At 33.1% G+C, this 72,089-nt stretch overlaps 6 protein-coding genes and 1 pseudogene across 11 annotated transcripts; 2 read left to right on the forward strand and 5 right to left on the reverse strand.

Moving 5' to 3' along the window:
* Positions 1-16,276: 16,276 nt before the first annotated feature.
* On the forward strand, positions 16,277-25,079 carry LOC108471513 (uncharacterized). The gene is made up of 8 exons (XM_017773123.2): positions 16,277-16,694; positions 17,265-17,561; positions 17,661-17,863; positions 17,953-18,406; positions 18,490-18,849; positions 18,927-19,105; positions 19,198-22,170; positions 22,268-25,079. Exons 2-8 carry the CDS (start codon positions 17,360-17,362, stop codon positions 24,842-24,844), a joined length of 6,948 nt encoding a protein of 2,315 aa, XP_017628612.1. The 5' UTR covers positions 16,277-16,694; positions 17,265-17,359; the 3' UTR covers positions 24,845-25,079.
* Positions 25,080-25,968: 889 nt separating this feature from the next.
* LOC108473847 (ETHYLENE INSENSITIVE 3-like 3 protein) lies at positions 25,969-32,065 on the forward strand. 4 transcript variants are annotated; one of them, XM_053028576.1, is made up of 3 exons: positions 25,969-26,341; positions 26,963-28,755; positions 30,519-32,065. In XM_053028576.1, exons 1-2 carry the CDS (start codon positions 26,307-26,309, stop codon positions 28,731-28,733), a joined length of 1,806 nt encoding a protein of 601 aa, XP_052884536.1. In that variant the 5' UTR covers positions 25,969-26,306; the 3' UTR covers positions 28,734-28,755; positions 30,519-32,065. The 4 variants fall into 4 exon arrangements, with proteins under 4 accessions (XP_052884536.1, XP_052884537.1, XP_052884538.1 ...); XM_053028577.1 differs by lacking the exon at positions 30,519-32,065 and adding an exon at positions 30,255-30,371; XM_053028578.1 differs by lacking the exon at positions 30,519-32,065 and adding an exon at positions 28,829-29,331.
* On the reverse strand, positions 30,575-32,201 carry LOC108471514 (UDP-glycosyltransferase 71K1-like; annotated as a pseudogene).
* Positions 32,202-34,883: 2,682 nt separating this feature from the next.
* On the reverse strand, positions 34,884-36,799 carry LOC108471184 (UDP-glycosyltransferase 71K1-like). Its single transcript, XM_017772793.2, has one exon. The coding sequence runs from the start codon at positions 36,557-36,559 to the stop codon at positions 35,102-35,104; it is 1,458 nt and encodes a 485-aa protein (XP_017628282.1). The 5' UTR covers positions 36,560-36,799; the 3' UTR covers positions 34,884-35,101.
* Positions 36,800-42,686: 5,887 nt separating this feature from the next.
* On the reverse strand, positions 42,687-44,965 carry LOC108473975 (probable (S)-N-methylcoclaurine 3'-hydroxylase isozyme 2). The gene is made up of 3 exons (XM_017775814.2): positions 44,136-44,965; positions 43,590-44,054; positions 42,687-43,517 (listed from the first exon to the last, which is right to left on the reverse strand). Exons 1-3 carry the CDS (start codon positions 44,631-44,633, stop codon positions 42,897-42,899), a joined length of 1,584 nt encoding a protein of 527 aa, XP_017631303.1. The 5' UTR covers positions 44,634-44,965; the 3' UTR covers positions 42,687-42,896.
* A 4,505-nt stretch (positions 44,966-49,470) lies between these two features.
* LOC108470617 (IRK-interacting protein-like) lies at positions 49,471-51,896 on the reverse strand. Its single transcript, XM_017771978.2, has 2 exons — positions 51,374-51,896; positions 49,471-50,958 (listed from the first exon to the last, which is right to left on the reverse strand). Exons 1-2 carry the CDS (start codon positions 51,626-51,628, stop codon positions 49,486-49,488), a joined length of 1,728 nt encoding a protein of 575 aa, XP_017627467.1. The 5' UTR covers positions 51,629-51,896; the 3' UTR covers positions 49,471-49,485.
* An 11,010-nt stretch (positions 51,897-62,906) lies between these two features.
* LOC108470847 (transcription factor bHLH122) lies at positions 62,907-66,563 on the reverse strand. Of its 3 annotated transcripts, none has more exons than XM_017772341.2 (7): positions 66,277-66,561; positions 65,125-66,104; positions 64,282-64,604; positions 64,021-64,194; positions 63,667-63,732; positions 63,513-63,581; positions 62,907-63,392 (listed from the first exon to the last, which is right to left on the reverse strand). In XM_017772341.2, the coding sequence occupies exons 2-7, from the start codon at positions 65,705-65,707 to the stop codon at positions 63,333-63,335; spliced, it is 1,275 nt and encodes a 424-aa protein (XP_017627830.1). In that variant the 5' UTR covers positions 65,708-66,104; positions 66,277-66,561; the 3' UTR covers positions 62,907-63,332. The 3 variants fall into 3 exon arrangements, with proteins under 3 accessions (XP_017627830.1, XP_052884921.1, XP_017627831.1); XM_053028961.1 differs by having other exon boundaries at positions 65,125-66,161; XM_017772342.2 differs by having other exon boundaries at positions 64,282-64,598; positions 65,125-66,563.
* Between the last annotated feature and the right edge of the window lie 5,526 nt (positions 66,564-72,089).

Consider the following 72,089-nt stretch of genomic DNA (forward strand, 5'->3'; position numbering starts at 1 on the left):
AAAAGTCTATAAGTTCATGGCGTATACCAATAAATTTAACAAAAAATATTAACATTGTTCATAATTAATCTTCAATTTTGAAATGTGAAAAGAAAAGAGGTTGAATTCTTAAAATGAAAGTATAGAAACTAAAATCTAATTTTAAAAGTCTATAAGCTCATGGCGTATTTTAACTTATTTATTACAATTATTTCCATGTAAGAATGTTGATTTTTTTTTAATAGAAAATTATTTCATACATTGTTAATGAAGTTTTTCAGAGTTCACAAGCGATTTAAGAGTTTGACAAGTGTATTTTAAGATGCATTAACAAATAAATAAATTTAATGAAATAAAAACAGTATTATTTGAATTGAATTAGATGGTCTAATCGAATTAGTTGGACTTGGAATTAATCCGGAGATCGACTTGGAAAGTGGCTTTGAATTGGCTAGATCAGAAATCAGTACAAACCAATTGAATTGGCTAAAAACGATTGAATCTACAGTCTAATTGGCAAAAAAATCGATTGATTCGGGATTTTTGAATTTTTTAAATATTTATTAATTTTTTAATCGAACTGATTAAATTAATAAATTAACTAGCCAATTTTAAAAACATTACTAAAAATATATATCAAATAATTACCTTTTTTCTGATTTTATTGTTAGTGAGACAATTGATGAATGAACAGCTTAATAATTTTCCCTTATTTACGAATCGCGACACGTGAAAATTGTTTATCTTTGACGAAACAAGTGATGAATGAACAGAGTACGCGTGGCGACACGTGAAAAATGAACTAAAAATGAGGTGAGGGGTCCTTCTCATTGAAGTCGTCATAATATAGATGCAGTGTGAAATACAAAAAGAAAAAAAATGTTAAAAATGTTTTGATTTTCAATAATTTAGGAACTAGGCATGGTTCAACATTCAATCAAACTGAAGCTAGCTTGATTGAGATTTTAAACATTGAATAGGGTATTGAGATTCATCCCAATAAAATAAAAACATAACTAGTGCTGAATTTGACATTAAAAATCATTTTAAATTTGTAGTTCATAGTATTTTATATATTTGTTTGGTTTTTAAGTTATTAATTATATAAATATATTTATTATAATAAAGCATAAATATTTTTTAATAGTATAAAGATGGAAAAATTAACAAATAAACAATTTAAATATTTATATATTACACTAACAATTATAATTACAAATAACTAAGAAAAGTCATATTTAATAATAAATTTTAAAATATTTTTTTAATTTACTAAATTTATATTTTTATACCTTTCAAATGTATATTAAATTGAATAATAATAATACGTTGAGCAATATTTTCTTGTATCATATTAAGAGAAACACAAGGGGTATTTATACATATTTTTACTGTTACTATTATAGCTCATAATAGGGACCATTGTTTTGTCTTGGCCTTTGGGCCGATGGTACTGACATTACTTGTCACTAGTGCTAACATTATCTAGGCGTCCCTTAGTTTATTAGATGCTTACCTGCGGAGCAGGCGGTCCTTTTTGATCTTGAGATTGACTCTTCCAGCGAACCTCGCACTTGTCAATCACAAGCGGGGATCCCTTGCAGGGCTTATGATCCCCTCCACGGACATATTTGGCGACCTTGTCCCAACGGGGCTTGTACGAGCTCTCCCCTCGCAACCTCATTCCTGCAAGGCTTATGTAAGCTCCCCTTGTGGACTTTTCACGTGAGATATATTTGCGAACATCTAACATCCCGCAAGGTCCTCAACTGACTACGCCTATAGGCGAACATTCTTCTTTCAGATTGAAAATCGAGATCCTATCGATCATTTGGGCTGATAGTTCCCAAACCCTAACATAATTAAAATATGTATTTTAATTTTTATTACTTACATAATAATAAAATCAAAATCTAAAATTTTAAATTTTAATTTAATGTTCTAAAGGAGTACAGGAATATATTTTAAAATTTTTGTTTCTTACTTTCAACCTAACGCGGAACCCCAAGAAGTACCTATGAGTAACAAATTGTGTTTGGAAACGTGGCGCTCACTTACTGTGCATCCCTACAAGTGGCATGCTTATGATTTAACGTGTCTAAAGAACAGGTCAACTATTTAATAAAGAGCTTGTGGTTTCTCTCTCTCCATTGAACCTGGATGAGCTTCTATAATAAAATAAATGTCCAGACAATCTTTTTTTTTCTTTTTCTTTAAATGAAGTCTAGACAACTAATTTCAGTTCATAATAATTACAGTTTAGATATTTTCGATATACATAGAAAATATCTATTTGTTTTGTTGTAAATAATACATATAAAGTATTTTCAAGTAAATATAGTATATTTATTTACCACAATTTTCATAATATATAATTATGTGTGTATGAACGTCATCCTTATATGAAAGATAGATTGAAGGTTATAATAATAGATTCTAGCTTTATAATCTAAAGGAATCTTTTTCCTCTCAACCTTCCTTAGCCTTTTTCTTTCATAGACTTTTACGTTCTTTTCCTCTTCTCTATTTTAGAAATTATTCAAATAATTTTGAATACTAGGATTTTTGTCTGGTTAGGATAAAAAATATAAAATAATAGATCACCTCATTTTATTTTATTTTATTTTTATTTTATAATTGTTTTGATGAAAATTTTTCATCTATAAAATAAAATAATTTTAATTTACAGTCCTAAAACATTAAATTGAATTCTTAACGTTTAGGGGCGTTTAGTTCGTTGAATGGAACACTACGGTTCATAATGTTACATTTGGAATGAGATTATAATTTTAGATTTTAATATTCCAATCATCTCGTGTCTAAAGTGTAATATCATTATGGCTCATTCGTAAGTAATTAATTTAGACTATTTTTTAAGACTAATTAAAATTATAATTTTTCTTAACAATGAGCGGTAGATGTCATACGTTACAATCATAATCATAATCATTATATTTTATGTAATAAGCTATTTATTAATAAATTAATTATGATTATAACTATAGTTATGGTTGGTGTTGCGTAGCTTTTCATGAATTATAATAATTATGAATTATAAAATTATTTCAACATAATATATGTACTTATTAATACATAGATTATAATAAAAAGTAAGAATTGTAATAATTCATCATAATTTTATAGAAATTGAGATTAAAAATATTAAAGAAACTAAACTTGTTTAGAAAAAACTTTCTCGAGAGACTGAGGAAGCTATGGGTTGTAGAGGTTTTCTTAGAGACGATGAAGGAAATGTAAGAGCTTTATTCTCGGGATCATGTGATACCATTGATACAGATTCAGCTGAATTAGGAGTAATAATTACTGCGTTTGATGTAATAATTGAGATAGGGTGAAGGGGAACTAGTTTGATTATTGTTGAAATTGGGTCACTGGTGGTGTATAATTGGTTATTGAACAAAAACAGGAGACTTTGGTCGCAACAAACTACATTCGCAGATATGGAAAGGAGATTAGCCTGTGTGGGTGAGGTAGCATTTTCAAAAGCAGAGCAGCATGGCAATGAAATGGAAGAAATATTACCGTCAGTAGGTATTAATCGTAGGATTATGTTCAAGGCGTGGTGGTAAATGTTAGATTGGTGATTAGAATGGCTGGTTTTCATGTAATATTAGCTTTTATGACAATTGTATTGTTTAATTAAAACTATTGTTCTGTTGCTTTTAAACAGAATAGCAATAGAACAGTTTGACTGAAGCAAAAAAAAAAAATCTAGAACAAAGACAAATATTGGATAAAATGTACTTCTAAGTAATCTTACATTCCGTCAACTAAATACATACAATATTGCATTTCACTTGTAGTCTTACATTCATGTTATCCCCTTAAAACTAAAAATTCTTTATACATCAAGCCATCTGTACAATCTCAAAGGACTACAATGTTTGAATAAAAATATGAGATTTAAAAAATAGGATTAGACAAATTTTAAAGTTCATTTGTTATTTGGACATGGGGTTGAGTAAAACTTTTTATTTGAACTCAGATATAAATTATATTTTAAATATATTAAATAGGAGGAAAATCCACTTGTAGGACCTACCTAACATATTTTTGAATGTGGAAATCAACACTTAAAAAAGGTAGAAATGTGTTAATTTCTGAATGATGCAAGCACATTATTAGAAAGGTTGACGACCGATTGAGACTGTTTCATGCCCTTGAAAAGAATTGTTTCGAGTTAACACGACCATCATGGAAGAAAGTTTTATTCGATGGGGCATTCATATGATTATGAGTTTCATAATTTATTAAAGTAATCAAAGGAAAAAGAAAGGATGCATGGATTGAAAACCTAAAAGTGCAGCTTAGGCTTTAGACTATAACAGAAAGCTAACATTAATTATATATGGCCTACCTCAAGTACAATCTTTGGATCAAATTAGACCCAAATTGAAACATGGGTTTTTAGGTACAGTTTGGCCAACCCATTTTTCTTTTTATAAACCTTTTCTTAAAATTTTCATTCCATTCCCATGATAGAATTTTTTTTTACAATATTTAGCTTTACTAGAAATGCATGAAATCTTAGATATTTACTTTATAATATTCAATAAATTTATGCATATTTTAATTATTTTAACTATATTATATGTTTTAGACAAGTGTAAAATTTTTAGATATGCAATCACAAACATAATTTATAATATTTGAAAAGTAAAAGATTAATATATTTTTAAACTATTATGTAATTTAAATATTGTATAATTTTTAAATGTAATTTTTTTCATAATAAAATTGAACATAAATCTAACAACAACATATTTAGATAGTAAAAATTTCTCTTACTTAACCAATCTAGTCCTTATGATATTTAAAGATGTTTTAAATTAAAATTAAAATTAAATGATAAATTAAAGTTGATCCATATTTTAGAAAAACCTATTTAGACAAAACTATCAAACTAAACAAATAATCTAACCTAATAACTTGTTTCTTATTCAAATATTTGAAATATTTCGATTTTACAATATTATGAACTTCATTGTTAGTGTAGACACTAAATTTCATCTAGAAAAATAATTATGTAATAGATTTCGGGATTTCAAAAGCTATTTAATTTATATTAATAACCCCCAAAAATTAAGTGATAGTAAAATAATTTTCATTGGATCCTAATCCAAATTAAAATAACAATTTAGCTCTAAAATATTGATTAAACTAATTCATTAACCAAAATATATTAGTCATATCCAATTCAATTTAACCTAAATCAATTATATAAGTTGTCTAAATTATACTTTTGTATTCTAAATAAGAGATTATCAATAAGTTATTGTTGATACAAAAAATTGGAACATAATAAATGGTGATAGAAGTTGAATTTAGATTCACTTTTTTTAAGATGGTGAATCGTTTGTTATGGAGTGAATATGAAGGAATAGGAGTACGGAGAGGAGAGAGAAATGGTTATGTCTACTCCTTTTCAAGTTAAAGTGAGATTTATATACAGGTGGTGACCAATATCAAAGTCACATTTTAGGTTGTTAGGTCAATTGACCCTCGAAAAAAAAATTGAAGGAAAAGAATATTTTATAAAAAAAATAATAGTAAATTGAGTTGTTAACCCCACAAAAATATTTGAAAAATGTACACTAAAATTAAAAGATCTTTAATTTTTTTTTTAATTTTCTTTCAACATTCATCATTTTCTTTGAAGAATTTCTTTTCTCTCACACTCTCTCCATAATTTTTACAAAATAGATTATCAACCTTTCAATACTTTTAAGTAGTTTTCCTTAATTTGGTAACAATTCTTTTATTTTTAAGCTTTATTGATTAACCTCTAAAATTAAAATTTTGGCTTTACTTGTGATAAATTAGGATTTTTATGTAACATTAAGTTTTTATTGATGGAATGATTTTGGGATATTAATTTTATGAGATTATTGATATCTTGATTGATTTATATTTTTTAGAGAATGTTAATACAAATCCTTGAAGAAATTAAGATTGATTGTTTGTATAATATTGTATTCCTTGAATACTGATTAAAAATTAATAGTTTTATTTAAATGTCGTGTAATTTTGTGCATCTTGTAATTTATATATTACATTCTCATGATACAAAAGAGCACTTAAGTAGTTTTATTGTTGCGAAGGAAATTATATTTTGTCCCTATAACTACTAGGGTAATTGTGAAAAGAGATTTTTTTAAATTCAAGTGATAAAATGGCATGCATCAAATAATAATAATTTTATTTTTTAGCTTGTAAAGATTGCTATTAATTAGTCTAATACTAATAATATAATTTTTTTATAAAAATTTTCATATTTAGGATTTACTTTTATTTAGTTATTATTTAAAAAGTTTTGTAAAGCTTTTGTATTTAATCATGTTATGCATTGATTTATATAAATTTTTAGACGTTTTAATTTTGAAAAAATTGACCTAGCAATCAAAACATTCTAACTTCACCCTTGGTTGGTGGTGATTATTGATTAGCCGTCTGTTTCTCTCAAAAGTCTCATTTAATATGCAATAGACCAAGTTAATTTAACTCATACTTTTCAAATTTTAAAATTTTGGTCTGCATTAAAATGATATTTGTTAAATTCATGAAATTAAGTTATGTTATTATTAAAATTATGTGTGTAAATATATTATTACATGTATCGGTTTAGTATTTTCAGATATTATTCACACAAAAAGCCACTTAATGTGTTTAACCGCTTTTGTTTGCATCAATATTAAAATTTTGAAATTTAAAAGTCTAAGAACTATGAATTATCAAATTAGATACCATGAACTAAATTTACAAATTTATATTTAGTATAAGATTAATAATAAAATTTAACTAAAAATTTAATTGTTATCATTTGGATGATGATTAAAATTTTCAATTTTAAAAATATAAAGACTAAATTTGATAAATTTCAAAAAGTAATAAGATTAATAGTGAAATTTGATTAAGTTATTATCATATTTCTACAATTTAATTACGTCCTGGAATTCTCATAAAATATTATTCTATTGCTATTTCAACTTTAATTGAATTGTCAATGACATTAATGTTTTAAAATAATTATGTCGTGAATTACCAAAGCATATTTCTGAAAAGTCAAAAAACATCTTGATATTAAAAAAAATTGACATAATTATGGTTGATTTTCATTTTGTCATCAAACTACAATTTTTAAATTAGTCATCTAATTATGAATTTAATTTATTTTAGATAATTAATTACAATTTCTTTAAATTAATCACTCAACTGATTAAAATTATTATTATTTAATTTCTGTTAATTTCACTAACAGGAAAGTAATGTGATATTTAAAATTCAATATAATAATAATTTTACTCTTTAACTTTTATATATTATATAAATTATATAATTTAGTCATATTTTTACAAAATTAATTCTCAAAATTTATTAATAATATCAATTTGATTTTAATATAAAATTTAAAGAAATATGTAAAAATACATAAAAATTTTAAAATTTTAATAATAAATTTTAAACTTTATATTTATATAAATATTAATATTAAATAAAAACCCTCCTCTCCTCTCTCCCACCGTCCCCCTCCTCCCCACTCCGTCCCTCTCTGTTGTTGCTGCTGCTGTAAATAAAGCAACATCATAGGATCTCAAAATGGTTTATCTGCTTTACTTACTGGTTTGCTTTTGTGCACCCTGTAAATAATTATTTTTATTTAATATTACTATTAAATTTATATTATATATTTTTAAATATTTATGTATTTATATATATTTATGATTTTTTTTAGAATTAGAATCTGAGATCATTTATAAATTTTGAGGGTTGATTTTATTAAAATTATGATTAAATCGATATAATATATAAAATTTGAAGTCTAAATTTATTATTGTACTAATTTTTAACTGCAATTAATAAAAATAGACCAAAAACAATCTCTATTAATTGGATGATAAATTAAAAAATTAAAATTGAGTGATAAAAAATTTTATAATTGAATGATGAATTTAAAATATATATATAATTAAGTGATAAAAGAATTTCCATGGGTCACCTGTTAGTTTACATAGGTGACATTTGGCTGATTTTAAAATTTCCTACCAAGTTTGAAGCTGAATCACCTCAATATACATTCTTAAAAGAGGATAACGATAGGAATTAAAAAAAAATTGTACAGCGTTATTCTGGTCTCCTTATACTTTGTATTTACTTATTAAGATAAAATTTGATTTAACATAAGAAAAAAAAGGTTATGGCTATTGATTAATTATTAAATATATACATGAATCATCTAATTTCGTTTATGCAATTTTAAAATTTTACTTTTATTAATTTCCTCCTTAAATTGGATTATAATATTGTTATTAATACAAATATTCTTTGAGTTTGGATTTTGCGGAATAAATATAATGTGCAAGGAGTTATTACAATGACGAATGCTCATACCAATTGCTCATTTGTTTGGCGATCTCTCATGAACTTGTGGCCTAAAGTCATCAATGGTATCATGTGGTCTATTGGATGAAAGATGTTGGGCCACTTCATATGCACCACATTGACAGGATGCATTGATGAAACACTCAGAGTTTGTGATTTTATCACATTTGATGGGAGTTGGAATTGGCAGCAACCTGTTCTTGATTGTATTGCAGTGGTGTTACCGCCTTCGCAAGATGCAAGCTTCGACAAGATTATATGGCAATGGTAATTTGCTGGTCGATTCCCTTCCTCTAGAATGTACAAGCGATTTGTTGGAAGAAGAAACATGTCTATGCTTGCTAATGGCTCGATGGTTTGGAAAGTCAGTGTACCACAAAGAGTAAGACTGTTCTTGTGGGTTGTGGCCGCTTCAAAAGAATCGGCTAGTTACGAATAGGGAGAGAGTGAAGCGTGGTATGACTGATGATGCTATATTATGTTATATGTGGGGAGAATGTCGAAACAATAATTCATATTGTGAGAGACTGTAAGTTTGCTGCTATGGTTTGGAGGGCTGTGGTACTAAGTTATGCTTGGACCCTTTTCTTTAGCTACCTGTATAACACTCTTAACCCGTTTCTTTGCGAACTCAATATAACCCCTTTATAAATATTTAACCTTCCCTGCAATTTCAAATCGCAACCAATATCACAATCCATACAATTTCATATTCAAATACACCTAAACATAACTTAAACATCAACTTAGTAATTTACTAGATAAACATTCGCATATATTATTTAATTTAATAAACTTCATTCATTCTATTTCAACTTGTTACCAATTATACCAAATATGTTATGATAATTCTATTTTCATTTCATTAAACCAAGTATCAAAATATCATTTTAGTATTAATTTTGTGAAAATAAAATAGAATAAAATAAATAAAAATAAAGAACACATAAATTTTACGTGAAACCCTTTCGAAAAAAACCACGGCAGAGAGAGAAGAAAATTCACTATGTCGAAAAATTTTTACTCAAATACAAGAGGAATAGACTATGTCTATTTATAGGCTTGCAAAGCCATATTCTAGTAGGATTGAAACACCTTATCCTAATCAATATAAAATAGATGGAGTTTAATAAGGTTTAAAACCTTATTCTAAAATAAAATAAAAGAAGTCTAGTTCTATATGGATTTTACTTTTATTTTATTTTCCATCGTATTTTATTTAAATAAGAATTTGGGTCACTTAATTCTAACAATCTCCACCTTGACACAAATTCTCAATGAACAAGTTCTTCATCGCGAACTTTCAATAAACAAGTTCTTCACCTCTTCCAAAAACCCTTAAGGGTTTAACTTCAACAATGAACACCAACCAAGTCTAAACAATGCTCAAACTTGGTTATAGGAAGTGACTTAGTCATCATATCTGCAGGATTTTCATGAGTGCTAATTTTGCTCACAACAATATCACCACGAGCAATAATATCACGAACAAAATGATACCGAATATCAATGTGTTTTGTTCTCTCATGAAACATTTGATCTTTTGTAAGAAAGATGGCACTCTGACTGTCACAAAATACTGTGCTGATTTGAAGGTCTTCATTGAGTTCACTAAATAGTCCCTTCAACCAAATAGCTTCTTTACAAGCCTCGATAATCGCCATGTACTCACTTTCGAGTGGTAGACAAAGCGATCGTAGTTTGCAAAGTGGCTTTCCAACTAATTGCACAACCTCCGATTGTAAAGACGTAACTTTGTGAGAGATCTTCTTCTATCAAGGTCTCCAGCAAAATCAGCATCAACATACCCTATAACTCCATCTTTAGTTCTTCCAAACTGTAAGCAAACATTAGTAGTGCCTCGTAAGTATCTTAAAATCCATCGAATCGCTTTCCGGTGTTCTTTACCGAGATTCGCCATGTATCGCTAACCTGACCGATCGCATATGATAAATCGGGACGTGAACAAACCATAGCATACATGAGAGATCCTCTGCACTAGAGTATGGAACATGTGACATGTACTCAATCTCATTATCGATTGAGGAGATAAGGCCGATGAAAGTCGAAATGGGCGCTAAAGGAGTACTAACAGAGCTTAGCACTCTGCATATTGAACACCGCAAAGAACTTTCTCAATGTATCCCTTCCGACTTAGGTACAATTTACTTGCTTTTCTATCTCGAGAATCTCCATACCAAGTATCTTCTTTGCTGGTCCTAAATCTTTCATCTCAAATTCTTCACTTAGTTGGGCTTTAACCTTTCTTATCTCTTTTATCTTTTCTTTGCTATCAACATGTCATCAACATAAAGAAGTAGATACACAAAAGAACCATCACTTTTTTTTCTTAAAGTAGACACAACTGTCAAAACTACTTCTTTTGAAATCATGAGAAGTCATAAAGGAATCAAACCTCTTGTACCACTTGTCTTGGTATTGTTTCAAACCGTAAAGGGACTTTTTCAAGAAGCAAACATAGTCCTCTTTTTACGAGACTATAAAACCCTCTGGTTGTTGCATGTAAATATCTTCCTCAAGTTCTCCATGCAAAAATGCGGTGTTTACATCTAACCGCTCAAGCTCCGGATCATGCATGGCAACAATACTAAGCAAAGCTCGAATCGAACTATGCTTAACAACCGGAGAGAACACATCTGTGAAGTCCACTCGGAATTTGATGTAACCCTTTGCAACAAGCCTTGCTTTATATCCGGGTTCTTCAACTCGTGGAGTCCTTCTTTCTTTTTAAACACCCATTTACAACGAACGCCTTTTTACCTTTAGGAAGTTTTACAAGATCCCATGTTCTGCTTTTTGTGGAGTGATTCCATCTCCTCTTGCATAGCAAACATCCACTTTTACGAGTCTTCACACTAATCGCCTCGAATAATTAAATGGCTCTTGATTCGCATCTATATCTTCACCACATTTAAAGCATAAGCAACTAGATCAACCTCGGCATACTTCTTTGGAGGTTTAATTTCTCTTCTTGTCTGTTTTTGGCGATAGAGTATTGCGGTGAAGAAGCAACTCTATTCTCAATTTTGTATCTTGGCTTGAGGAGTTGATTACGTATTAATCGATGCTCCACCGCTTTTGGTTTTCTTTATTGGAAGAGTCTTTAAGAGATAAGTTAGGTAGCATAGCGTTTCATCAAAAACAACATCTCTGCTAATCACAACTTTTCTATTTTCAGACACCATAACTTATAGCCTTTTACACCAGCTTTATAACCAAGAAAACGCATTTAATGGATCTCGGTTCCAATTTTCCATTATCAACATGAGCATACGCAGACACCCAAAAATCTTTAAATCGAATAATTAGCGGGATTACGGACCATACCTCTTGTGGAGTCTTTTCTCAATGGCAGCGGATGGAGATCGGTTGATCAAAAACATGCGATGAGGTCGCTCGCCCAAAATGACTTCGATAAGTTGGCATTTGACAACATACATCGAACCTTCTCCATGATCGTTCGTTCATTCGCTCGCAACGCCGCTTTTGTTGTGGAGTATGACGAATCGTCAAGTGTCTCATGATCCCTCGACTTGCACAATCTATTAAACTCATCGAGCGTAACTCTAAGCCATTATGCATGCGGAGGTATTTTATCTGCTTTTCCGTCTGCTTTTCAATCATAATTTTCCAAGACTTAAATGTGGAAAACACATCACTTTTCCGCTTGGGAAGAACGCCCAAACTTTTCGGAAAAATCATCAATAAAGGTTAGCATATAATTAGCTCCACCTCTCGAAGGCACTCGGACGGCCCCACGATCGAATGGATATACTCCAACGTTTCCTTCGTGTTATGGATTTCTCTAGTGAATCGAACTCTCTTTGCTTCCCAAAACACAGTGCTCACGAAATTCGGTTTGCAAATTCCTTGCCCATTAAGAAGTCCTCTTTGCTTAATTCGCCATGCCATTCTCACTCATATGCCCTAGGCGCATATGCCAAAGTTTAGTAATATCATCATCGACAAGGAAGAGGAAGCGGCAATTTGCATCACCGATAATGATAGAACCACAGAAACATATAACTTGGCAATCTTTCTTTGCCCTTTCATCACAACAAGGGACCCTTTGAAATCTTTAAAACCCCACTTTCAATGTGTATCTGTACTTTTGAATCAAGAGTACTCAACGAAATTAAATTTCTTTTCAATTCTGGAACATGCCGCACGTCACTAAGTGTTCTGACAACTCCATCAAACATCTTAACTTTAATTGTTCCAACACCTGCGATTTTACATGAAGCATTATTTCCCATCAAAACAACACCTTCAGATACTATTTCATAAGTTGTAAACCAATCCCAATTGGGACTCATGTGGAAGGTGCAGCCTGAATCAAGTATCCACTCTCGCTTACTTTAGAATCATTGATGAAGCAACTAGAAGTTCACCATCGCTGTAGTCTTCTACAACATCAGCTTCACCGAAATTTTCTGGCTGTTTTCCCTTTTGATTCGCAACCTCCCTTTTAATCTTATTTTGTAGCTTATAGCACTCAGATTTAATGTGCCCTTTCTTCTTGCAGAAGTTGCAAGTTTTACCTCTGTTTGAAGATTTCGATCTACCCTTAGATTTACCACGAGGATTCCGTTCCTGTGTTCTACCACGATCATCATCAACATTCCGGTCTTGTCTCCCACGAACAATGAGACCCTCTCCCTGAGAGTTGGGTTTAACCACAAGATGCTTCATCTTATCATACGAGGTTAAAGAATCATAAACCTCATCAACTGTGAGAGACTCGCGGCTATATAAAATCGTGTCTCTAAAGGTTGAATAAGACGGAACAACGAACAAAGTAGAATCAACCCTAGATCTTCCTTATCATCTTGAACCTCCATGGCCTCCAAGTTTGAGAGAATTTCTTTAAACACCGTTAAGTGTTCGTGTACTGACGCACCTTCCTCCAAACGATGAGCATAAAGACGCCGCTTCATATGCAACTTGCTTGTTAGAGTTTTCGACATACATATTTGTTCTAGCCTCTTCCATAATGCAGTGAGTTTTTCTCTTTCATCACATCCTGCAAAATTTCGTTGGACAAATGCGAGATGTAATTGTGTTAATGCCTTTCGATCCTTACGCTTCTTCTTTTCATCATTAATGTCGAAGGCATCTTATCTATCCTAGCAGGGCATCCTCTAGATCCATCTGCAAGAAGCGCTTGCATCTTAATTTGCCACAACGCAAATCGGTGTTGCGATCCAACAATGAATTTCATACTTCAAAGACGCCATTACCGTGATCGAGATGAATAACCGGAAGCTCGATACCAATTTGTGAAAAATAAAATAGAATAAAATAAATAAAATAAAGAACACATAAATTTTACGTGAAACCCTTTCGGAAAAAAACCACAGGCGAGGAGAAGAAAATTCACTATGTCGAAAAATTTTTACTCAAATACAAGAGGAATAGACTATGTCTATTTATAGGCTTGCAAAGCCATATTCTAGTAGGATTGAAACACCTTATCCTAATCAATATAAAATAGATGGAGTTTAATAAGGTTTAAAACCTTATTCTAAAATAAAATAAAAGAAGTCTAGTTCTATATGGATTTTACTTTTATTTTATTTTCCATCGTATTTTATTTAAATAAGAATTTGGGTCACTTAATTCTAACAAATTTCAACCAAAAGCATAAGACATTTTCAAGTGATCAATATAACACCCTAGTACATGCCACTTTACCAAAAGAAAGATTACATCACCAAATTTTGTGCTGGAGTCGGGATCGCTCTGGATGTTAAACCGGGACCTTAATTTCTACTAACCTGCACACGGAAACAATTGTATGCTGAGTATTTCATACTCAGTGGTATTACTATAATTCAAATTATAATATAACAACCAAGTAAATTAAATCATTTAACTTTAAAATTTACCAGACTAATTCATATATAACTTCCATTTCTCAATATTTTCAATTCAAACCTGTTAGAACTTTGGTTGAAATAAAATATCATAAATAAAGGATGTATCAGTGTATCTTATGGAAAATGGTCAACATTTTTCTCTAATTTATGTCTGTCACTTTGGAAGAGTCGAAATTAATTTATTTTTCTGCAAACAAGTAGTAATAGTACTAATATGATTTTGACATGTACAGCTTGGACACGAAGCCTCAACAATTATAAATGCAAGGATCGTATGATGTACAACACTTTTCTTCGAGGGAAATGGTATCCGCTTGAGAATGGATGGATAAAGCTTAATATGGACAACACACTATTAGTAAAACACCACACGACTGTGGTTGGAGAAGCGGTTCGGGACTTGAGTGGAGGCTAGATGTTTGGTTTTGCCATGAGAGTCGATGTATCTGGTATTTTTCAAATAGAAGTCACTTTTGTTATATTTAATAAATTTTAGTTGAAACATAATTATCAAAAAGTTGTTTATGGTTAAAATTTTAAACTAAAATTATTAGAAGAAAGACAAAGTAAAGTATATTTGTGAAAAGTAATGGATATGAAATAATTAGAAAATGTTGGTCCAATATTAAGTGTTCATATAATTCAATATATGTTTAGAGAGATAAGAAACACTATATAAGGACTGATTGATTTTTATAAATGGGCAAAATGGAGGTGAGTTGAATTTGTTTCAGTCAAGTTTGACTTTTTGGTAGTTCAAAAGTATGTCTATTCCAAGTGCTCTTTCAATTGGTAAAGCCTCAATGCTATCATCCTTCATTCTCTCAGCAACAACACCTACTTCAAAGTCTAAATCATTATGACTTCTTTTTGCATTTTTATTTTCTGTTTTGGAAAGCTTTTGCATGTGTTATCTGAAATAAGTTAAAATATACTCGTCATCAAGAAATTTAGTTAAATAAGTTATTTTTTTTATAATTTTATATATTATATCTAACATTCATATTATATTTTTAAAATTTATTTGATTTTGCGAACAACACAAGCAAACATATTTGAATGAAGTAATGAAAGTTAAATTTTTATGATTAGTTTAAAAGAGTAAATAGGAAATAAATTAACCAATTATTAATTTTATTACTTTAATTATATCAAAGTTTGGATATTCTATTTTTTAAAAAAATTATGATCTTTTATACTAATTATTGTAGTTCGTTCCTACATATCATACTTGTATTTAAATCAAAATATTTCATTAAAAGTTTGACTTTATATTAATTATTTAAATATAATAATAAAAAGTAGAAATAATAATATTCAAATTCAACAGTTAATAAAAAGAAATGTTTATAATCATCACTTAGGCTTCAACAAAAAAGGAAATGGTTTTTATAATTTAGGTTTTGGTATTATCACGTTTTTTTTATTATTATCTAAATTTGAAATTTAGATATAATGGATGGTTGAAGTTTGAATTAAATATATAAGCTGTAAAATTGGTAGTTGCCGCGGCCGAAGGAGAATCTCTGGAAAACCAAACTCCAATTTATCCTATTTGTCTGTATTTGTTAGCTTGAATTAATCAGAAATGGTAAGAGGGTGATTATGTCTATCTATTAGGGATTCAGTATGTCTATATATTAAAATCTCATCCCACTTTTAATTTGAACATTTCAGTATATCCGATATAGAATTCTGGGATCTCTTAAAACTGGCCTAGTATTTAATGAAAGTCGATTTGGTAAATTATGAGCATATTTTTCAAAAGATACGATTAGCCATTATTATTTTATAACAATGCAATCTGATTTTTGTAAGATGATGTTGTCGTTTCAACTAGTGAAAGAATCCACCGTCCCATTTAATCTTAATCCACTACTGTTTCCCAGAAACCCACTACTATCTTCTTTCCCACACTGTTGAATACTCCCCACACATCTTAAATTTATGGTTTAAAAACTATATAAATATGATTGGTTGTATAATAATGCACACTAACATCCAATTCATTTTTGTCGCTGTTGATGTTGTCTGGTTTAAGTGACGGATTTCCCGAGCTCCAACAGCGAATAATGAGCATCAAAGATGCCGAATAAAGGGAACATATGGAACATGCTCGGACCAAACGAGGAGAAGATTAAAAGCTGAGAACTGTGAGAAGCAACGTTCCTCCTTCAACTTATATATTATGTGTAAGTGAGATTTGTCGTCTTCTTGTTGTAAGCAACGGAACATTTGGTGTTTAAATTCCAGGATGACCTCAACAGATTACATGCATGGTGAAAACGGCTTCGTCAGCTTTAAATTGTACGCTTCAGCATCTTTGACGCTTTCTATACCTATTTTTTAAACTCCAACCGATCATGTCTTCGCCATTTGGCTACCAAACCTTTTGCTCACTTCAGCTCTAAAAAGGTTAGATTCCCGATTATAAACTTATTACCGCTTTGTGTAATTTTCATTTTGGTTTATAGTTCTGGTTTGTAATATCATATTATAGTATAATAATATGAGTAAAGAAAAAAATGTGTTTTGTTTTCAACTCTGTATGTTGAGTACTTGAGCTTGGAAGGAAAATAGAAGCGAAGGCTTAGGAAAGAAGAATGTATGAGCACGACATGTTTTGTGTTAATCTGACATTGAATGTCTGCAAAGATTTGATTTCTTACCTTTTGGCCGTCAGTCATGTCATCTTCATGGCATTACAGGGAAATGCTTCATAGTTCATACCATCTTCGAAGTTGTTGTTCATGGCAGTAAGAAAAAAGGCATCTTATAAACTCTGCATTGCATAATCGTTATATTTATAAGAAAGATGGCCTTGATTTATTGTTTCTTTCAATATAGACACAAAATTCGTGGTTTTCAAAAATCCAACAGGTTTTTAGTGTTTGGTTTGTTGTTGGGATTTTTGGTCTCTGTTAAAGTTGAGTACTTGATTCGATATTTTTGGCTTATCGCTGCTTTGTGATTGGTTCTCTCCAGAAATCGGAAAATAGCAATATATATACAGAAGTCGGAGGAGATCAGTTCCCTGAAATTTAAGTCAGTGCTTTTAGAAAGGCCTGTAATTGTTGAAAATGGAGCTAGCAAAACCAATAGAAGACCAATTCTCCAAGCTGCATCCATGCCTTCCTGTAAACACAAGCATTGGGATTCTTGGAGCTGGTCCTAGTGGCATATCTGCTGCTTTTGCGTTAATCAAGCTTGGTTATAATAATATAACCTTATTGGAGAAGCATCATACAGTAGGTGGAATGTGTGAATCTGTTGACATACAAGGTAGAATATGAAACTAAATGGTTCCTTTTCTTCTCCATTCACTTTAAAGCTAAGGATGTTGTATATGTTTAAATATTTGTGCCATATGTCAACCTGCAGGAAAAGTGTATGATTTAGGTGGCCAAGTTCTTGCTGCAAACAGTGCACCAGTCATATTTCACTTGGCCAAAGAGATTGGTGCTGAATTGGAAGAAATGGACTCCCATAAGCTCGCCGTCATTGACAGTTCTGCGGGGAAGTATCAGGATATTAAAGTCGCCAATGATTATGTCTCTATGATCGCCCTCACGTTAGAACTTCAGGTCAGTTGATGCTTTCATTGTTGTTTTCTGACTTCTTTTTTTTTTAACATTAGGACTCGGTTTAAGAATCAGTTTTATTTTTCCAACAGGATAAGGCTAAGGCTTCAAGTCGAATTGGTGTTCATGCCGTCAGTGACTTGGCTGCAGATTTGACACCAACCTATCTTGAGGCTCATGGATTTAAATCTGTTCCAAAGTCTGTATTTTATGGATACACTGCTTCTGGTTATGGATATGTTCAAGACATGCCTTATGCTTACATTCATGAGTTCACCAGAACTTCAATGGCCGGGAAAATACGACGTTTTAAAGGTGGATACACAAGTTTTTGGGAGAAGATCGGTAAAAATCTTCCGGTTAAAGTCCTTTGTAACACTGAAGTTTTGGCAATAAGGCATAATGATAATGCTGATGGTGTTAGCATTAATGTGAAAAACATTAAAGGAGAATCCGAAGTTATGGAGTTCGATAAGATTATCATCTCGGGTGCCTTCCCTTTCAAAAATGGGAAAACATATAGATCTCCTGCTTCAAATCATACAGGTTTGTCAACTTCTGTAGACTTTCTTAAAATTTTTCTCTATTCCCTTCCCATAAGATGCTAATACTGCGTACTTTTGTCACAGAACATGAAACTCAAGCAATGGATTTGAATGATCTTGAAAAGGAGCTCTTCAGTAAAGTAATGACAATCGACTACTACACAACGGTCTTGAAAATTAAAGGGCTAGAAGATATGCCTGTTGGTTTTTATTACTTTGGTGAACACATGGACGATCCTGCATCAATCGGACATCCTGTTGCAATGCAGAGATTCTATGCTGATTCCGATATTTTCTTGTTCTGGTCATATGGTAACTCCCTGGATATTCAAGGATCAACTGTCTGCGAGCTTGCAATAAAAGCAGTTGAACCCATGGGAGGACAAGTCGAGCAAGTGGTTTTACAACGGCGATTCAAGTATTTCCCTCATGTTTCTTGTCAAGGTATGCAAAATCACCTGCTGCTAGTGGTCATTAAACCACTATGCCAAATGGATGCTTATATGTTGATTTTACTGTAGATATGAAGAATGGCTTTTATGAGCGCTTTGAATCTGAACTTCAAGGAAAGAGGAATACTTACTACGTTGGCGGTCTTATGGCATTTGAGCTTACAGAGAGGAATTCTTCATATGCAATGGCCCTAATCTGCAAGCACTTTGCAAACAACAAATCTACACCGGTGTTTCCATATGTTAAGGTAATATAGGTCGTTTCATATGCTATGGATATGGCAATTTATGTTCTAAAGAGATGTAAACCAAAACTTGACATGGAATGTTATTTTTGCAGAGTTTATTTCCATTTCAATCATACAATGGGAATAAGAATCTCAAGCAATTAGGTGAACTCCCTGGAGTTGAATTCCCTGATCTTTGTACACTTGATGGCTATTTGAAGCGTTGGGGAACTCATGAAGTCACTCAAAGCAAAACGCTTTATACCTGGATTAATGAAGAAGGGGCAGCAGTAGGCCAAAGGACTTATGCCGAACTTCATGCTAATGCTTCTTTCATCGCTCAAAAGATCTTAACAAGCAAAAAGCCGGTCATCAGACCTGGTGATAGGGTTCTCTTGGTCTATGTTCCAGGTCTGGACTTCGTTGATGCATTTTTTGGATGTTTAAGAGCAAAGGTGTTGCCGGTTCCAGTTCTTCCTCCAGATCCTCTGCAAAGAGGCGGACAAGCACTTCTGAAGATTGAAAATATATCTAAATCATGTGGTGCAGTGGCGATACTATCAACTATTGTCTATCACTCAGCTGTTCGTGCAGGTTTGGTGAAGCAAATGATCTCACTGACTGGGAAAAAGGGAAAATCTTCAGCTAACTGGCCTAACCTTACTTGGTTGCACACCGATTCATGGATCAAGAACTTCAAGAAAGTAATTCCAGATGCCACGGTTGATCCGTCTGAACCTCACCCTGATGATCTATGCTTTTTGCAGTTCACATCTGGGTCCACTGGTGATGCTAAAGGAGTCATGATCACTCATGGTGGGCTCATCCATAATGTGAAGTTGATGCGAAAGAGATACAAGAGCACCTCCAAGACAGTTTTAATCAGTTGGCTTCCTCAGTACCATGACATGGGGCTAATTGGGGGACTTTTTACTGCAATGGTTAGTGGTGGGTCGGCGGTACTGTTTTCCCCAATGACATTCATCAGAAATCCCCTTTTGTGGCTTCAAACCATGAGCAAGTACAAGGCTACTCACAGTGCTGGACCTAATTTCGCATTCGAACTGGTGGTTCGAAGACTGGAGTCTGACAAGGATAAGGCTTGGAACTATGACCTTTCTTCCCTTATTTTCCTAATGGTTGCTGCTGAACCAGTAAGGCAAAGAACTCTGAAGAGATTCATTGAGCTCACTTATCCATTTGGCCTTTCACAAGAGGTGATGGCACCTGGTTATGGCTTGGCTGAAAACTGTGTGTTTGTAAGCTGTGCATTCGGTGAAGGGAATCCCATCTTGGTTGACTGGCAGGGAAGAGTTTGCTGTGGTTATACTGATCTAGACAATCAAGATATTGACATCAGAATAGTTGAACCAGAGACTGGTGTAGAGCTTGAAGAAGGTGGAAAAGAAGGAGAGATTTGGATCAGTAGTCCAAGTTCTGGCATTGGGTATTGGGGTAGAGAAGAACATAGCCATCAAACTTTCAGAAACGAGCTTAAGAATCACTCCGGAAGAAAATACACAAGAACTGGCGACTTGGGACGGATCGTTGATGGGAAATTGTTCATCACTGGAAGAATCAAGGATCTGATAATTGTATCAGGAAGGAATATATACTCAGCTGATGTAGAAAAGACAGTTGAAAGCTCAGCCGAAGTTATACGACCTGGCTGTTGTGCTGTCATTGGTGTTCCAGAGGATGTACTGTCAGAAAAAGGAATTCCAGTTCCAGATGGTGCTGACCATGTTGGCCTCGTTGTAATTGCAGAAGTTAGAGATGGAAAGCCAGTGAAAAAGGAAGTTATTGAACAGATTAAAACCCGAGTTGCAGAAGAACATGGCGTCAGCGTTGCTGCCATCAAACTGATCAAGCCCAAAACTATCAGCAAAACAACATCAGGAAAAATCAAGAGATTTGAGTGCCTCAAACAATTCAGTGAGGGAACCTTGAACATAGTCCCGGAACCAATCTTTTCAAAGAGAACTTTGGTTCGGTCATTCACTACTGGGACTTGTGCAGAAGGAAGAACACCCCGTCAGCTTCAGAGTTCTCCTGTACCTAGTACAAGACTGAGAAACAAGGACATTGTGGAGTTTCTGAAAGGCCTGGTCTCTGAGCTAACCGGGATTCCCACCAACAATATTTCTGCTGTGGAGAGCCTTGTCTCGTATGGAATCGATTCAATCGGAGTTGTCAGAGCATCTCAGAAGCTTTCAGATTTTCTAGGCGTGCCAATTGGAGCAGTAGATATCTTCACCGCAACCTGCATTGCAGACTTGGCCAACTTCTCAGAGAATCTCTTAGTAAAATCTAAACCTGATCTTACAACGGCTTCTTCATTTCATGCTGAACCTGATCTTGGTTCAGAGGAGCCTTTGGTGGAAGTATCCATACATCGCCAAGTAGGCATCTGGTTTTTACAATTTGTGGCTCTTACCTTCGTGTCCATATTGTTGAGTCTGCCTGCGTATTTATCAGTTTCTGCGTTCACATCTTTCACCTTAACAGTCCATGCAACTATAGATGGAAACCAGTGGCTGGCTTGCTTGATATATTTGGCCTTTGCACCACTTGTTTGGATCCTCTGCATAGCTTTAACTTGCATGAGTATTTCTTTTCTTGGAAATCCTTTCCTGAGACCGAACAATGCCCTTATCCATGACGTTTCCATCTGGTCAGTTGATTTTGTTAAGTGGTGGGCACTTTACAAAGCCCAACAAATAGCCTCGAAAGTTCTTGCACAGCATCTGAGAGGAACAGTGTTCTTAAATTATTGGTTTGAGATGCTTGGAGCAAGAATCGGGCCATTGGTTACACTAGATACCATAGACATTACGGATCCATCTTTAGTTTCGATTGGAGATGGAGCTGTGGTTTCAGAAGGGGCATTAATTCAAAGTCATGAGGTAAAGAATGGGATACTAAGTTTCCAGTCCATTAGAATTGGCAAGAATTCAACAATTGGACCATATGCAGTGATCCAAAAGGGAAGTGTATTGGCAGAAGAAGCTGAAGTACTGCCATTACAGAGGATTGATGGAGGCACTTCAGTAAATAGATCAGCCAAGGCTAACAGTGTCCAAAAAGTAAGTACAATATTTAATAGAAGAATGTCATCCCTTTTACTTTTTAAGTGGTATATGCTGGAAACTGATCATATGTCATTATTTACCATGGTTTCAGAGTACAGTGTTGTCAAATGCTACTCCAAATAAGAACATGTCTCAGTTCATGGGCATCTACTTGGTTGGTTTCCTCAGCAGTTTCTCTGCAGCTATTCTCTACTTCCTATACATTTGGCTCTCTGAGAAACCTCATTCTCTTCAACACTTTGCATTTGCATGCATATCCGGAGCCTTACATTGGATTCCTTTCACAGTTATTGCATATGCTTCCATGTTTGCTTGCATCACTGTGAATCCAGCAAGTTTTGCCGTCTCAGTTGCCATTGCTTACCTTGCTCATGGCTTGATACTCAGTTTCCTTACAGGCACTTTGACTCGTATTCTTACTGAGAGACAACAGTCAAAGCAATCTTATGTCAAGATATTCATCAGACACCGAATTACCATTGCTTGCCACCTTAGATTTGCTCATCTTCTCTCTGGAACAGAAACTTTTTGCATGTATTTACGGCTTTTGGGTGCAAAAGTTGGCCGACATTGTTCAATCAGAGCTATCAACCCAATTTCAGATCCAGAGCTAGTAGAAATTGGCGCCGGCGTTCATCTCGGTGACTTCAGCAGAATCATTACAGGATTTTATACCCGTGGGGGTTTAATTCGTGGGAAAGTTGAGGTTCAAGATAACTCAGTTGTTGGGAGTCAAAGCCTGGTCCTTCCAGGGTCCAGGGTTGAAAATGATGTCATTCTTGGTGCACTTTCAGTGGCTCCTGAAAACTCACTTCTCCAAACGGGTGGTGTTTATGTTGGATCCCAGACTCCAATCATGGTCAAGAACACTAATCATGCTTTAGATGATCGAATCGAAGAAATGGACATGAAATACAAGAAAATAGTCGGAAACCTTGCGGCAAGTCTAGCTGTTACCACTTTGAAGGTTAAATCAAGATATTTTCATCGAATTGGTGTTGCAGGGAATGGCTACTTGAAAATATACGACAAGATTGAAGGGTTTCCGGATCACAATATTTTCCACCCTGGAAAGTCCTACCGTGTCGTAGTTCGACATAGCAACAGCCTGAGTGCTGATGATGATGCAAGGATTGATGCTCGAGGTGCTGCTATAAGAATACATTTAGATGAGAACAATGATGCCAACACTTCAGTCCTTGACTTAACACTGAAAACGGGTAAGGCATTCTATGCTCGCACCATTGCTGATTTCGCAACATGGCTTGTGTGTGGACTTCCTGCAAGAGAAGAGCATGTGAAGCGAGTCCCGCATATACGAGACGCGGTGTGGACGTCCCTTCGCCATGCTAACTCGTATGCAGAGCTGCATTACTACTCGAACTTTGTTCGACTTCTTCGGTTCTCAGATGGGGAAGAAAGGTACGTGAAATTCAAGTTGAGACCGTATGACGGAAGTATCAGTGAGGAGTCCGGGAAGGTTGAACCCAAAGGGATTCTCCCACCAGAAACAGGTGCAATTCCAAGGGATGAAAACGACACCCGCCCCTTGCTTTTCCTTGCTCAAGATTTCCAACGACGGGTGAACTCCGGTGGTGTTCGATACATCTTCCAACTGCAAGTCCGGCCTGTTCCGTCGGACGAAGCCGCACGCGACGTTGCACTCGACTGCACTAAACCATGGGATGAGACTGAGTTTCCATACATCGATGTAGGCGAGATTAATCTTGAACGAAATCTCACCGCTAAAGAAGCTGAAGCACTTGAGTTTAATCCTTTCCGTAGATGCCATGTGATCGATGTTATCCGAGCTTCCATGTCCTCTCAGAGTGCTTCTATTGATCATGGGCGGTCCCTCATCTACGAGATTTGCCAGCGTTTGCGAAACAAGGAACCACTTCCCGAGGCATGGAGGATCTTCCTAGAGCAATCTGATGTAAAAGTAGACCTTTCAGGTTGTCCAATGGCAGCAGCATTGGATAAAAAAGACGCGAGGAAAGTGACCCTAGAAAGAAAGTTGTACCAAACCTCATGGTCAATTTTCGTTCAACCATTATTGCAGACTGTGCTTCCTTATTCCCTCCTGGGATTAGCAATCTTTGCACCATTAACTTGTGTTCTTCTCATGAAGGAATCAGAGAAATTCCCACTCCATTGGTTGCTTCCTTTGCTTTGGGTTTCTTCAGGAATTGTAGCAGCAATAACATGTGCAGTGGCAAAATGGGTCCTCGTAGGAAAGAAGAATGAAGGTGAAACAGTACAGATATGGAGTAAAAGGGTGTTCATGGACACCATCTGGCAAGCTTTTAGAACACTTGTTGGGGACTATTTCATGGAAATGAGCAGTGGGTCCATTATATTCCTGGTGTGGATGAAATTAATGGGCTCAGATATTGAAGTAGACCAGGGAATGTACGTAGATAGCATGGGAGCATTATTAAACCCTGAAATGGTGGATATGGAGAAAGGAGGATGTGTAGGAAGAGATGCATTGCTATTTGGACACATATATGAAGGTGAAGGTGGGAAAGTGAAGTTTGGGAAGATCAGAATTGGGGAAGGAGGGTATATAGGAAGTAGAGCAGTGGCGATGCCAGGGGTAAGAGTGGAGAGTGGAGGAAATCTCACAGCTCTCACCCTTGCCATGAAAGAAGAGATTGTTAAGTAAGGTGAAGGAGTTATTCATCCTTCGGCTCACACTACATTTTTGTGAGCATTTATAATTATGTTATGCAAGCTTTGCTACCAGCTCTATAGAAACTTACGTAGGAATACAATTTACATGTAGGTTAAAAATATACACAAATAAGCAACATAAACACAAAAGCAGAGCTTCATACGAATTGTTTATGCAGTAGATTTGCTGTCACCTTCTGATATTGAATAAGTATTTCAGTTCAAAATAGCTAGCATAATATATATTGACAGCTATCCATTAGAATACGTATATATAATATATTTTTTATCAAATTTATCTTATTTTTATAAATTAAAATAATATGCCTCCAAAATGATTATATATATATAATTATGAAACTATAAATTAATATAATGATAAAATTGTAATTTAATATTATTCTATTTTTTAAAGTAATTTTTTACCATTGGACAAATATACAGACATTTGATATTGATATGTAGGTCTCCAAATCTGAAAAAAAATCACAGTTAAGTATTTAACTAAATTAAGTGATTATTTTATAATTTTTAAAGTGGAATAATTTAATAAAAATAGAAAAATCTAAAACAGTTGAATCATTTATTAATTTCAATTAATATATAATTATGTAATTATAATATATTGTTTTCAGAACATTTTAACTTTAGTAAACTCCAATATAATCACATGAGCAACGGACTTGTTACTTGGGCAAATTCGAATCTTAAGCGCATCACTATTGCAAGGGTTTAGTGCGTAAAAATAGAGAAAGACACTGTTATAAAAGAAATTGCTATTATTTATTTTTTTAAAATAATTTTTATTATTTTATTACCTGTTAAAAGAACAGTTATCACTTTATGAAAATTTTAAATTGAAATTGAATTTATGACATACCTACGAAATTAGAAAAAATTATCAAAATTTTACTGATTTATTATATATATATAGATTAATTTTTAGATTAAAAATATATTAATAATTTCGTAATTGATATACGTAAAGAATGCCTCTTAGCATGCATGTCGGTTAGTTGTCGCAAAGTTCCAACAAAATTTAAGTGATCGAGTCACAAAATCACAATCATATTTCGATGGAACAAAGAAAATTTGTAACCAAGCAATATATAAATAAATATTAATATGTGGCTTATGTGTAAAACATAATGAAATAACTAAAGCTAACCCATGATTCATGAACATAACATTATATACTGGGTATTTCACCTCGTTCACAAATTTTGGCACAAAACCCAATCTTTGATAACTTTTTTTCCGCCGACTTTTCTGATTCTGAAATTCAGAATATTTTCTCAAGCAGCCAAAACCTTTGATTTTTTAAATTTTTTTAAAAATTTTCCTATAATTCCAAATTCTCTCCTTCAGCCTTCGTATAAAGTGCAATTGATTTCCCAATCATTTTGGTTTGCCATTCAGCGTTAAAAGATTTTGAGCTTTTGAACTTTTTTTTCATGGCCGAATTTGAAGAAATTGGAGCTGATATTAGGTAAAGCTTAACTTTTTACCCTTCTTTTTCATTGAAAACCCACGATTTTATTGTGTTTTATCTAATCAATTTTTGCTGAATATTGGACGAGTTATGGAATATTGGATTTTGGGGTTTTGCTTGATTTCTTTATGCATGTAAGATTTAAGGAAATATTAATGGGTAAATCTGTTTAGAGCAAGTTAAATTGTTTGTAACTTTGGAAGCGAGTTCTTTATGAATAAGAAATTGGATTTAATTTTTTCTTAATTGGATTGATTTGGTTTGATTTGATTTAACATTGGGTGTGGTTGAAATCAGTAAATAGTAAAAGGGATTTTGTGGTAGACCCTGTAAAATATTAGAATTTCTCAAATTTTATTGACGTTGCTATGGTAGGAGAATAATTGTAATTAAGAATTGAGTTTAAAACAAAAGGTTCTAGTTTCATGCGAAATACATTTTATGTAGACCAGTGTAGGTGAGGTTTTTTGTTTATTGTAGATCCAAAAGGAGCAAAGATAAAGCTTTCAGAATTTCGTTTTGTCTTCTATTTGTCTTATTCATCAAACAAAACAAGATTTTATTGTTGTTTGAGTTAATGAATCGTGTTTTGATGGTTGTTGATTTGTTGGTTGACAGTTCCGATCTTGAAGTTGATGACATAAGGTGTGATAATATAGCAGAGAAAGATGTCAGTGACGAAGAGATTGAAGCAGATGAATTGGAGAGACGAATATGGAAAGATCGTATCAAGCTCAGAAGGATTAAAGAAAGAGAGAAGATTGCAGCCCTGCAGGCTGTGGAAAAGCAAAAATCCAAGCAGGCATCTGATCAGGCTCGGAGGAAGAAAATGTCACGAGCTCAAGATGGGATTCTGAAGTATATGTTGAAGCTAATGGAAGTCTGCAAAGCACGTGGATTTGTCTATGGCATCATTCCGGAGAAGGGAAAGCCTGTAAGTGGTGCATCAGATAATATAAGATCTTGGTGGAAAGAAAAGGTGAAATTTGATAAGAATGGGCCAGCAGCAATAGCCAAGTATGAGGCAGAGTGTTTAGCTATCAGTGAGTCTGATAACATAAAAAAGGGAAATTCACAGTGCAGTCTACAAGACCTGCAAGATGCTACTCTTGGATCCCTCTTGTCTTCTTTGATGCAGCATTGCAAACCCCCTCAGAGAAAGTATCCCCTAGAAAAGGGAGTTCCTCCCCCATGGTGGCCCACTGGGAATGAAGAGTGGTGGGTAAAACTAGGGCTGCAACAGGGTCAAAGTCCTCCTTATAAAAAGCCACATGATCTTAAGAAGATGTGGAAAGTTGGAGTTTTAACAGCAGTGATAAAGCACATGTCACCTGATATTGCAAAGATTCGGAGGCACGTACATCAGTCAAAATGTTTACAAGATAAGATGACAGCAAAGGAGAGTGCAGTTTGGTTGGGGGTTTTGGGACGAGAGGAAGCTCTGATTCAGCAACCTAGCTGTGATAAAGGAATATCCAGCATAACTGAAAAGCCACAAGGTGGTCGTGATGGTAAGAAGCGACCTGCTGTCAGTATTGACAGTGATTATGATGTTGATGGTGTTGATGATGGACGAGGTTCAGTTTCTTCCAAAGATGACAGGAGAGATCAACCGATAGATGTGGAACCCATAGCTTATATCAACAATGATGATTCCCATCCAGTCCAAGAGAATGAGCCTGTGGAAAAACAACCTAGTAGGAAGAGACCTCGTAAAGGAACAAACCATGGTGATCGACAAACTGTACCAAGCCATGTGGATAAGCAACTTGTTCCATCTCATGATGAACATGTTAATGCTGAGTTAAGAAGCCCTGTGCCTGATATCAACCAAACTGATGCATCTTTTCCTGAATATAATATGCCTGCCACTCAGCAGGAAAATGATGCAAGCACAATGTTGATGCATGGAGAGAAACATTTAGTTGTTCAGTCTGAACTACCTGCCGTTCCTTGTGCTAATGAAATTTTCACCCAGAGCATGCATGTAGATGGAAGGCCCATGGTCTATCCATCAGTGCAACAGACTGAGCTGCACCACCGTGCTGCATATGAATTTTATAATCCATCGGTTGAATTTAGGCATTGTCGTGATGGTCAGCAAATTCAGGTGGGGATGAATGTACCACAGATTAGGCCAGAAAATGGGATTGATGTATCGGTGCCTGCTGGAAATGATCATGTAATTACTGGGGGAGAATTGCACCATTACATGAAAGACCCATTTCATGATGAGCAAGATAGAGCTGTTCATAATCCCTTTGGTTCACCTACAAGTGATCCCTCATTTTATGGTGGCTTCAACAGCCCATTTGAACTTCCATTCGACGGTACAAGTTCACTAGAGGAACTGCTTGATGACGACTTAATACAGTACTTTGGAGCTTAGGTTGTAAATTTTGAGATGTCAGGTAAACCTCTTCTCTTCAACCCCGATGATTCATAATTTGGTCTCGTACATTTTATTTGATGTTAGTTTTGCAGGAACTGTGAAATTATGCATTTTTACAGACCTAGATCGAGGAATCCATTAGTCTTTCTGGCTATGTTGCTTTGACTTCTCATTTTTCTTGAAGTTCCTATGTCCAACATAGGTATGGGGGATATAACCTTCCAAGAATCCTCCAAAATCCAAATACATTAAAAAAAAAAAAAAATTGAACATACAATGTCTGATGCATAGACACTCACATCTGAGTCCAAGTAATGTAGCTTTCTAGTACAAGTGTTAGCATTTGAACATGCAAAGGCTGTAAGTCAAGCCTAATTTTCTGATTTAGTTTTGCTCACCTTTTCAAAGAGAGCAAAAAAAAGGAATAAGTTTGTGTCACATTTCCCAGCTTCCCTTGAATGGAAATTGCCATAAAGGGTGCATGTAAAAAGTGTCAATTGTTGAAACTGTCCATATGATAAACTTGTGACATTTTCCATGTTTCCTTTGGATAAAATAAGTACTCATTAATCAAATATATTCCTTTCCTTGTAAACCAATTTCTATCTGTATATAGTTATATCATGTCTGCAGCTTTTTGTTATTTATTTTAGCTTCAATGTTTTGCAGTTCTATAGGGCCAGTTTATAACAAGATAGATACTTTTTGAGCTTTGAATTATTCTGCAGTACATAGAAATACCTGATGAGGGCTTTTTCTTGAGGGTCGTTCTAAAAGGATCGAATCTACAATTCTACAATTTTTTACCTTGGGTGATATTCTACAATTTTGTATGAGGTTGAAACCTAGAAAACTTTTTAGCAAGGCTATATAGGGAGAGGGAGGAAAAAGAAGAATTTGGGATCTTGATGATATTGTACAATTTCTTATGAAAAGAAAGGCCGTTTGAACTCTAGTAAATCCTCCAAAGATTTGTCACTGGTTCTCCTCTCATGAGATTGGATTTTGCCTAGTTGGCTGTTAGGCTCTGTTAACTAATGTAATCTCAATTTTAGGATGGGTTCAGTTTGATTAAATGTTGGTCCTTTCTTTATATCTATCAAATTCAAAAGTGGTAGTTAATTTGGGTGTATCAATCGACTTTTCAAGTTTATGTGAAATTGTGCTGTGGACAGACCAAGTGAAAGAAACTGAGCAAATACTAGGATAAGCTCTAAAAAAGGACAACGAAGTTAGGGGGAATTAAATGCAAATCCACCAGAGAAAATCAAAAGCCTTAGGAACTAATAGGAAATTAATGAGGAAAATGAAATTAAAATAGAAGGATTATTAGCTGCCATTAAGAGCTTATAGATGGTTTTTGAAATAGTAAGAGGAGAGTTAAATAACTTGAGGAGTGCATAGACCTGTGAATCATATTGCTGTTACTTTTTTGTTTATCTATGTGTTGCTCATATCAAATGTATTTACACTGGTCTTTTTTTTTCTGGTGGAATTGCCTTGTTGCCAATGATACAGGTGCTTGGTGTTGGAACTCAGGTTTCTTAGCCTCATTCTTCATTCATTATTTTAATTTTTTGTTTTATACAGATGATCCTGGTTTTATAAAGAGAGTAAATTTCTCCATTAGTCATTAAATTTTATTTTATCCTACCTAGGTTAGAACTTTGTTGGTAGTTTGGTACCAAATCTAGTCATTTAATAGAAAACTTATGTGGCTGCCAAGTTAGTGATAACAATAGCACCTCGTTAGTTTCCTTGACTTGATTGAAAATTTTACAGGGGCTAAGAAGATAAGGATGCAATGGATGGCTAAGAAGATATATATGTAATATACATCAGATGTTGCCTATCATATCCTCTATGAATCTTCCAATTGAATTGAATGGAGATCCACCATTCATAATGGCCTTCCTAGCCATCTCTTCCGTTTTCTTCACTTTCTTCCTAACCTTACTGCCTGCATCCATAACCTGTCGGACACCTTCTTATATCTCATCTGCCATCACATCACTTATCCCTTTCCTGTAATCCAACGTCATCACTACTGCCAATCCCAGCTCCTTCATCATATATGCATTCAACTGTTGTTCAGCAAACATAGGCCATGTTACAATCGGCACACTAAACCACAAGCTTTCCAGGATTGAGTTCCAACCGCAATGAGATACAAACCCTCCTACTGCATTGTGGCCGAGGACCTCCACCTGTGGTGCCCACCCGCATACCATCCCCCTCTCTTGGATCCTTTCCAGGACCCTTCTGGTAACATTTCCTCAGGATTCTTGAAATGAACTGTTCCTGCAGCAGCATCTACTGGTGGTAGCACATGCAAGGACCACAAGAACTTGTGCCCACTCCGGTCTAGCGCAAGTGCTATTTCTTTCACTTGGGGTGGTTCATGGCTTCCCATGCTTCCGAAGCAAAGAAAAACATCTGATGATTCAGGCTGGTTATCAAGCCATTTCATAACCTTGTCGCGTTGGACCAGATCCAACTCAGGATTAGGCAAACCATCGAGTTGAATCACTGGTCCAACTGGATAAATTGGAGGGTTTTGGGCATTGGAAAAACAACGAAGGGCATAAGGTTCAAGCTCTTCAATTGTATTTATCACGATACCTTTGGCATCCTTAAACCTTTCTGCAAACTTGACAAATGCGGTATAACCTCCATCCTTGTTGAACAAGAATGAAGGCAGAACACATGAAGGGACGGGATTTGCAAATCCTAGGATCAAATGTCCAAGATCCGTGTTTTGGGTGTCAGGCTTCGGGCATTCAAATTCCAAGCTGTTCTGTCTATGCCGAATTGGTAGGTACAGTATGAGACCCAAGGTGGCTGCATTTGAGGTTAAGAATGTATAAGAAGGAAGACCCAAATCGGTTGCGACATCCAGGTTGAGTTGGAAGTAGATTTCATAGACACAATATTTGTGATAGCATTTCTAACAGGATCAATGTAGCTCTGAATGAATTCATAGATAAAGACTTATGGTACTGACTTCAAAAGATGTAACGAGGGAGGATCTACGTGAGGGAGCTGAATGAAGTGGATTCGAGCAGGTTCTTCGATGTAGGCATCGACAAAACCTGAAGAAAACCACTGAATGCAAAGAACAGTAACCCAAATTCTATGATCGTGATTATTAAGACGCTTTGCGAATTCAACAGTTGAGGCCAAACGGCCGACTCCTGATGATGGAACGAATATCAGCTCTAGTCTCCATCTCCTACCTCTTACTGTTCTGTTTAATCGTTTCTTTCTTGCTTGCTTCCATGTATGGGAACACGCTAATTCCAATGTCACTAATCATTCGTTTTGAGATATTTTCATGTTTTCTGCCCCTTCTTTTCACTTTCAACCTATATATATATATTTCTTTTTTCTATATTAAATTTATTGAAGCTAAAACTCAAAAAGAAATTTGGTGAGAATTTCAAAATACTAAGGCATACTTGCCATTTTTCTCCTATCATACCAGTTGCACTATTGTTCATTTTTGTTTAAAAGAAATGTGGTGGTAATAAACAATCAGTAAAAGTATGGTATATGTACAAAACTCTGCATCAAAAGCTATATCTTTAATGCCAAATCATATGGTAGAATGAAAATTCAGAAAACGAACAAATATTCAAATTTTTATATAGATTCAAAAATTAAAATTACAAAATAAATACTATAAACTTATTAATTTATTATTAATTTTTATTTATGATAACTTCATGTATTTGATTTGATGCCAATTGATAAATAGAAAAATATAAACTAACAATATATTTCATTTGTTTAAGATTTAGGATTCAAATTTTAAAGTTTAAGCCAACATTTTGTAAAAAATTTAACTATATTCTACTGTATTTTAGAATTATAATAAATTTTAGGGCATCTACAATTGAAGTAAAATTATGACCAAAAATTTGTGTTTTAAGTAAAATTATGACAAAAATTGTGTTTGTCAGTCAATCCCATTAATAATTGTGTATATATATATTGATTGAGTTGGTTGGGTGTGTTAACTAGACAACAACTTAATTAAAAAATAACAAATTTTATTATATGAGTAATTATGTCTTTAAATTTTAATTTAAATAGCTTCAATTGCATCCTTAAAAATTGTAAAATGAATAAATGGATAATTTGAGATGTTTAAAATTCTTTAAATAAGAGTTTGAAAATTGGTGTTGGAGTCGATTTTATATTTATATTTTTTTCTTCATGTTACATAATCTAACCAAACCAAAATCTCTTAAAAACCTACCCACTACTATATTTTTCTTTTGTTTGAACTCCTTCACAAAACTGCCCACTAACATTTTTTTTCTTCTTTTTATTTATAATAGTAATTATCATGATAAAAAATATCATTATAAATAATCATTCAGTTAAAAATATTTATTTTAAATAAATTCTGTTGTTTAAAAATTTTGTTTTCTCCAAAATATTCGATACAATAAATGGTTTTCCAATTATTAAGAAAATGGATTAAGATTACTAGAATAAAAATATTGGACATGAACTTGATATTTGAAGAAAAACTATGAGTAATGAAATTGTTTACCAATTATGTTGAAAAGGACTTAAACGTAATATTTTTCTTTTTAATTGATATATGGAGATATTAAGTGTAAAGTTTTAAGTCATTAAAGAAGAGACGTGTTGGGATTTGATTATTTAGTTAAAAAAAGTAAATAAAAATTAATAAGGAAAAGAAAATGTACAGTTTTCTCTGCATTTCAGCAAGAGGGACAGCAACAGCTAGAAAAGAACAAAGAAATGAAAGAAAAGAAGAACCTCACTAAAAATTTAATTAATCATTTACATCAAGATTATAATTTTAAATTTTAAAAATACAAGGACTTCAAATTATTTAATTGAAAAATATTGATTAATTCTGCAGGATTAATAATTAAATTTAACAATACAGATTTAATTATTACTATTTGAATTAAGATTAAAATTGACTAATTAGAAAAGTACAAAATTAAAATTTAATTATAATCTTAATTCAGTTAGTAGTAGTTTTATTTTATATATTATTATTTCTTGTCAATAATATTTTTCTAATTTGTATATATATTTTAAATTTATTTTTATATTTTTTGAAAATATTTATATATTTTTATATATTTCTTTGAATTTTTAAAATTAAGGTTAAATTGAAATCATTTGTAAATTTTAAGGATTAATTTTTTATATTATGATTAAATTGATATAATATATAAAAGTTGAGAATTAAATTTATTACTGTACTGCTTTGTGGCCGAGAACGTCCACTTGTGGCGCCCACCTGCATATCATCCGCCTCTCCTGGATCCTTTCTAGGAACCCTTCTGGTAACATTTCCTCAGGGTTCTTGTAATGAACTGCTCCTGCAGCGTCATTTAGTGGTGTTTCTGGCATACGCAAAGACCATAAGAACCTCTGCCCACTCTGCTCTAACCCAAGTGCTATTTCTTTCACTTGGGGTGGTCCATGGCATCCATGGCTTCCGAAGCAAAGAAAAACCACTGATGATTCAGGCTGATTATCAAGCCATTTCATGATCCTGTCGCGTTGGAGCTGCTCCAATTCAGGGTGAGGCAAACTATCAGGGTGAATCACTGGTCCAACTGAATAAATTGGAGGGTTTTGGCCGTTGACAAAACAACTAAGAGCATAAGTCTCAAGCTCTTCAAATGTATTTATCACTATACCTTCGGCGTACGTCCTTGAACCTTTCAGCAATCTTGACAAATGCGGTATAACTTCCATGCTTGTTGAACATGAGTGAAGGCAGAACACGTGAAGGGACAGGATTTGCAAATCCTGGGATCAAATGTCCAAGATCCTTGTTTGGATTTTCGGGGTTCGGGTATTCAAATTCCTAACCGTTCTGTCTATGTATCGCCACAAGTGGACGTTCTCGGCCACAAGTGTACAGTTTTCTCTGCATTTCAGCAAGAGGGGACAGCAACAGCTAGAAAAGAAATATTATGATTAATTTTTATATTTTTAACGTCACGTTAAATTGTCGTTTGTGATTTTAACAGGAATGACCAAAATAATTGAATTATATTATGTGGATGCTTAAATTGTAAACTTTAATTTATTCAAAATTTAATACAATTTATATGGCTGCCAGGTTAATATTAAAAGCAAAGGAGCTTATTTGATAAGCGGATAATTTATTGAATAAATATACGAAAATTTAAATTATTAATTCAAAAATAAGATGAAATAATAATTAAAAGCAATTTAAAATTAGGATAATATAAATAATTTCCTTGACAACATTGAACAAGGGCTAAGAAGATAAGGACGCAACGCAGGGCTTATTGTCAATGTAATCTGAGTAGACTGACAAGCAGATAGAGGGAGATAAATCAGGTGTTGGCTATCATATCCTCTATGAATCGTCCAATTGAATTAAATGAAGATCCACCATTCATAACAGCCTTCCTAGCCATCTCTGCCATTTCCTTCACTTTCTTCCTAACCTCACTGCCTGCATCCATAACCTGTCGTACTCCTTCCTCTATCTCCTCTGCCTTCACAGTATCACTTGTCCCTCCCCTATAATCCAACCTCAACTCTACTGCTAATCCCACCTCCTTCATAATATATGCATTTAGCTGTTGTTCCGCATATATAGGCCATGTTACAATCGGCACGCCATGCCACAAGCTTTCCAGGATCGAGTTCCAACCGCAATGAGATACAAACCCTCCTACTGCTTTGTGGCCGAGAACGTCCACTTGTGGCGCCCACCTGCATATCATCCCCCTCTCCTGGATCCTTTCTAGGAACCCTTCTGGTAACATTTCCTCAGGGTTCTTGTAATGAACTGCTCCTGCAGCGTCATTTAGTGGTGTTTCTGGCATACGCAAGGACCATAAGAACCTCTGCCCACTCTGCTCTAACCCAAGTGCTATTTCTTTCACTTGGGGTGGTCCATGGCATCCATGGCTTCCGAAGCAAAGAAAAACCACTGATGATTCAGGCTGATTATCAAGCCATTTCATGATCCTGTCGCGTTGGAGCTGCTCCAATTCAGGGTGAGGCAAACTATCAGGGTGAATCACTGGTCCAACTGGATAAATTGGAGGGTTTTGGCCGTTGACAAAACAACTAAGAGCATAAGTCTCAAGCTCTTCAAATGTATTTATCACTATACCTTCGGCGTCCTTGAACCTTTCAGCAATCTTGACAAATGCGGTATAACTTCCATGCTTGTTGAACATGAGTGAAGGCAGAACACGTGAAGGGACAGGATTTGCAAATCCTGGGATCAAATGTCCAAGATCCTTGTTTGGATTTTCGAGGTTCGGGTATTCAAATTCCGAGCCGTTCTGTCTATGTAGCGCTTGTAGGTACAGCACGAGACCGAAGAAGGATGCATTTGAGGTTAAGTATATATAAGAAGAAAGACCGAGTTCAGTTGCGACATCAACCATGGGCGAACAAAACAGATCAAGAACTAAGCCTGCAACTCGGGTTGAGTCCGAAGTGGATTTCATAGACAAAATATTTGTGACAGCATTTCTAACATGAGGGATGTAGCTCTGAATTAATGCATACATAAAAGCTTCGGGTGCCAAGGTCCAAAGATGTAACGGGGGAGGATCTACCGGAGAAAGCTGAATTAGCTGGATTCGATCAGGTTGCGAAGTAGCAAGCCATTCGGAGTAGGCATTGGCGAAACCCGAAGAATTCCACTCAATGGAAAGAATAGTAACCAAAATTCGATCATCGTGATGGATGAGACGCTTTACGAATTCAACAGTTGAGGCCAAGTGGCCGGCTCCTGGTGTTGGAACGAATATCAGCTCTACTTTCTTCATTTTTCTGTGTGACTCACTGCTCTGTTTCTTTTCTTTAATCAAATTGAGAATGCATTTTATAATGAAAGGAAACACATTGCCATTACAAAGAGTCCCACAGAGGGCACAATGAACGACAAACCAGAAAGCTATTGGATGAATCAAGATAATGTTTTCCAGTACAACTCAATTACTTTTGAGTCTATTCAAACATGCTTGCCAGCAATACAGATATTTTATTAACGGCTCATTTTTTCTGACCAAAGCAACATCATTTTAGCCGTGACTCTAATAAATTTGAGCAAAAGGAATAATGATTTATTTTCCACTTTGTTTTTTTAAAAGAATTACTTTAAATTTTTTTCCTCTTTTACTTTTTGAATTTGTATTATTTATTCAATTATCTCAAAATAAATGTAAAAATTAACCTATGTAAACTTTGTTAACTTTTGCTTACATGTATCTACGTATATATTACTTAGCAGTTACTTTTTTTAAAATTAAAATATTTTTAAAAAATCTTTATAATTTTATACTTTTCTAATAATTTTAATAGTTTTAATATTTTTAAATAATTTTCATTTTTTAATTTTTAAAATTTTAAAAATTAATTAATTACTTGTATAGTATTCATATGGTAATTGACTTATATGTCACGTCAATAAAGTTATTAAATGTTAATTTTTTATTTATTTTTGAGTTGTAATACCCTAAAATTTTCAGTACAATAAATGTATTGTTCTAGTAACGTACATGATAAATTTATCAAGAAAATAGATTGAATGTATTAAAATTTGGTGTGGCAAAAGAAGGAAGTAAAATAAAATAATTTAGAATTTGGTGAAAATTGGATTAAATGTGAAAATAGATCGTAAAAAAGGTAGAGTCACAAATAAATATTTTTAATATGACATAAAAAGATATTTATAGGCGGAACTGGAAAATAATGATATGGACTAAATTAAATAAAATAGAAAAGTTTAAGAATTAAAGTAATAGTTTTATTATTTTATAAGAAAAAAAGATTAATTGGCAATTTTTCCTATTGACTTTTATGAGGCGTAATGATTATATTGGACAAAAGGATAGGTAATTAGCAGTGAACTTTGGTGTAATTTGATTGGCTGGTGAATTAATGGATTAAAACAAAAGAAAAAATAGTTTTCTTCCTACATTAAGGAAGGTTTAACGGATATACAAGGTGAAAAAAAAAAAAAAAAAAATAATAATAATAATAATAATTTGGCTCACCTTTTTGGAGAAGGAAGAAAGATTTTTTTTTTTTTTTAAAAGAGAAGATATTTTGATAGATAAAAGTTTCAATAGTTGAATCCTGACCATTGATTTAATTGATTAAATAATAAAATGAATAAATAAAATAGAAAAAAAAGAATGAAAGAAACAACTAGAAGATAGAAAAACCCCAACGTGGGGTTTGGAAAAAGGAGAAAGGAAAGAAAAAAAAGGGACTAATTTTGTGGCCTATAATAATGATAGTAAAAACTAAAATGAGAAACTGATTAGTTAAAACAGTGAGTAATCTAATCAAAAGGACTAAATCTATTAAATTGATTTTTTAAATAATGGACTATTTTATAAATTTCAAAATTTACGGAACTGTTTATGAGATGTGTTAACTAAATTTCACATTAAATAAATAAAAAGGAAAATATTTGGTATTTTAGGGCTGAATTGTAAAACCAGAAAAGGTCAAGGACTATTCTATAAAACATTGAAAATTGGACTGTTTGGAATTATTCTGAAAAAGTATACAACTAAAATAAGAGTAAATTGATTATATAAGTGCTTAGTTGAATTATTAGAGAAATATTAAATTGATAAATAATAAATGATCTGGTTTAAAATTTATTTAATAAAATTTGATTAATAATTGATTAATGGAATAGAAATACAACATAGAAAATCAATGTACGAACAAGCATGGGAAATATAATAAAATAGAAATTCAAGTAAAAAACAAAAAAATTATTGAAATATGATTATCATAAGGAATAAAGTTGATATGGTTTGAATTATGGGGAATAATATTGGAATTTAAAGAAATAGTTAAAGTAAATAGAAAAAATGGTAGAGGAGTATGACGCTAAGAAATTGTTATATAATTTATTAGTGGATTCATTTGTAAAACTTTGATAATTGTAAAAAAAAAATATAACTTGTTTGAAAAGTTATGACATTGAAATTTGAAAGTAGACGAATATGAATAATAGTAAATTATATGGTATAGTGATTAAATTACAAAAAGGTGTAAATCTAGTATTTTAGTAGAATTGTATGATGTTAATAGCTGAGAATAAGTTATACAAAAGGAGAATTTGGTGAATGAATTAAAAAGTAAAATAGGAAGTTGGTTCTAGATTGACAAAACAGAGTGCATGTCATGACATCGCACCTGAATTATGAAGAGTTTGTAAATAGGTCCTAAATAACTAACGAAACTCGAATAAAACTTGGAATGAAATCAAAATTTTATATTAACTTTAAATTGTTCTGTTAACTTGATTAGTAAGAGTATTTGAACTAAACTTATTTGAAGTTGTCTCGATAACGAATGTAATATTCTGATATTCAGACTCAACATGTGGGTCAGGTATGAGGATGTTACAGGAGTGATTTAATAAATACCGCAAGTTTATTTTTATTTTTTGGAAAATTAGAGGACCAAACAAGTCATTATGCCTTGGTAAATTATCTAGAAAGTTACTAAAATTTTAACGTGTTTCTATTTTGATCGGTCGAAATCTTTTTGTTAATTTAATCACTCTTATTAGCTCAATTTCATTTATTAGTCACCCCCTCAATAAAATACTTTGAACACCAATTCTAAAAAAATTAACAAATTTAATCTCAAATATTTATAATTTTATCAATTTTGTGAAAATAAGTTTAATGAAATATTCGAAATATTAAGGCGTAATTGTTATTTTCAATATACTTTCTTTTTCCCTTGAGCTTTTAGGTTTCAACCTTTTAAATAAAGACATCTCATTATTTCAGTGTTTGACATTTTTAAAAAAAAATTATTGTCCTAAATTTTTTTGGTTGAAATTGAGAAAATGGTTTGGATTTTTGAAAAATATAGAAATTTTTATTCTTAAGAAAAAACACGAGACTTTAATAAAAGATAGGAGTCCCTACTGACATTATTTTGTTAGGTATAATCAAACTTCTATAAAATCGCCTGTTAAATTTGTCTTAAAGTCTAGACAATATTTTAGACCAGGGAGTCAATTACACAAGTAAAGTTTTAGCACCCTCGAGATATGCCTAAAATTGATATCTTATTAAATAGGTGTTATCTAAATTTAAAAAAAATTGAGTTGAATTCAATATTTAATTATGATAAAAAATAAGAAATTATTTATTTATATTTTAGAGTAAACCAAATTTTTATTTAAAAGAAAAACCCATTTTAAATATTATTCGATTAATGAAAACATCAGATTGTATTTAAAATGGAAGGAAATTTGATTTATAGGGCATTCCATTTTTAATTTACTGTCAAAATGGTTAGGTATTGCAACTTTCCCTTTCGTCCATTTTCCCTCCCACGTTAAGCTCGAGATTATTATTTTATTTATTTTTTCTCTTTTTTTTTTTCAAGTTTTTTATTTGTTTTTTTTTTTAATTTTATAAAACCTCCCACGTTAAGCTCGAGATTATTATTTTTTTAATTTCTTAAAGAACGTGGCCCCATCGCTTTATTATTATTACTTTTTCTTCTTTTTTTTTTTCCTTTTTTCAAAGTTTTTTATTTGTTTTTTTAATAAAAGAAGTATTAAATCAAATGTAAATTAGATAAGACGATTTCTCTATATCTTAATTATTATGCAATAATTGTAACACTTCATCTGGTGGTTGCATATAAATATATTTCTCCAAAGGTTTTGATAACGTCATTTTTACTAAGCCATCCACAACCTTATTTCCTTCTCTAAATATATGTCTCACATGAACCATCCAGGTACGTTTGAGAAGGTCCTTGATGGCACGCCCTACAGTTGAATAAATTTATTCAACTTCATTTGTTTGGATCACTTCGATAGCTTCAGTACTATCCATCTCAAGTATCACATTCTCTAAACCTAGATCCTATACTATTTGGAGTCTCTCAAGAGCACTCTGGAGTTTCGCCAGAACCACAGAACAAGAACCAATATTTTTAGAAAAACCAGCTACCCAAACCCCCTGGCGATCTCGTATTAGACCACTTGCTACAATAATCTCGGACAACAACTGGTAAATTGCACCATCAGTATTCACTTTCAGCCACCCATCATCTAAAAGAGTCCATCTTGTCAAATATCAAAAGGTAGTGTTTATGTGACTCAAAGAAATCACCCTTCTCTTGACTACTTGCTAAAAACTTCCTTTCATCTGTCAATCTTTTTTTGCAAAATGTTGCTCCTTTCAACAAATTCATTGTTCAATACAAAATTATTCCTTCTGATCCAAAGTTGCCAACTGATGATGCCAAAGAGTTCTGGTCATTCACTAGGCTTACTTGCAAAATAATCAGGATACAATAGGTTCTTCTCAAACCAATTTTCCAAACTAAGGTTGAAAAACTCTTGACTGTTACTCGTCTTGATAATTGAGAATCATGTTACCACAGCTATGGTGCAAAACCTCAATGCACGATCAATGTTTTTCGTCATTTTTTTTAATGTACTTGAGAGGTTTATGGGAACCTAATCAAATTAATTTCTTTCCTATTAAATGATTTGAATTAATATCTATTATTAAAAAGAATTAAATAATATCAAATTGAAATAGAATTAATATTTTTTATTTAAAAATACCATTTACTGTTTAATAAAGTTAATCATTTTAAAACTTTTATGGTTCTGTAAATGAAATTTTTTGTTTAGAATTGAACCTAGAACTAAAAAAAATTCAAGATATTTAATAATAGTATAAGAACTAAATTAATTCATTTAATAATAAAGAAACTAATTCGATCCAATCCTATACTACAAGGACCTCTTTTCTTCTCCTAACAACCCTAATTGTCGCCTTCACACCAACGCACTCTAACGCTGTCATCGGTCAATCGCCACACCGAAATGGTCCTCTCTATCTCCTCTCCCCAAGATTTTTAAAAAGCTTTTCAAAAATCTTGAAATTAGCCTAAAAGCTTTCGAATCTTGACGCTCTCTAATATCTTATCTTTAATCTCCACTGTCGAACAAGTACGATTTTTCTAGTATGATCTTCTTCTGAATGAGGCCTTCCCAATTACAGTTCAAATTCACAAATGAAGTAATCAAGATTTCACTATTTTAATATTTAAGATTTTTCTTTTCTTTTATTTTTTCTAAATTTTATTTTATTTAAAATTTAAAAAAATTCAAAGAAAATTAAATGTTTATAATTTGAAATTTTGATTTAAATTCCATTTGCTAATTAAATTGCATGACTAAATTAAATTGGATATGATATTATCATATATTTGTTTAAAAAGTATAAAAATATGATTTTATCAAATTCATTAGTGATATAACACTTTCAAATTTACTATTAAATAGACGATTTTGAGAAATATTATGAATATTATATTTATATATTTTTATTACATAATATTTTTCGAAATTTTTCTCTTTATATGCTTAATTGTTAATTTAATACTTAAAAGAATTTCCTCCATTCATTTCTCTAAGAAAAAATGAGTTGCTGATAAATAATTAAGAAAATATAATTCATTTACAAAACACTATATCAAAGTTATATAAGTAACTTTTTATTACTTGCTAACTTCTTATTTATTTGGCTTAATTAATTAAACGACTCTTAAAACTATACTAATTTTTGTTAGATATCTAAATTTTTTTATCAAATTAGATACTTAAATTATAAATCTCTAACCAATACAAATCTCCATACTTATCTCCATTAAAAACCCACTTTAATAATAATAATAATAATAATAATAATAATAACATGTCATGTGTTATTTTTAAATTTACATTAAATTAAAAATATATATTAAAATTAATTTTTATTTTCAATCTTTCTCCACCCTTATTCTTCTTCTAATCACCCATGTCTGACTGGAAAATGTTTGAAAAGCTTTATTTTGCTATATCTTATTTAATGCTAACAGAGAACCAACGTATACTTACTGATATTGTATTAATTATGTTTCACTCTATATTCAATAAATAAAAAACTAAGGGTAACATATTATTTTTATTATAATGCCGCGATACATAAATGTTGGTAGACAAGATTGCCACCAAACTTTCATTTGAGCACCCTTCGCATTATGTATTAAACATAAGAACATAACATAGGAACATTACAGGCACACTCTAACTTATACTTGGATGGTGCCGTTCTAACGCTCATAAACAGAGGCTGGCAGTCGAGGCTTGGGAGTGCTAAGCAAGCTCTTACCTTTCTGAATAGTAAGCCCCACTCTCTCCCCCAGATCATTCAGGACATCTGGAGGTGACTCCCACTGGAAAGCATGGAGCAGAGCTGCCAAGTAATAGTGCACCATGCGATGAGCCAGTGGCCATCCCACGCACGACCTTCTCCCCGTCCCAAACGGTAAGAGGTTAAAGTCTTGGCCCTTCACATCCACGCTTGACCCTATGAACCTCTCCGGCTTGAACTCCAGTGGATCTTCCCACACATTAGGATCCCTTGCCATCCCCCAAACGTTCACGTAAACGATGCAGTGCTTGGGGATATGGTAGCCAGCTACCTCGCATGCCTCGTTGGTGCGACGAGGGATGATGAGTGGAACGCCAGGGTGCAGTCTGAAAACTTCTTTCACAACTGCCTGAAGGTATGTCAGCTTCGGGATATCGCTTTCCACCACAAATCTGTCCTTCCCTACAACTTGATCCAGTTCCAGTAGCAGTTTCTTGAGTACACTAGGTTTTCTTAGGATTTCTGCCATGCCCCACTCCACAGTGCTTGAGGTTGTCTCAGTTCCTGCAATAAACATTTCCTGCCAAAACAAAAAGAATGATTAGATTGATACTACATATATTACAATTGAGTTGTAAATATATGTACTTACAGAAAGCATTCCTTTGACGATAGATTTTGGTAAACGGTCCAAACCATTTTCTTTATCATTACTCTCATAACTCAACAGAACATCTAACATATCCATTTTCCGTTTGTAGGGTATCGTCCCATCAAGTTGAGCTTTTCCCTTCTCAGCAAACCTCTCCTCAATTAACTTCTCATAGAAAGCATCCAACTGGCCGAAGATCTTGTTGATTTTTCTCTTCAAGCCTTGTGGATCAAATGGTTTAACAAATGGAATGAGATCAGAAAAATTCGGGGTCCCAATCACCTTTATCAACTCCCAGAACCTCTCTTTCATTTTTCTTCCTTCAGGCATTGAGTTGTCGAAAAGGTCCTTGGAGCAGACGAAATTACTCACTAGGTTGGCCAGTGCTGTAAAAGCATATTCTGCTATGTTCACTTGAGTGTTGGACTTTGAGACCAAGTACAAATACTTGAGCAAACCATGAACCTGTTGAAAAATACAAACCTTCAGAAGATTACATTTAAAAACAAAAAAACCTTTATAATTATGTATAAGATCGAATTTAACCTGTGAGGTACGAAGTGGCTCAAATTGTTCAAAGGCCTTAGGAGAAAGTAGTTCGGTGATCAAGATCCTTCGAAGAACCTTCCACCTGGGACCATAGGGCGAGAAAATGATGGAATGGGCATCATAAGAGATGACTCGAATGGTCTCGGTTATGGTCCGACTGGAGAACATCCCTTCCTTTTCCTTCAAAACTTGGGCTGCCATTTCCGGTGATGACACCACTATGGCCGGCTTTATTCCCAAGTTTAGACTGAAAAGGGGACCGTAGACCTTGGCCATGTCAAAGAAATCTTCATGGAGACGATTGGAGAGGTGTGGAAGGCTGCCAAGGATAGGCCAACCAACAGGGCCTGGTGGTGCATTCTTCCAGTTTTTATGGCGACCACCAAACACCATAGGGATCAGAAAATAGGAAGCAATGGACATTGCCACTGCCAAGACCGTGGACCCTGAAACATACTCACCAGCGCTTAAGAAGTAAGAATGCAGCAAAGCCATATTGCCAATGTCACTTCCTCCCTTCTGCCTCTAACTATATATATAGATGGAGGAGTGGAGAAGAAGGTTGCTGTGAAAGTGAAAATATATTGGATCTCTGTGTCTACATATTTATACACAATGAAGAGAACTGAATATCCAAAAATTTAAATTTACATTTTGATGCATAGAAAATATGATTCAGCGATGATAATGATGAACTTGGATACTCGAGCGTTACAATTTGGATAAATGGGAATGGAATCAAAATAATTTACATTGTTTCTGGCGTACGTAACTGCTTTTCTCAACAAACTGCTAAAGCCTTTTTGTCATGACATGAAGAATCTGAAACTTTCCCATTACTAGCTTTGTAAGAACATATATCAGAAGGGTAATATGACAAGGATGTACTTATGGCCAAATTAATGCATGACAAGGATTCATTACTTGCATTACTTTCAACACTCACATGCTCTGCTGTCAATTTTATATTCACTTTCAACTTGCACACACTTCAAACTTTTTATTTGTATTATGGGTTAGTATTTAGTACACTAATTTATTATGTGTCATATTTTTCTTAATATTTTATACTATACTTGTTATCATCTTAATTTTATTTGTGAAATTTAAAAGTGGTGTGATATTAGCATGGGAAGGAAATGACTTTTATAAAAAAATATTATTAGGATTATCATTTATTACACCTTTTTATTTATTTATTTTTTATCTTTAAGGGAAGGATAAAAATTGTTATTAAGATTATCATTTATTACACTTATCTATTTTTAACTTCAATTGGGGAGGAAATGACTTTTTATAGAAAAATGGTATTAGGATTACCATTTATTACACTTTTTTTTTTAACTTTAATTAGGAAGGAAATGACTTTTATAGAAAAATATTATTAGGATTACCATTTATTACACTTATTTATTTATTTTTAACTTTAATTGGGAAGGAAATTACTTTTTATAGAAAAATGTTATTAGGATTACCATTTATTACACCTTTTTATTTATTTTCTAACTTTAATTTACTTTTTTCAAATGCAAGTTGAAGTTTTACCATTTTAGAAGTCTAAAAGAGAGAAAAAAAAAAAAAAAAGAGATTTCTTAGACAAGAATTTTAAGAGTAAAGTTTTAGTGTAAAATTGTTTAATTTGTTAAATATAATTTGTTGAGTGTTAATTTTGTTATCCCTTCTCATGGAGATTTCTCTTCATATTTATAAGACATGGTCTATTAATATGATGTATCAGGAGTAGCTAGACACCATGCGCAGCAGCACGTTACCCCCTAGGGATGACACGCATCCTTAGGTGCTCTCAGGAGGATGTTGGCGAGCAAGACATTGGTTATTCAGACTATACGTTGTGCACTAAGATGACTAGTAAGCACGCATGTCCTAAATAATGAACGAACGAGCTAGATGATGGTGAAAAGTGGCATGCTTTATATTTTATACATAACATAATTAATCATAAATTTACATCAAATCAATTTTAAAACTACATTAAATATTAAAAGATAATAAACAAAAAAAATAGAAATACAATAGTAAAAAATTATCAAACTCGAATCGTAAATAGTAGATTAAACCTTAAATATTAGAAGGTAAAATAAACAAGTAAAATTTCAAATAATTTTTAATTTTGAATATATAATTTCCAAACCATGTTCATGAAAGAAACTGATAACTTGCTGGTATAAAATTAAGAATATGCTATTACTAAAAATAACATATTAATTAACGTTAAGTATAATGCAAATATTTTTCAAGATAGGCCTAATGGAGGCCCAACCATCAAATCTTGTAATTCACACTTCTTTTAGTTTTCTTCCTTTTTGTTTCCAAGTATACAATTTACAGTAAATATTGAAAGTGTTTGTTGTTTGTTTTTTCCCGGGAAAATATATTCCCGTGAGGCTATAGAAAAAAAAAAAAAAAAGGTGGGAAAACGTTTGGTCTTTTCCCTTTTTTGTGCTATGTATTTTGTTAATAACTTACTAAGTATCATATAATTTTTCTTAAAAAAGATAAATATGATCATTTTAAATTTATTATATTTATAAAAATCACTATGAAAGTATTTTAATAATGTGGAAAATTTGCTAGCAAGGTTTTAGTAAGTCGAGGTTATTGGTATTTAAATATTCAGGTTTGGATCATGTAAGTGTTGTTTGTAAGCTTTCTTTCAAATTATTATATATTTAAATTTTCAAACGATGGTTATGTTTACATTTGTTTATGGGTCAGGTCATTTATTCAGAAAATATAAAGATTTAGATAAAAATATAAATTTGGAGAACGAGTTTGAGCAAAAAATAAAATTCATTTAAAAAACGGGTTAGGCCGCAAATAAAATTTTTTGGCCTGGCCCAAATTTTTAATAAAAAAAAACCTACTATTTTCTCATTTTTTGCTATTGTTTTGTTGCAATCTCATTATTATGTTACTACTGTATAACATTTATTTTATTGTCAATTTTACTACTATTTTAGAGCCATTTGTTTATTAAGTTGTAGTTATTTTAGTATTATTTAAATATAAAACTTTCTAAAATTTATTTTCAATTTGTTGAAAAATTTTTATTTTAATATTTTTAATATATTTGATGTATTAAATTTTAAAAAAAATATTTAAAAAATTAATATGAGCCAAGCCCAGCTTGGCAAAAAATTTACCATTTTTTTTTGTCTAGGCCTAGCAATTAGACTTAATATTTTGTTAGGGCCAACCTGGCTCATGAATAACTCTAATCATGTCTAAAGATTTGCATAATTTATCTTTTAATATGTTATATTTTGTATTAAGTTGATTTTAATTTTATTTTATTAAACATGTATGGTCGGTGATTTGTGCTATTCTTTATACTTGTGATTATGTTTGTAAACTTCTTTTAAGAAAATCCTAAAAAATAATGCCATGATTTTTTTTTCTTTTTACTTGTGACTATACATGTAATTACTTGTGTTTTATATAAATCATTACAACTAATTTTTAAAATATAGTTGATAATTGTATTAATTTTTAATTAATACAAAATTTTCATAAAAAATGTTGAATAAGATAAGTAAGTAGATAACTATTTATCATTTTCGTTTAAAATATTAAATTGATTTTATTTAAATAAATATTTTTGAAAAATTGTCTCTTATTTATTTGTTAAAAGTTAGATATCAAATTATCATATTAAAATTTTATTCCAAGCCATACAAAATAAAATAATATATTATATTAATAAGATCAAATTTAAGAGATAAATAATTTTAAAAATTAATTTTATCAAACACATAATTAAGTTCAATATTTAAATTTATTAATATATCAAACAACTTTTTGATATAAATTTAGTACTTATAAAATTGAGTACTAAAAAATTAGCAATTTGTTTATCTCATACGAAATCTTGTTTAAAATAGCTACCTAAATAAAAACCTTTTATTTGCTGATTTGGAGGTTTAACATCTATTTTTACGTCATTGCTAAAATATTAAAAAAGTATTGATTTTTTTTATGTTTTTATATATAATATGAAAAGTAAACAATTTTTTTATAAATTTTTAAAGAATAATCACGAAATTAACAAAAATTAATCACAGCAGGTAGGGACAGAATACAACCCAAATGAACGAGGCTTTTTTTATGGTACTCGATAACCTTTGCATTCTTCACTCTCTCAAAAGCATTGTATCTTCTCTCATTTCTCTGCAAAGCCAAGCGATTATTCATCTCCGGGTTTTTCTTTTCAGAAAATGGGGATTCTCAGTTGGACGGTATTTCGGTTGGGATTGATTCTAAAGCGTCGGAAGTTCACTCTTTCGAGGTCAGACCCTGGAGATGCCAAAAATGACGAGGAGTTAGAAAATGTATTGTCTTTACTGCAAAGTAGAGTTGATGGGTCATTGGATTCAAGTCTTGATGCAATAGCTTTGGGTTTGCACGACGGTTTTGTTGTCAAAGTTGCTCGAACTCCATTTATTATGGGTAAAAATTTGATTCGGTTTTCCATGTGGGTAATGAAGAAACCAGGGTTGAATCACTTGTCAAGGTTGTGATATTAGGAAGAGGAATGCTTACGTCTATCAAAGCTCTATTGCGTTACAATGAATCAAACATACTGTTATTATTTCACTATCAAGACTCTATTACATTACAATGAATCAAACAAGCTGTTATTATTTCACTGTCAAAGCTTAATGTATGATTGATCGGGCTTGGTCTGTATGTGAAAAAATGCTTGATGGGGACAACTTTCTGGATGGTGGGCAAGTGGGAAAGATTGTAACTTGGCTTTTGTAAAGGGGGAAAAGCTAAAAATGCTCACTTGTTGGTTGAAGAGAAAAACAAGCTGTCGCCCCAATCTTCTATTAATTGTTTGATCAGTTCACTTTGTAAGAGGGATGAAACGTGAAATTAGCTTTGGAGATGTTGGATATTGCAAAATTTAAGAACTAGACAAGGCTTCGAGGTTTGAAGCTATTGGCTGAGATGAAGCATTTTTTGGGTCCTTCGTAATGTTGATGAATACAATAAATTGATCCAGTCTCTTTGCTTGAAGGATTTGGATTGGCAAACTACTCAACGGTTTGTATCTCCTTATAAAGGCTGTTAAGGAGCTGGAAACACAGGAATTGAATAGCAGAGAAGCAATCACTGATGTTTAAATCTCTGCTGATTTTAGGAAATGGATGTACAGTTTCAAGCATTTGATAGGAATTTAATTTTATATTTAGTATAACTGAATCTTTTCTTATAAATGTTAGAAATATATATATATATATATATATATATATATATATATATAGCTAATTACAAACTTTTCTACTTGAAAAACCTCTGGAGAAAAGAATTTGTAGCAAATTAATCAAGCTGCAATTTTATATCTGCATATCACCTTACACTTTAAAACCCTTCCCTGAACATAAAAACCTGGCATCACCATGATCTTTACTCGGTTGGGTCCATGAGATTTTTGCCTTTCCATGAGCATATCTTCCATGAAATGTGGATCGAAGGTTGTATTTTCCTCCACCCTTAAAATCCCCAGTGGAGGGTTGAATGAAAACGCAAGCAGATGCAGCAACCATATGCATTTGGCTGCAACAAAGAATGCTTGAAGCAACTGTTGAGGCCATGGTCTAGTCCAATTCAAGGTTGAAATGATCAAACTCATCTTCTGATCACAAAACTTGCTGAACTCTTCACTGTAGCATTTAGTCCCTGTCCTCAGCACTTCATTCCAGCTTAGATTTCTAAGCCCAACAAACGATGAGAATTGAGCTTGGCGATTTTGTTGAGGGTCCAGCAGCTTTGGTGACCCATTCTTCTGAAACACACAGTTCTCAAAGTCCTGGTAGAATGATTGGTTTATAATTGCTTCCAAATGGTATGATACTGCCTTAGAGTACTTGGAATTCAATGAAAGTTTATATGGTCGAAGAAGAGAATTCAAATTCTCTATTAAAGTATTGTCAGTCTCTTCAATCTGTCCAATAAGTGTTTTGCAGAATTGTTTCACTGACAATCTTGCTTCCGATACAATCTGTAAGAAACCCTCTGCCATTACCTCCTCACTGACTGGCATCAAGTTTTCTTCATTCCCATCTATGCCTTTCCCCTTCCTAGGATAATTTCCTAGCTTTTCATTGATTTGAGAATCCCTTGTTTGCGTTGCTTGCCTCAATGCCTTCTTGAGTTCTTCGCAATACGTTTCCAAATACTCCAGCTTCTGCTTGAGCTCTCCTAGTGAAGATCTCACCTCAGCAACTTCCATCAAGGCTGCATCTCTACTCTCATTCGCTTCTAACAACTCTTTCTTCAATGTTTCAATCGACAACATGCCAGAGTCCTTCAATAATTGAGAAACTTCCTCAGATTCTGTTCGGTTAGGCGAACTCTCATTCTTCTGTTTCTTTTTTAACCGAGGGAATAACCGTGAAATCACCCCACGATTCCTGGGTTGTGATTGAACAGATGAATGGGATTCTGATAGTGGCACAACGGGATCCAAATTCTTGACCGGCCTGGTGACATTCTCGGATTCAGATGTTATAACAGCAGGCTTGCATCTATTGCAAGATGATACTGACTTGAAATCCCCCATACTGTTTCTCCTACTTCTAGTGGAGGGTGATGTTTGTAGGACAGTTATGTGGTTTGCACAAGAGCCAGTGACAGACCTTTGGTCTTCAGCAGGACAAATATGGGATTCTAAGGCAGGAGAAAATCCCTTTTGCTTATAATCTGATAATCCAGTTTCAGTGCCATATTTATCCCAACTTTCAGATAAAGCTTGGTTATTTGTATGATATCCAGATAGTGGTTCATCTTCATAACTCTATCAAATATTCCCAAAAGGAAATGAGTAACGATAAGCATAACCATTGACAATGAGGTTAAAATCAACTTAAATAAAATGTGGAATTTAACAAAATTACAAGCAATGAGCAATGAAGAAGAAGAAGAAGACGAATGAGGCTAAATTTCTTGTGAAAAGGCTATTACTAATTACTAAGCTAACAATGATCTAGAGAGTCAACTAGCCAAAACTTATCAAGAGAATTCAACAGGGAAAAGAAAGACAACATAGACTATATTGATGCTGAAGTTAATTAACTTTTTTAATTATATCATAAAACTTAGAATTCAATAAACAAGGCAGGAATCAACTTGATAGCAACAAAGGTTACCAGAAAAAGATACACAATTTTAGCAACTGATTAAGAAAAAAGAAAAAAAGGATATTAACTTACAGGAGTGAAAACAGGGTAATCTTGAGCAGAGAAAAGAGGAAAAGGGCGTGAAACAGGGGAGGAAGAAGAAGAAGAAGGGTATCTGAGATTTGGAGGGTAGTTTCCTTGCATGAGAGCTGCATGTAAAGCTCTGAGCTCCACAGCCTTGGCGATGGCGGCCTGTATCTCTTGCCTGCTAACTTCAACGCCATTGTTATCACTGTGATGGTTTTGAAAGACTTGTGAAACAGTAGCTGCAGAAGCAGCAGCGGCCATGAATCGAGGATGAAACAGCGCAGCACAATACACCCAAAGAAGAGAAGAAAGGATGAATCTTGATGTGAATTGGAATGACAGAGAAAGAAGGAAGAGGGTAATGAAGGGTTGGATTTGATTTGCAGAGTGGAAGATGATATCCAGCTTAGAAACTTGAAGAAGCAGAAAGTAGGAACAAGGAAACAAAGAGACAGATATGAATGAATGGATGAAAGTGGAGGAAATAGGGTATTGGAAATCCAATGTGCTTTTGTCTTTGTTGACAAAGAATAAATAGATAGAATGAGCGAGCGCATGTGAATTGTGAGTGAGAGAGAAAAGAGTGTAGTCGTAGTCGTAGTCGTAGTCGTAGTCGTAGTCGTAGGCCTCACTCAATGGACTGTATATTTGCCGTTTACAAAAATGCCCTTACTAATTCTATCTATAGTGGCACCATACCACTTCGCTCCTACTTTTCTTTCTGGGTAATTTACAAGATAAAAGTCTTTTTTTTAATATTTATGGAAATAGGATAACTTTTTTTATTATGTTACCGAAAAGGGTCAAATTTTTTAAAAGCGTGTCCACGTCAACTGATGTCAAGTAACGTGTCAGTAAAACGCTTCCTTAGAGACGCGTTTTGTCCATTTTATCCCCCAATGACTTTTTTTTACCATTAGAACCCCCCAACGGTCAAGAAAAAATATAAAAACCTTCCTTTTCATTTTTTTCACACTTCAATCCTTTCAAATTCTCTCAAATTTCTCTCAAATTCCTCTTAAAGTTCTTTTTAATTTTTGCAAAAAAGCTCTATTTAAATTTTTCTGAATAATTTTTTTAAATCAAAAAATATTCGATTGTGTTAGCAATAGCTGGAGAATTAATTCGTCTTGACAATAAACACATCTCCGTCAAACAAAATTTTCAATATTATTTAAGATTTTTTATTTATGTAATTTTAATTAATTTTTATTTTATATTTTTTTATAAAAGTTTGTAAATCGAGTGTTGCAATGCTATATCCGTAATATTTCTGGTCCTCCATCACCGTTGATAGATAATTACCTGCGGGAAGCGAGTTTTTGGCACGTGGCCACGATAAGCCGGGGGTGCAAGTTAAACCAGAAACTTATTAGTGCGTTGATAGAGAGGTGGATACCCGAGACGCATACATTCCATCTTCCATGCGGAGAGTGTACTATCACTCTAGAAGACGTGCATTTGCAATTGGGATTCCTGGTGGATGGGTACGTAGTTACCGGGTCCGTTCAATCTACTAATTGGGGAGCCATACGCTATGAGTTTTTGGGTGCTATTCAGGATAATATTAACGGAGGTCGGATCGAGATGGGCTAGTTACGAGACACATTCCCGGAGCCGAATAATGATTCGACTGAACTAGAAAGAATACAATATGCTCGGGCATACATTATTGAGATAATTGGAGGTTATCTGATGCCAGACTTGTCACGAAACCTCGTACATATGAGATGGCTACTGAAACTCGTTGATTTTACAGCAGTTGGTGAATTTAGTTGGGGGTCTGTCGTGTTAGCAACATTGTACAGGGAGATGTGTGGGGCGCAACCGAATAAAGGTAAAATCGGAGGTTGCCTATCACTACTGCAATCATGGGCACGGTTTCGCTTTTCATTTTTACATCCTCTTGTGGACCACCCATATATATTCTCACTCATAACGAGGTAAATTTTATATTGGATTTTACAATTATTATGTAGATTTAAAATATAATCGTATGCTAAAAATTTATTTAATTAGGTGGAACCGTTCGGCAAATTATGTTAGGTTACCTATCTCTCTTGAAGATATACAACTTCTAGTAGACTAACGGTCGAAAGCACAAGTAAGTATTAAATAAAATAGATATAAATAATAAAATAATCGATTCGTATTTAGCATTTTGTATTATGTATATAACTAATATTTTTATCATGTTCATATAGTTTCAATGGACACCATACGAGGATTCGGCAATTCAGGCAATAATTCCAGATGAATACTTTCAAAATCTGAACATTTGACATGTGAAGGTCCTATTGGTCAACTATGCCATCGTGGAGATGCACCAATCAGATAGAGTATTGCGGCAATTTAAACTCTGACAATAGATTCCCGTGGCACCTGAAGTGCTCGATGATGAACACGAAATTGACTTACGGTAGTTGCATACGGATTGGCTGAGATATTGGTCAGCATATATCAAAATATGGGAAAATCGGTATGATTACATACCTACTCGGAAATCGATCATCGTTTTAGAGTTAGCGTGCATACCGGAATACTTACCATAATTTAAGATCCATTGCAAGCCATATTTACTGTCAGAAGATGAAAGGCGACGGAAAATTCGTGTCGAAAGGGAACAACGAGGCCCTTTAAATCTAAGAAGAAGGGATGACGACGCGGGCTCATCAACAGTGCCCCCATAATTATCGGGCTCATCAACAGCCTTCATACAATCACCAAGCCCATCAACAGTGCCCACACAGTCACCGAGCCCAACACTTCAACCGACGACACCCACATCACAGTCTTTTCAGATTATGGCAGGTGTGTATTCTAGCCCTTATATATCCTAACCCTTATATGTTTCCTTTTTCAGTCCTATGGCAGGTTGGAGTGCATGGCTCGGTTTATCTCCATTCTCGATTACTCTGAGTAGACCGCTGATCTCTAGGCCACCGCTGCATGAAGGATCGCACGAGGCGCCGTCGGAGAGCTCTTCTTTTTACCAATCCCCATCGCCTTATGGGATTCAAACACCTTCACCATAGGTGATGTAAACACCTCTTCATTCACTATTCTATCAAAGGTAGGTCATCCTCCCAACACCCACAACTAGATCCCCTACCGAAGGAATCAGAATCCCCGCCGGAGTAACCACAACCCCCACCGGAAGTTGGACAAAGGAGGAATCCAGCGCGTAACCGTCGACAACCTCCCTGTGGCACTGAATCTGGCCGGCAAAAACATTGATTTTTTAATATATTTGTACAAATTTTTTTATATTATTTTATTTAATAAAATAAAAGTTATTTTGAATAAAGTAATTGTAATTTACTTTTATATTTTTAATAAAATAGAAGTTCTTTTAAATAAGGCAATATTTGAATATTTTTATATTTTTAATGAAATATAAATAATGCAACATAGTTTTATTACAACAACTATCAGCTATTTCGATTTGGACATGATCAACTTGTATGGCCTGGGTTCCTACACCATCCGCACAACTTTTATTGGTTGGTTGTTTCTCGGATATCCATATTGTTACGTATTCTAGTCGAATAAGGTCGAACCTTTGGTTTGCAACGCAATTCTCTATCTGGTAACAACTTAAATAGAGTAAGCGATACAGACGACCACTTACGTTCATTTGGGACCGGTGGGAATATGTGTCTCTACACGTTGTACATGTATTCTATTTTGTACACTTCGTCGACATAGCTCATGGGATCCACACGGAGATTCTGACAAGCTGCAATTATATGAGAGCATAGATAACGAAGTGTGTCAAACCTCCCACAGTCACAAGTCATATTTCTCACTTGTACACGATATTGCCCTCCAGTAATACCTTGGTGCTGTCTGTTAAACTCCGTCACACGAAACCATAGGTTGTCTAGATCGTGATACACTGTGTGCATGGTGTTCGTCCGCGCATTCGCCCTGTTAATTTCTTACAATACCTTCCTGCATTATACATGACCTCCCTACATTTGGCCTTCATAACTCGTTGCTAGCTTTGAAAATAATGCCGCTAAACGAAAATATATCTCTCATACAACCGATGTTATCGGCAAATGACGCGTTCCTTTTAGAACAGAATTTATGTATTCAGCCAGGTTTGAAATCATATGACCATATCGTAAGCTGCCATCGTATGCTTGTGTCCACTGTTCGAAAGGTATGTTACAAAAGTAGTCAATGCCTTCTTCGTTAACTAAACGCAAAACTATCAACATCTCATGAAAATGGTCCTTACTTATCCCATACCCTGCCAATATAAGTTCATAGTGAAAATTACATATCACTCTTCCATTTAGAATAAATTCAATATTACAAATGAAATTATATTAATAGAGATTAAATACCCATGTCGGTCACTTATCGTTTTTCACTTATAGATCGAAATTGCCCGTAGTAATTGGACGCAACATGCCTTAGGCAATACCGATGGTATGTGCGATTCCATAGACTTCACAATCGCTCAATTGCGGCTAGTATTCCAGTATCCCGATCCGATATAACACAAATATCAGGTTGGGACAGACATGCCTCCTTAACCTAGAAAGAAAGAAATCTCAGTTATCAGCTAACTCCCTCGGAGTTATTGCAAACGCAATTGGAAGGATTTTCCCACTGCCATCCTGTGCCACAGCTAGCAATAGCCGATAGGTATATCTACCAAACATAAAGGTACCATCAATTTGTACCATAGCTTGCAGTATAGAAATGTGTCTCAACATTACTTAAAGCTACAGAATAGACGTTTGAACACTTCGCATCCATAGAGCAATCAGTCGTTGTAGTATGCAGGTATCGTTTCAAGGTCTGTTATGCAACCTGGGACGTATCTCTTTAGCACTTGCCACTACTGCCACATTTCATTATATGAAGCGTCCCATCCACTATGCATCATTTTCAATGCCTTCTGCTTAGCTATCCAAGCCTTGCGGTAAGAGGGCATATACCACATTTGGCTATGAATATTGGCCATTAAGACCGGTATTAAAGTCTTGGGATTTGCCTTCACGTCGGTAGTATTAAGCTAGCTAACATATTTGAATCCATCTTGGGATGATCTTGTGAAAAACCTGTCAACGAAGTACGTTAAATAATGCAACATTACATAATAATAGTATTATTCAAAAACCCTAAATACTGCACCTCCAACACATGTATGTGGACCTTTATACTTTTTTATCTCCTACAACCTTGTCCTTTTCCTCAACGAGGTGTAGATTTTCCATGAACATGTATCGTATTGCACTGCACACTTCGCCTCAAACTTATCGAATTTAGATTTAACCACGTGGTGGTTAACCCCGTTTATGATGCTATGTTGTTTCAATGCACCAAGAAAACTATCCTTATTGGAAAACTCATTACCAACTTCTAATTCACCTGAATCCAATAACGAACTTGTATGATCACGCGTTCTATGTGGTAGATCTGGAAACTTCAATGCACCATCTGCATATAGATCGACATTATGCATGTAGGCTAGAGGTGAGTATGCCCTGAATCGTGGATCTTCTTCTTTATCTGAACCCCTTTCAACATCTTCAAGTTCGGTTGGAATAGGCTCCGATTTAAAAAATAATGCAGCTTCTGCATCATCGGGGCTAGGCTCTCGAGGTGGATCCATATCAAACTTATTATCTAACCCACCATCATATGCAACGTATGAGGTCCCCTCACCGGTGGACATCGTAAGGAGTACATCATCTTTTCTTCTAGACGTTTCATAGTGTCCCAAATTAGATATAAATTGCCAACTACTAGAAATTGATGTCATTCCCTAGTACATATTTCCAGCATCAAACATTGACCCACTGAGGTGCATATCCCATCCACTGACAGAACATCGTGCAGGGGTTGTGTATTCCATACTACTACCAAACAAGGGTGCTTCTGTGTTTTGCAACCCACTAACGTAGTGTCGGGCAGGAATCATGTATTCCTCTTGAACAGCAGTAGATGTTGAAGTCGCAAATGCATCATTTGGCGATGAAAATTGTACATATAACTCAATATAAGGTGATTCACTAGCGAGATGAGTCTATACCATTGCCTCCAGGTTACGAGCACCTTTGATGTCGAACGAGTCATATGTCAAGGATCAACAGAAGCACAAAATCGATACCTAACAAACAAAATTTTCATTGGCGTCGTTCCGAAGATTTTACGCCTAATTATTTTACGAAGTTCTGTCAAATCTATGTTCTGGTTAAAAATCAGTCGCACTGTATTCTTCAATAAAAAAATAACACCGTTTTCGGTGTGACGGACCTCACCATCATAGTAAATAACAGCACTAATACGTTCACTCATCTTCAATTTCTATTCTGCTTAGTGTCTCTAATTTTTTTGCTGTAACTTATGCAACCTGAGAATAAAATTTGGCTCATTTATTGTCTCAGGCCAAATAGGAACTACTATAGAAAAAGAGCATCCATGTGGGAGCTTTTTTCAGTACTTTTTCTGACAGTGCATCCTGTTTGAAGCATTTTTGACACTATTTGTTCAGAAACATCTTCTCAAAATTATTTTTTCAAATACGTCTTCTCTAATTTATTTTTTCAGAAACTATTATAGAATTTTTTTTTATTGCTAATATATTTTTCCATAACCCTAAACACAAAATTATTTAAAAAATTAATCTATAATTTAATTAATTAACTTTAAAGCCTAAACCCTAATCTAATTTATTTTTAAAATTAATAATTAATTTAATTAAGTAACCCAAAACCCTAATTTATTTGATTTTTCTTAAAATCCTAAACTCTAAACCCTAACCCTAAATACAAAAAAATCTTAACCCTAAAAAAAAAGGCAAAACACTCCCCCAAGGACGCGTTTTACTGACATGTCACCTGACATCACGCTGACGTGAACGCATTTTCGAAAATTTTGGCCATTTCCAGTAAATAATAAAAGAGTTAGCCTATTTTCATAAATATTAAAAAAAAAAAGACTTTTTCTTATAAATTACCCCTTTCTTTCCTAATTATAATTAAGTTATTCAATTTCACGTCAACATATGGAGACAATTACTTTGAGGAAAGTTCATGGTTCTAAGTACATACATATTCTTACCCAATTGATAAAATACCTCTTTTTTTTTTTTCATGCGTGATAATATTTTATGATTTATGAAAAATTAATTTTTTATTATATTTTGTATCTACATTTTACTTTTATTATGTTAATAAAGCAAAAACATGAAAACTGTTTGTTTTTTTTTTTGGAACTAAAATAATTAATTTATAAAAGAGTAGATATATATGATAAATTGAAAGTGATTTGTATTGTGATTGATTGGTACTTAAGATTAATGGTTGGAATGCAAATCATTGCTCCCTCTCAACCTGTCTTCCACTTCCTTTTCACCTCTTTGTTGTGAGTAAGACATTTGAATTTTATTCTTTAAATAGGAAATACAAATGCAACCAAGTGTCGGACTGTATTTTCTTTGTTACATAAATTGTCAAAGTAAAAAGAACTTGTCTGCCTAGCTGTCCAAATGCAATTTTTTGCCTCAAGAGCTACATTATTTACTTTTTAAGCATAAACATATTTTATAAAATAAAAACAAAACATAAACAATGTTAAATTATGTCCCTGAGAAAATCTCTTTTAAAATTTATTCAACAAGTGGAGTAATAAAACGTTTATACATAAATCTTATTAATTTTTTTAAATATGTGATTTTTAGTTATTTTAATTAAAGATTGTAGAAATATAAAAACACAAGAAAAAAATTTCATCCTCTTAATATTAATTATCTTTTGACCAATAAATTAATACTTGATTAATCCAATCAGATGTAATAAATAAGATTTGACAAACAAATAATAAATTAAAGCCCATTTCTAAGATCCAATTTGCCATAGCATGGACACCAACTTAATTTGTTCTTCTAGTGTTTAGAGATAAACTTCTTTATTTCAAATTCATCTAAGTCAGTTTAATTCTAAAAGATGAGAATTTACAAAGGGATTTTTTTACTCCAAAATAAAATGAAAGCAATTTGGAAAGATAAAAAGTCTTGAATCGAACAGAAAAATTACAGGAAAATAATAACACACTAAATGTTTGAGTAAACGCTCTCAAATATATTCAATAACTTTAAACGAAATGAAAGGTATGATTATAAATGAAGGAAGACCTTTATTTATAGTTGAGCTCACCAGATTCAATAGTACAAATCGAATTTTATACAATCTTATCTCTTGATTTATATTAACCACAATAATTCTAGTTTTTCTTGAGTATTCATTGGGCCACAAACGCTCCATGAGACATTTTAAGTGCGTTTATAATGAACTTTAATCCACAACCTGTAACACTAATAGATACAAATAAATATGAAAATTTTGTAGATTTTAAAAAAAAAGAACTAAATTATAAAACAAGGTTGTAATATTAAGAGATATCTTTCATCAAAGTGAATAGATAGTCACTCACATTTTTTTAAAAGGTGAAATCATTCAAACAAATATTTTAATTTCTAACATTGGTATATATTGTCTTAATTTTTATTGTTTGTATGTACAATATAGACCTGTTATTTTGTCCATCTCATAATTGTAAGTTAAAAAAAAATTAAAAATCTAAACCGTGAAGACACACATACAACTATAGCTATTGTATATGATATGACTTGGTTGAGGTTTGATATTATATTTAGCCACGTATGTTACCTTAGCCTCATAATCAAACAAAAGTACTTTCTCTCTTGCACATGATCGCAGGATTTTGTAGAGACTACTACTTTCTAAACTCAAATAATTAAAACTGCCCACAAAATAGCTTAACATCATTTATTTGAACGCATATGATCAATCACTTTTCCTTACATGGCTTAACACTCACTCAAGTTAGAGTTGACCTTCCTTCATGCACCACACACACAGAAATAAATGGGGAAAAAATCAAATCCATCCAAATATATAAAACTACCAAGTAAAAGAGTATGAATGGACGACGAGAGGATGTGAATTCAGCCAGCTGCAATAGTTGGAGAATACGGAAAATAGCTTCCTTAATGGGTAGAGCCTGCCTAGAAGCTCCACCAAGTTGGTGGCTGCATTTGAACGAAATGGAAAACAACATCAAACACTTACCAGTCTCGTCTCTCAAGTCAAGATACCATCATTTGTGGTGTGGAGCTAAGCCATCGGTGTTGAATTTGAACCACTTAAAATGCGAAATTATGCATTATTTTAAAGTTTGCTTCAATAAGTCCATGCTTAATAATATTACTTTACATCAAATTCCCACTTCACCTTTAACAAAAAAGAAAAGAACACCGAGTCTCTCAGCAGTTGAACATTCATCTCCAAGTCCTTGCCACTAAAAGATGACTTCACTTCGGTGAAGCCAAATTCACCAAACAACGACGGCAAAACCCATGCAGCACATTTCCTTACACTTCACGCCAAAAACTACGTGACAGCACATCTTGGAATGGAGTGGAGTGGGTTACTGGATGCTCCAAAGACTAGGTTTAATGCAATGTACTCCAAAAATCTCAAAAAAAGTTAAAAGAAGCCAAGATACCTACAAAAGAAATATCAGAGTCTAATTTAGGTGTTATACAAAAAGAAACAAAAGTCATTCAGCTGCAATTATTTTAATTATTACAAAGCATTATGTAAGATTTTACAACTTATATAATTTTGTGATAGATGCGCCTGATAATTGTAAAGCGATTATTATGAGTAATGAATTTTCATTTTTGATAAATATATATATATATATATATATATATATATATATCTTTTCATAGTATATAAGGAAATGTATGATGATTTATTTGGTCCTGCATATCATTTTAGCTCCACATCTAATTTTTTATCTTTTTTAGCCCTTGACCTTGCATTAATTATTTGTCAAACCACCTCGAAATCGATGGAAAAGTTAACGTTTATTAACCTTGCTGATGTGCCACCTACATGGTAGCCCACATTTATTATACGTGAACAATTAATTAATTTTTTAATTAAAAATATTTTAAAAATAAAAATTAATAAAATTACTCAAAAAGGTATAAAAGTTAATATGGGAGATTGTCTTGTTAGTCATATCGTATCTCATTAACTATGAACTTTATCGGTGCATAGCATGTTCAACATGTAAAGCTTTTTCAATATACCTTACTCAAACAGATGTTAAGCTCTCTCGATGCATGTACAGGACGTGAAATTTCACCAGATTTAGGCAAGTTCAATCGTCGTATGGCTAGAAAGTTGCCTTGTCACTTAAGCAAACCATGATTAAACCTACATTAACACACATAGAGGATCGAAAAACCAGCTCTACCTATAAAGATTCGTCTTCTTTACCATAGGGAAGTAAGACTCTTTTGATCCAAAACTTACCAAACCTCTTTAACCGTAAGACTTTCTATACAATCATACTTTCACCACTGTGTAAGACTCTTTTGATCCAAAACTTACCAAACCTCTTTAACCGTAAGACTCTCTATACAATCATACTTTCACCATTGTGTAGACAAATGGTAGAATCAGAAATTTTTTTTTTGAGGAGTCGAAATTAAATTGTATATTTTACCATAATAAAAATATAATTTCACTATTTTAATAATATATATCTTTATATTTTTAAAAGATTAAATCAAATTTTTATCATTTTTGAAAGTCAAAATACAATTTTATCATTACAAATTTATAATTTTATAAACTATAAAACACTTGAATAAAAAATTTTCTATTTAGCATACCGTTGCTCTCCACCTTCTTCTCTATTTGCTCCTCATAAATTTGTCAGTAAAAAAATAATAATTTCTTTTAGGTGACTTTATTATAGTTTTAAATAATCATATTCTCACCGCTATGTAGACTGCTAGACTCACATATACACGATGCAAGTGTGAAAGAAAATTATGTAAAAAATATTCCGTATAAAAGCAAATGCATATATTCAATTTCAGTATTAGACACCTAAAGTGGTGGGGCTTAAACTTACCAAGAGATGAAAATTGGAAGGGCCAGCAGAGAGCACATACAAACCAAATTAGTTGAAAAAAAGATGTGAAGCCATTTCGGGACTTTAATTAATGGGAGAAAGGGCACAAAAAAAAAACACTAGTAAACAAATTTGAATGAATATCAGTGACGGATGGGACGAGTGTCACTAAATGTTCCACGATTGATGCCCGAAAAATGGTAGGCAGGTCCCCCACCCCCATGTCTTGTTCCATCAACTTAATGCCACAACTAATCCAAAGAAAAAGGTGTGCATACGGTGGAGCATTTGCCACCTATCATACTACTGGATCATACATATATAATAACCAAAATTTTTTTGTGAAAATATAATATGAAATTTGATAATAATAAAAAAGATAAAAACAATGTGAAAAAGTAATACAAATTATTAGCGTATTAAAAAAATTTAATGTAAAAGAATTCGAATATTAGAATATACAAAATTAATCCAATTTTAGTTTGATTATACCCAAACTCAAGATGATTATGACAAGCACTTACCAATTAGGGGGGATTCGTGAAAAAATTAAAAGACGAACTTAAAACAAATAATGTGCATTCGAAAAATGCAAGCATGCGTGGAAACAAGGTCATGGGGAGTCAGATTCGGCAGCAATATATATGTAAAAAAAAAAAGAATCCTACATAAAACATAATCATTACACCATAAAAATCATTTGGTTACTATACAGCTGGATCAGTTCTTCTACCATAGCATTTATCAATATCTGCTTCAGCTAGCTAGCTTTGAGCAGAGCTTCTTATTGCACTTCCAATCCACATAATAAATGCCTCACTGAATATCTTTTTTTTTTAATCAAGTTTTTTGAGCGCAAAAGACCGACCTGCTTTGCTAGCTTTCGTATCTGCTTTTCTTTTTGGGAAGTAATATGGTTGTCGTATGCATAAAAACATAATAATCAGTCAAAACAACCACAAAGTTCCCTTTTATTTAGCTTTATATATTATTGCTGCTGCTGCTGCTGTGCGGCACAAGAACACTTTGCTCGACTATCCGACAGTGACTGAAAATATTGAAACATGGAAAACATGAAGAAATGAATGAATCTAGACCGTACGCAATGTGTTAACATATATTTGTAGGCGTCCGAATTTTGTGGTTCAAGAGATTAATGACAACATACCTTGACCTGTTTCTGGAGGTCTTTGATGTAATCAACGGCCAAATCTAGCATGTCTGCAGTGTTTGTTTGCTGCAAATATGGAAATGAAACGTGGGGTTTATGTTTTTCTTTACCATAGCAGGAAGCAAATCTTGAAATGAAGAAATTGTTGTACCTTATCCATGTTTGGAACAAGGTCTTGTAGTTTCCTCATTCGCTCGCTTATTTTGGTTCTTCTCACCTGAACATCAAACATAATTTAAAGTTAACATCTTAGGTTTTCTATTTTCAGCAAACAAAAAGGTCATTAACTTGCATGTAATGTCATTAATTATGTGTATATATAAAGAGAGACAAAGAGAGTAGGAATTTACAAAACCAAAGTTATTATCTTGATTTGAATAAATTGAAAATATTCGATATATGAAACTTCACCTGTACAATTCAATAGACTATACGTATACATGCAACCCTAAGCAAAATGCAATAAATGGAAAAATAAAAGGAAGGAAAAAGATTTAAAGATTACCCTCTCAGCAATGCTTCTAGGGTGAGTAGCACAGCCTCTTTTGGCCCGGATCTTACAAGGAACAGAATCCTGATACTGCAGGAACTTCTCAATGGCAGACATATCTGAACTTTTTGGTAAACTCAAGTGATGAGCCAAAAGTGGAGGCGGACGGTGGTTGCCGCCATCTGCATTCTATCAAAAAAAAAAAAGGAATTACAATGAGATGAGAATATTGTTGAATGTAAGAAGAAAAGTGAGATTGTGTTAGAGATGTGGCACCTTAGTTTCAGCTCCGTCTAAGCCAGAAAGTGATCTATCATCTTCCCTCAGTCTTTTTATGCCTGACATGTTATCAGAAATCATCATGGAATCGTCCCAAGAAGTAACCGGGAGCCCTGAGGAGTAATTGCTGGGACGATTTTCACCAAATCCAGCATTTTCGGAGCTAAATGGACCCATACTTTTGTTCCCCATCTCCGCAATTGGAGTCATCAGCCCCGAGGGTGTAGGTGGCCTGCTTGCTGAACGAAACGTTGCTTCTCTGTTACTGCTATTAACGCTTCCATAATCTCCCATTCCCCGCATCACTCCGTAGCCTGCAACTTTATTACACTTCCAGAGTCATTCTCAGCTTTTACACACAGGAATATCTCCCCAAATTCTCAAGGCTAATGGCAAAAAAGAAAAAGAAAAAAAATACCACTTGTAACAAGTCAACTCAGAACAAATGGAATTGACAATCATATTTATCAAATCCTAAAAAGAGAAGAAAGAAAATGGTGATTTTAATATGATTGGTTTATATAGTATTAATTGATTAACTCCTAGTCATGGCTGCTTCGTTTGATTGGTCTAGTAGATTAAAAAATTTCAGCCATTTTTTTCCCCCATAAAAGAGTCAATTATGAGCTCATTTTACTGAAAGAAGCTTTTTCCGCAGATTATTTCTTAAACTTTAAATGAAATCCCAGTGGTCAATGGAAGGTAACAGAAGAAAAATAATATTCTGGAAAAAGCCACTGTGACTTTTCAATATTATTCTTCATTAACCGGGAAATCGAAAGAAAAGAACCGAGTAAAAAACTTGATGAAGAATGTATACCTAAAGACAGAGCCACTTACTGTTTTCAATGTTAATTTTGGAGAATAACCCTGCAGGTGAGCTACTGTGTCTAATAAGGTTGGAATTGTTGCTTCCACCCATCTTCATCCCCGTTGGATTTGGAGTGGTGTAATCCACAGCTGAAGCTGATGGTTGCTGATTTAGCAAATACTGTGGAGGTTGGCTTTGATAAAAATTCTGGGAAGCAGAGGAATAATTAGGCTGCTGCATAAGCCCTGTTTGATTATTAATTGGCGTCATAATCTGCGTTGGCTGCTCGATTTTCACAGGTGTTTCTCTAACAGGTGAACTCTGCGTAGCGGTGCAAAGATTCTGCGGTGGAATGTTCTCCGTATTAGCATCACCGCCACCGGCTGCATCACCGCTACTCGACAAAAACTTTGCGATGATTCGTTCTGTTTCGGGACTGGAAGGCCGATTTAAAATCTCTTGACAGAAATCTCTGTCCAGAATGTTGGAAAAATACGAACTAGGTGCAGATTGGTACCTCGTCAACCCAGAGTTCATCTGTTTTTGATTGTGTTGAGGTTGATGATAGTCCAAGAGATGATGGTGGTGGTGGTGTTGAAGATCTGACTCCATTTTCCTTTCCAATTTCTACTTCTAAAACAACTCTAGCCACCAAGAATTTTGAAAACCCCCAATTAGTTTTTTTTTTTTTTGTCAAGGGGATTTCAATCAGATCGAGTTGAAGGACCCACTTAGAAATAACCAAAGCCTCTGTTTGTTTCCCAAGAAAGTAGCTCTAGAAAAACTTTTCTCGGAAAGCTTCATCTAATACAACAAAGTGATCGCCAAGGAACACGAATTATTTTTATTTGGATCTATTTTAAGAGCTTCAAAGTTGAATCCCAAGAATTTGATTGGCTTGAAACACAAGTTCTCCCTCTGCTAGGATATCAGAGATGCTGCTCCAAAAGCAGAGGAAAACAGAGACACAGAAGAAGAGATTCTCCAAACACACCTCTTACAATCAAAACTGAAAGAAAAACATTTTTGTAATCTTGAAACCAGAGCACTTAGTAGAAGATAAACACTGATAAGGAAGAGAAAAAAACAACCAAAAAGGTGAGCCACTCACTGAAAAGGAATATTATCAATTAGAACATCACAAAAACAGAGCAAGAACAAAAATAAAATCACCACCCTACCTCTCTGTCTCTCCACTTCTAATTCACTTCTGTTTTATTTTATTTTATTTTTTCTCTTCAGTTCTCTTTTGACATGTGTTTCAGGGCTGATTATGGTGGTGGTGGTGGTGTTGATTGCAAGTGAATAAAGGGTAAGAAAAAAGATTAAAATAGAAAGAAGAGAGAGAGAGAGAGAGAGAGAGAGAGACTAATTAAAGAGAGAAAGGCTTTGTAGGCTCAGCCAATGGGAAGTAACAGAGTGTTTCAGATTTAGTATGTTTTAATTATCTAATGTTGTTAGGACTAGACATAAATGGCCTTTGTTTTTGTTTATTATTACAAAAGGAACCTTAATTTAATATCGAAAGATGGTAGAATTTTAGGGGCAGCCCTTGCTTTTCTATGGTTTTAAAATTTGTATAATTTATTTCGGGTGCCTAAACCCAACAGAGAGGAACATAGATGAGTCCTATTTTTGGAAGTAAATAACGACAGGATTTTTCTGAATATGAATACCCCACAAATAAAATGGCCTTATTAACCATTTTGTTGGACCAGGAATACAAATGCAGGATGGGGTTTCTTTTTCTCTCAATGGAAGGTGAAGAAAGTATGGGAAAGTGTTAAAACATTGGAACTTCCTTTTCATTAGCCAAAAAAGGAGCGAAAACATGACAATTATTGTGGCCTTGGCAACAGAATATTGCATAGAAGAAAAACATAAAATTACTTTTTAAGGTCTTCGTCAACTTCAACATTATTTTGCCTCTATGTATGGATATATATTTAGGTAAATTGCTTCTCTTTTATCCATGTTTATAGTGTTTCATAACTGTGAAACATTAAAATACTATTTTTATAACACTTCAAAGCTATTAATTGGACTTTTTACGCCACTTGCTCAACTAATCCACATATGATGATTTACTTTAAGAATTGAATTTTTCATATTTCATTGTTAAACTAAAATGGACTTATTAAATGAAAAATCTACCAATAAAAGAAATTATGTCACCCTTATATCATTCCCCAAACTCATTGTAGAACTCTATCCCTCACTCTCTCACTTCCATCCACAATTGTTCACCCATTAAATGAAAATTTTACCCTTAGATTAATCAATAAAATGTTGTCAAAATTCATAATAATAAGTGAAGGCCTTGCTCTCTTTAATGTTTAAAGCGCCTTGTTTGTTGAAAGTTGCTGGGTTTGTTAAATATACTTAAAAAGTAATATATTTTAAATTGTGAATTAAAATGAAAGTGGTGGAAAATAAGTTAAAAAAGTGGTGGGATTCTCCACAATCTCCCTGCTTGTTAAATTTTTGTAATCTGTATTTTGTTTGTCAGTCACGAGCATCCTTAATGAACGTATAAATGTTTCTTTGCTGCCTCAACCATCTTTCATTTTAATGAATATTCTTTTTAAGATTTTTTTTTAAAATTTTTTGTTCTACTCATTAAAATTCATTTTATTTTTCAATATATTTACTAGAATAATTCTAATAATTAATTTTTCATATTTTATAACTACATTAATTACATATTTTTTGTGTGAAAATATAATGCAATCACATTCATCATTTTTTATGTATGTTGCTATAACAAATATCTCGAGTATTGAAATTTTGATGGGAAGAGAGGAGAGTCACCAAATTATTTAGGTGGAATTCTATAGAAGGTTTTATACTATGTGCTTTTTTTTTTTTTATGGTAGATTTAACCTTTCTGCTACTCATTTCTATTCATTCCCATTTTTTTTAAACTCTCTCTCGCTCTCTCTCTCTCTCTTATTGATTTTAAAACATATGGTGATGTAACCTATAGGGACGATTGCAAAAGGGCAAATAATGAGTTTGCCCTTAAATGGTAGATTTATCATTTACTTTTTTAAATTTTATTAGATTACATGTTAGTGTAATAATAAAATTGTACTTTGATCTCTTAATATCTTATGATTCATATCTAATTCCCTAAAATAATTTACTGATAATGACATGCACATTTTCTTCTTTAGAATTTGATAAATATTTTATATTTTTTCTAATATGAAAATTGTTAAACTATATAAAAAAAATATGTGTTTAATGTCAAATTATCATATGTTTTCAAAAAGTAAAAGAATAGAAGTAATCAAATTATATACATAGTATAAATAATTTTTATAAAATTTGACCAACCAATTTTTTTTATCAATTTAAACTTGTATCATTTAAATATTAAATTAAAATTCTCCAAATAAATCTTAAAATATTGGATAACGTCCCTTGTTGCATTGCTTGAACTTATTGATAAAACTAAGCCTAATCTTGGGGGTCGTCTGGAAGTGCAATCATCTAAGGTCCAAGGCTGAAAGGGTCTAAAATATTATTTTTCAGTTTTTAATGGGCTCAAAAACTTAGCTTTTAAGCACTCAAAAATTTTTTTACCAATTTTTAAAGGATCAAAAAAAAATTCTCTAACTTTTAAGGAATCTAAAACTCCTCCAAGAATTTAAGAAAAAAAAACTGATATGGAGAAAGAAATTATTGTGCTAATATTGTTTTACTCCCAAGCTGTGTTTTTGGAGATTATTGAAGTAAAAACATTAATGGAAGTGGGGTGGAGTTCAAGGTTGTTTAATTGTTTATGCAAGCAAGAAGTATAGATCAAAGCAATCTGTATTTTTTTTTTTTTTTTGGATCTTGACCGATTTGAAATTCCTTCTGCTTTTACCTATCCAATTTAATCAAGTAACTAATTAATTATTGGGTTATTAGGGCCAAAACTGGCATTTCATACGCTTCTCAACAAAAGTAAACCACATTATTTCACGTTCAGAATTTATTTATATTTATTTTTGATGATTAATTATTCTTAATGACATGTTACAACCCATTGTTAATATTTAAATTTATATAATGACAATATATAAATTACAAACTAAAAAATATTAATTTTTATAAATTACAAGGTAAAATCCGAACAATTAACACAACTTGAACCCAAGCCGTACCTAAGACAGTGAACATTCTTGATGATCAAGTCATCACATGGGATTCAAAAAAAAAATATTGATTAAACCATTAGTATAATGATAAAATTTATGTGGGTACAAGTTAATTCGCGATAGTTTAGAATTTTTGTTTACATCTATAAATATATGTCTTGGTGAATGATTGCAATATACATTCAACTTTCTCTATAACAATCTTATTTATTTATCAAAATTATAGATATTATAAAGAGGTGATAGTTATACATTTGTAATAACATTTAAGGCACACTTGCATATCTTTTAAGATTTAAATCATATTTGAAAATTTTAAAATTTCAAAATATATTATTAATTAGCAAGAAATTAAAGATTATTTTTATTTAATAAAATATAATTAATATATTTATATAAAGTTTAATTATTGTATTGAAATAATATTTAACTAAAATTTATTTTTTATTTAAAGATAGAATTAATTTATTAAAGTTATTAGAACGTTTTGTAATTTACAATGATTGCTATTATAGATGAAAAGTTATTATAAATAATATATAAAATCCAGTTTTACAATAAAATTGATTAGTGTAATAAAATATCATTATAGATAATGATAATTATAGATATGTGATCGAGATTATTTAAATTAAAAAATATTTAATATATAATTGGCCCCTAAATTTGTTCATTTGTATCCAGTTGGTCCTTAAGTTTTTTTTGGACTTAGTTGCTCCATGAATTTGTATTCCGTTGATCAGGTTGGTATCTCTACACTAACACTATTAGTTGTGCTAACATGGCACTTGTGAAAAATAAAATAGAATAAAATAAATAAAAATAAAGAACACATAAATTTTACGTGGAAACCCTTTCGGGAAAAAAAAACCACGGGCAGAGGAGAAGAAAATTCACTATGTCGAAAAATTTTTACTCAAATACAAGAGGAATAGACTATGTCTATTTATAGGCTTGCAAAGCCATATTCTAGTAGGATTGAAACACCTTATCCTAATCAATATAAAATAGATGGAGTTTAATAAGGTTTAAAACCTTATTCTAAAATAAAATAAAAGAAGTCTAGTTCTATATGGATTTTACTTTTATTTTATTTTCCATCGTATTTTATTTAAATAAGAATTTGGGTCACTTAATTCTAACAATCTCCACCTTGACACAAATTCTCAATGAACAAGTTCTTCATCGCGAACTTTCAATAAACAAGTTCTTCACCTCTTCCAAAAACCCCTTAAGGGTTTAACTTCAACAATGAACACCAACCAAGTCTAAGCAATGCTCAAACTTGGTTATAGGAAGTGACTTAGTCATCATATCTGCAGGATTTTCATGAGTGCTAATTTTGCTCACAACAATATCACCACGAGCAATAATATCACGAACAAAATGATACCGAATATCAATGTGTTTTGTTCTCTCATGAAACATTTGATCTTTTGTAAGAAAGATGGCACTCGATTGTCACAAAATCTTGTCTTGATTTGAAGGTCTTCATTGAGTTCACTAAATAGTCCCTTCAACCAAATAGCTTCTTTACAAGCCTCATGAATCGCCATGTACTCAGCTTCATGGTAGACAAAGCGATCGTAGTTTGCAAAGTGGCTTTCCAACTAATTGCACAACCTCCGATTGTAAAGACGTAACTCAGAGAGATCTTCTTCTATCAAGGTCTCCAAGAAAATCAGCATCAACATACCCTATAACTCCATCTTTAGTTCTTCCAAACTGTAAGCAAACATTAGTAGTGCCTCGTAAGTATCTTAAAATCCACCGAATCGCTTTCCGGTGTTCTTTACCGAGATTCGCCATGTATCGCTAATCGCCCGATCGCATATGATAAATCGGGCGTGAACAAACCATAGCATACATGAGAGATCCTATCGCACTAGAGTATGGAACATGTGACATGTACTCAATCTCATTATCGATTGAGGAGATAAGGCCGATGAAAGTCCGAAATGGGTCATTAAAGGAGTACTAACAGCTTAGCACTCTGCATATTGAACTCCGCAAAGAACTTTCTCAATGTACCCCTTCCGACTTAGGTACAATTTACTTGCTTTTCTATCTCGAGAATCTCCATACCAAGTATCTTCTTTGCTAGTCCTAAATCTTTCATCTCAAATTCTTCACTTAGTTGGGCTTTAACCTTTCTTATCTCTCTTTATCTTTTGTCGCTATCAACATGTCATCAACATAAAGAAGTAGATACACAAAAGAACCATCAACTTTTTTCTTAAAGTAGACACAACTGTCAAAACTACTTCTTTTGAAATCATGAAAAGTCATAAAGGAATCAAACCTCTTGTACCACTTGTCTTGGTGATCTGTTTCAAACCGTAAAGGGACTTTTTCAAAGAAGCAAACATAGTCCTCTTTTTCGAGACTATAAAACCCTCCGGTTGTTGCATGTAAATATCTTCCTCAAGTTCTCCATGCAAAAATGCGTTTTACATCTAACTGCTCAAGCTCCAAATCATGCATGGCAACAATACCAAGCAAACTCGAATCGAACTATGCTTAACAACCGGAGAGAACACATCTGTGAAGTCCACTCGGAATTTGATCAGAACCCTTTGCAACAAGCCTTGCTTTATATCCGGGTTCTTCAACTCCTGAGTCCCTTCTTTCTTTTTAAACACCCATTTACAACGAATGCCTTTTTACCTTTAGGAAGTTTTACAAAATCCCATGTTCTTTTTTGTGGAGTGATTCCATCTCCTCTTGCATAGCAAACATCCACTTTTCTCGAGTCTTCACACTAATCGCCTCGAATAATTAAATGGCTCTTGATTCGCATCTATATCTTCAGCCACATTTAAAGCATAAGCAACTAGATCAACCTC

Source organism: Gossypium arboreum, chromosome 5, assembly GCF_025698485.1.
Source record: "Gossypium arboreum isolate Shixiya-1 chromosome 5, ASM2569848v2, whole genome shotgun sequence".
Taxonomy (NCBI): Eukaryota; Viridiplantae; Streptophyta; class Magnoliopsida; order Malvales; family Malvaceae; genus Gossypium; species Gossypium arboreum.

Bases quoted from the DNA above. Each gene is read 5' to 3' on its own strand.
- LOC108471513 (XM_017773123.2), top strand. From the start codon at position 17,360: ATGGAGCTAGCAAAACCAATAGAAGACCAATTCTCCAAGCTGCATCCA. The intron at 17,562-17,660 runs GTAGAATATGAA...GTCAACCTGCAG, and splicing joins TGAATCTGTTGACATACAAG to GAAAAGTGTATGATTTAGGT. The intron at 19,106-19,197 runs GTAATATAGGTC...TTATTTTTGCAG, and splicing joins CGGTGTTTCCATATGTTAAG to AGTTTATTTCCATTTCAATC.
- LOC108473847 (XM_053028575.1), top strand. From the start codon at position 26,307: ATGGCCGAATTTGAAGAAATTGGAGCTGATATTAG. The intron at 26,342-26,962 runs GTAAAGCTTAAC...GTTGGTTGACAG, and splicing joins GAAATTGGAGCTGATATTAG to TTCCGATCTTGAAGTTGATG.
- LOC108471184 (XM_017772793.2), bottom strand. From the start codon at position 36,559: ATGAAGAAAGTAGAGCTGATATTCGTTCCAACACCAGGAGCCGGCCAC.
- LOC108473975 (XM_017775814.2), bottom strand. From the start codon at position 44,633: ATGGCTTTGCTGCATTCTTACTTCTTAAGCGCTGGTGAGTATGTTTCA. The intron at 44,055-44,135 runs GTTAAATTCGAT...ATTTTTCAACAG, and splicing joins AGCCACTTCGTACCTCACAG to GTTCATGGTTTGCTCAAGTA. The intron at 43,518-43,589 runs GTAAGTACATAT...TTGTTTTGGCAG, and splicing joins TCGTCAAAGGAATGCTTTCT to GAAATGTTTATTGCAGGAAC.
- LOC108470617 (XM_017771978.2), bottom strand. From the start codon at position 51,628: ATGGCCGCTGCTGCTTCTGCAGCTACTGTTTCACAAGTCTTTCAAAAC. The intron at 50,959-51,373 runs GTAAGTTAATAT...AATATTTGATAG, and splicing joins ATTACCCTGTTTTCACTCCT to AGTTATGAAGATGAACCACT.
- LOC108470847 (XM_017772341.2), bottom strand. From the start codon at position 65,707: ATGGAGTCAGATCTTCAACACCACCACCACCATCATCTCTTGGACTAT. The intron at 64,605-65,124 runs GTAAGTGGCTCT...AGTGTAATAAAG, and splicing joins CAAAATTAACATTGAAAACA to TTGCAGGCTACGGAGTGATG. The intron at 63,733-64,020 runs GTAATCTTTAAA...TTTGATGTTCAG, and splicing joins CTAGAAGCATTGCTGAGAGG to GTGAGAAGAACCAAAATAAG.